At 49.0% G+C, this 72,089-nt stretch overlaps 1 protein-coding gene across 1 annotated transcript; it reads left to right on the top strand.

Moving 5' to 3' along the window:
• The first annotated feature begins 18,643 nt into the window (after positions 1-18,643).
• NFKBIE (NFKB inhibitor epsilon) lies at positions 18,644-47,585 on the top strand. Its single transcript, XM_063918818.1, has 7 exons — positions 18,644-18,808; positions 24,038-24,404; positions 34,520-34,622; positions 42,264-42,465; positions 43,776-43,864; positions 45,460-45,708; positions 46,219-47,585. Exons 2-7 carry the CDS (start codon positions 24,058-24,060, stop codon positions 46,282-46,284), a joined length of 1,056 nt encoding a protein of 351 aa, XP_063774888.1. The 5' UTR covers positions 18,644-18,808; positions 24,038-24,057; the 3' UTR covers positions 46,285-47,585.
• Positions 47,586-72,089: the final 24,504 nt, after the last annotated feature.

Here is a 72,089-nt window from a genome sequence, read left to right as displayed (position 1 = left end):
CAACCACTGCACTCCCGTCCCCACCCCCACCTGATGCACTCCCCACCCCTGGCACCCACAGCATCCACCACATCCGCGGCACACGTCCCTCCACCACCCGCAGCACTCCCGCCCCCTCCTGTAGCACCCCCCCCTCATCCGCAGAACCCCCCCTCCCCCTCCCCCACCCGTGGCACCCACTACATCCATCCCCCACCCGTAGCACCCACAACCCAAAAAACCCACCATCTCTCTCCCCCACCCGCGGCACCCCCCCCTACACCCACGCACCCTCCACCCCACCCGCGACACCCCCTTATCCACCCCACCCGCCGAACCCACACCATCCACCAAATCCACCCCCCACCCGCGGTACTCCCCCCTCCTTCCCTCTGCACTCCCTCCTTTAACCGTAGCACCCCCCCCTCCCCCACCCACAGCACCTCCCCCCATACCCACCTCTCCTCCTCGCTACACCCACACCTCACCAGCCCCTCCCCCACCCGCAGCATCCACGACATCCGTCCCCCACCCACGGCACACACCACTCCCCCACCCGTAGCACCCACACCCCTCCCCCACCTGCAGCACCCCTGCACCTCCCCCCCCATACCCACCTCTCCCCTCCCCATGCTCCACCCCACCCGGCCCTCTCCCACCCCGCGACACCCACAGCATCCACCACATACGCCCCCCCTCCCACCCACAGCATCCACCACATCCACCCCCCACACACGTCCCTCCAACACCCACGGCACTCCCACCCCCTCCCCCATCCGTATCACCCACACCCGCATCACACCCCTCCCGTGCTGCAGCGCATCCGGACCCCCGCAGCCGCCACTCCTCCAACCACAGCACCTCCGGCCCCCACCCACACCTTCCCTAGAGCCGGATTAAGGGAGGGTCCCGGGGATACGTATCCCCGGGCCCCCCTTTCCAAAAGGGCCCCCTGCCACACCACAGATTGGATCTCTCTTCCGATCCGATCTATAGTGCTGTAGAGATGTGACCTGTGTTCCAGGGTACATCAGAGCTCCGGTGCAGGGACCAGGTGTTTCCTTGCACCAGACTGGAAGTGGCGACAGGCAGCGGCGCTTCAAACTTGGCGCCGTTTTGCCAGCCAATCTGAAGCGCTGGCGGCGGGAGTTCTTTTCCCGCCCCGTCCGCCAGTAAATCTTGGCTCGCAGGGCGCCGGCATATCTGATTGTCTCGACGGGTCATTGGCCCCGCCCACGCCATCTGACGTCAGATGCCGGGCGGGAGCCGAAGAAGACGACTGCGCGGAAGAGCGCAGAAGACACCGAGCAAAAGCCGAAGAGGGAGGCCGCGCTGAAGAGCGGTGAACAGCCGGATGGAGGGAGAAGAGGTCCGGTGCCCGCTGAAAAGGCCGGAAGACGCCGTGCTCCTGATGGAAGATGACCCGGACCAGGTGAGGCCTCAGTGAGCTGGTTTCTCACTCACCCCCCCTTTCCTCCCTAGACCGCCAGGGATCGGGCACTAGGCCCGTAGGTACAGTCAGGCCCTCCCGGCCTGTGGGTATGTAGTCGGGCCCTCTCGCCCCGTGGCCATTTATAGTCGGGCCCTCCCGGCCCGAGGGCGCATGGTGGGCATTAGGCCCCGTTAATAGGTGCACCCGCCACACCTCTCTTCAATAGGAACCCCACTGTCTAAAGCACCCCGGGCCCCCCAAGGTCTTAATCCGGCTCTGCCTTCCCCCATTCGCGGACCTACCACACCCTCCCCTTCCCCACCCGCAGCACCTCTTGACCACCTATCTACTGGCCTGTGTATGTTCAAAGGCGTGCAGGGGTTAATGGGGCGTAGCCCCAACCGACGGTGTGAAGAGCGCCCGTAGGGCGCGATGAATCACCTAGTGTTACATATACACCTTATACACACAGCCTGAAGGTTATTTTAGCCAATATTTTTTATAACTTTGTGCATTAAACAAAGTGTGTCTACAGTCACACAATTCATTTATGTTTCATATACACCTTATACACACAGCCTGAAGGTCATTTAATACAATATTTTTAATAACTTTGTGTATTAAACAAAGTTTGTGTACATTGAGCCATCAGAAAACAAAGGTTTCACTATCTCAATCTCACTCAAAAAAGTCCGTATTTCGGAATATTTGGATATGGGATACTCAACCTGTATACAGTACGTGGTCAGGAAAAGATTAAATATACCATAATAAATAAATACACAAACATAATAGAACCAGTACTGCACTTTCTAAGCACATTCTCCCACCACATGATAAGGCTCCTGTCTCTTCTTCCTGGTCCAGTGCACTGATTGAAGACCCACACACACACAGCAAACTTGGAAGAAAAAGCTGCTTCCACTGGGCATGTGCAGCAGATCTGCTCTGTCCCTCAAACTGCATAATGGTGGTGGAAGCTGTAGTAATCGTATTATTTGCCATTGCTTTTGTTGTCATAATCATAGTTGCCGACTTTTGGGCTGCTCTCTCCGGGAGAGAGCAGCCAGTCGGTTCAGCAGGGGGGCAATTAACGGCATTATACAGTGGGGGCGTGGCTTGCATGACGCAATTCAACAAGTATCGAGTCATCGCCTGCCCGGACCGCCCACTTCACTCGCTAAGTGGGCAGCCGGGCAGGGGGGACCCTTGTAATCGGGAGACTTGCCTGCTCTTCCGGGGGCCGGGAGGGTCACCCGATTTTCGGGAGCCTCCCGGCCATTCCGGGAGGGTAGGCAAGTATGGTCATAATTTGAGTCACTTACCAAGAGGAGGGGGTTTCCAGGCAAACAGAACCCCCCCCCCCCCCCCCCCCCCCCCTGCGTTTGCCTATGTGAAAGGGGTAAACTATTTTGGGATAGTCCAAGATCAATCTTCCCCCTTTTAACTCACATGGGCCCTCATTCCGAGTTGATCGCTCGCAAGGCGATTTTAGCAGAGTTACACACGCTAAGCCGCCGCCTACTGGGAGTGAATCTTAGCATCTTAAAATTGCGACCGATGTATTCGCAATATTGCGATTACACACCTCTTAGCAGTTTCAGAGTAGCTTCTGACTTACTCGGCATCTGCGATCAGTTCAGTGCTTGTCGTTCCTGGTTTGACGTCACAAACACACCCAGCGTTCGCCCAGACACTCCCCCGATTCTCCAGCCACTCCTGCGTTTTTCCCAGAAACGGTAGTGTTTTCATCCACACGCCCATAAAACGCCGTGTTTCCGCCCAGTAACACCCATTTCCTGTCAATCACACTACGATCGCCGGAGCGAAGAAAAAGCCGTGAGTAAAAATGCTATCTTCATAGCAAAATTACTTGGCGCAGTCGCAGTGCGGACATTGCGAATGCGTACTAAGCAGAAAAACGCTGCAATGCGAAGAAATTTACCGAGCGAACGACTCGGAATGAGGGCCCATGGTTTGGTTTAATATTCACAGTGCAGTCTCATGTTTTGTAGCCACGCCATGTAGGTGCCCAGCATATCATTACGCTGCAGTTACATGCACTCACCTCCCAGGTACAGAGGGTAACAGCTATACAGGAGCTGGCTTGTGGGGTATGGGACTCAAGGTTGACACCAATAATGTCGACACCAATTTGTTGACACACATTAGGTCGACACGTGAAATAGGTCGACATGGACCAAAGGTTGACATGAAGAAGGTCGACATGGAAAAAAGGTTGACATTAGTTTTTTTATGGAGGGGGGGGTTTGTGTAGTCTTCTCTGTAATGTGACCGGGAATCCCAATTAGGGCACCGTGTCCCCTCCGCTACCACTGCGCTCGGCACAGGTTACCGTTCCCTATTGTAGTCCACGTGGATTGTAAAGTATGAAAAAGTTAAAAAAAAACAAAGAAAAAAAAGTTTAAAACTCATGTCGACCTTTTTGCATGTCAACCTTGTCCATGTCGACCTTATTCGTGTCGACCTGGAGTCCGGATACCGGCTTGTGAGCTACTCCCTATTAACTTTACGTTTCTACACACAGATTTGCAGTGTATTATTGTTAGTGCCGATAGCAAAAGTCTTTATGTTTTGTATACATGTATGGCATTAATATTGCTGCACAGCTGGTACGATGGGGGTAATTCCGAGTTGATCGCAGCAGCAAATTTGTTAGCAGTTGGGCAAAACCATGGTGGTCATTCCGAGTTGTTCGCTCGCAAGCTACTTTGAGCAGCTTTGCACACGCTAAGCCGCCGCCTACTGGGAGTGAATCTTAGCTTATCAAAATTGCGAACGAAAGATTAGCAATATTGCGAATAGACACTTCTTAGCAGTTTCTGAGTAGATCCACACTTACTCGGTATCTGCGATCAGTTCAGTCAGTTTCGTTCCTGGTTTTACGTCACAAACACACCCAGCATTCGCCCAGACACTCCTCCGTTTCTCCAGCCACTCCCGCGTTTTTCCCAGAAACGGTAGCGTTTTTCGCACACACCCATAAAACGTCCAGTTTCCGCCCAGAAACACCCACTTCCTGTCAATCACATTACGATCATCAGAACGAAGAAAAAACCTTGTAATGCCGTGAGTAAATTACCTAACTGCATAGCAAATTTACTTGGCGCAGTCGCACTGCGGACATTGCGCATGCGCATTAGCGACTAATCGCTCCGTTGCAAAAGAAAAATAACGAGCGAACAACTCGGAATGAGGGCCCATGTGAGTGATTCTGAGTTGATCGCAGCTTCAAGTTTGTTAGCAATTGGGTAAAACCAGGGCCCTCATTCCGAGTTGTTCGCTCGTTGCCAATTTTCTCTATATTGCGATTAGTCGCTTACTGCGCATGCGCAATGTTCGCAGAGCGCATGCGCTTAGTTATTTTACTCAAAAGTTAGGTATTTTACTCACGGCATTACGAGGATTTTTCTTCGTTCTGGTGATCGAAGAGTGATTGACAGGAAGTGGGTGTTTCTGGGCGGAAACTGGCCGTTTTATGGGTGTGTGTGAAAAAACGCTGCCGTTTCTGGGAAAAACGCAGGAGTGGCTGGAGAAACGGGGGAGTGTCTGGGTGAACGCTGGGTGTGTTTGTGACGTCAAACCAGGAACGAAACTGACTGAACTGATCGCAGTGGCAGAGTAAGTGTCGAGCTACTCAGAAACTGCTAAGAAATTTCTATACGCAATTTTGAGAATCTTTCGTTTGCAATTTTGTTAAGCTAAGATACACTCCCAGAGGGCGGCGGCTTAGCATGTGCAATGCTGCTAAAAGAAGCTAACGAGCGAACAACTCGGAATGAGGGCCCATGTGCACTGCAGGGGATGTGGATATAACATGTGCAGAGAGAGATAGATTTGGGTGTGGTGTGTTCAATCTGCAATCTAAATTGCAGTGTAAAAATAAAGCAGCCAGTATTTACCCTGCACAGAAACAATATAACCCAACCAAACCTAACTCTCTCTGCACATGTTATATGCACTGCAGGGAGGGGCAGATATAACATGTTCAGAGAGTGTTAGGTTTGGGTGGGTTATATTGTTTCTGTGCAGGGTAAATACTGGCTGCTTTATTTTTACACTGTAATTTCGATTTTAGTTTGAACACACCCCACCCAAATCTAACTCTCTCTGCACATGTTATATCTGGCCCCCCTGCAGTGCACATGGGTGGTCATCCTCGCTAGCAGTTTTTAGCAGCCGTGCAAACGCTATGCCGCCTCCCACTCCCAGAAGTGCGAACGAAGGGATCGCAGAGCAGCTACAAGTTTTTTTGTGCAGTTTCTGAGTAGCTCAATACCTACTCAGCGCTTGCGATCACTTTAGACTGTTCAGTTCCTGTTTGACATCACAAACACGCTCTGCGTTCGCCCAGCCACGCCTGCGTTTTTCCTGGCACGCCTGCGCTTTTACGGACACTCCCTGAAACCGGTCAGTTGACACCCAGAAACACCCACTTCATGTCAATCATTCTGTGGTCAGAAGTGCGACTGAAAAGCTTCGCTAGACCCTGTGTGAAACTACATCGCCCGTTGTGAAAGTACGTCGCACGTGCGCATTGCGCCACATACGCATGCGCAGAAGTGCAGTTTTTTTGCCTCATAGCTGCACAGGGAACGAATGCAGCTAGTGATCAACTCAGAATGACCCCCCCATGGTTTTGCCCAATTGCTAACAAATTTGCTCCTGTGATCAACTCTGAATTACCCCCCATGTACAATATGGGTAAAACCGAGTGCCGGTATATTTCTTTTATGTTTTGTTTCAAAATTTTGTCTAGTGCTATCAATTTAGGCTATCAGAGGCCTACATAGGTATGGCTCACAAGCCAGCCCTGTATAGATCTCTGGCATTTACACCCGGGGTGTAATAGGGTGTGAGAATCAGAAAGCGAGAGATTTTGGTCAAATTCTCCTGGTTTTTTTTTTTAAAGTAGCAATCATTTACATGTCAAAACCAGGCTGATTTTCCCATGTACATGATTGCCACTTTAAAAAACTAGAAGAATTTGTCCAAAATCTCTCACCTTCTGATTCTCACACCCTGTAACATTTCCCCCCTAGAGGCACTTTCTTTTTCCACTGGTAATCAGTACCGGGTGCAGTGGCAAACGCAGTATTTCTAGAGGGGGGGTTTCCAAATACAAACCACAATTTTCCACTTTGTGGAACAATGGAGTAAGTGCAGGAGTCTAGGTGAGCGTTAGAAGAACATAGTAACGACCCTAAACATTGGTCTTTTTATATACTGGAAACTATACAGTATAGGCTGTATCAAATATATTTAAATAATATAAATAAGTGGTCAGGAAAAAGTTAAACATCCCATAATAAATAAAACGAGATTTATGGTATGAACTTACCGTTGTTAAATCTCTTTCTGTGGGGTAAACTGGGCTCCACAGGGAATGACATTGGGGTGTAGAGTAGGATCTTGATCCGAGGCACCAACAGGTTCAAAGCTTTGACCTTCTTCCCAGAATGCCTAGCGCCGCCTTCCTTATGGGAGGGGACGCACTGTAGCGGGCACAAGAACCCGGCGTCCAAAGGAAGCATCCTGGGAGGGGGATGTATCAAAGGCATAAAACCATATAAACTTGTTCACTGAGGACCACGTAGCCACCTTGCACAATTGTTCAAGGATCGCACCACGGCGGGCCGCCCAAGAGGGTCCAACAGACCGAGCAGAATGGGCCTTTATGGTAGCAGGAACTGGACGACCAGCCTGTACATAAGCATGTGCAATCACCATTCTAATCCATCTGGCCAGCGTCTGCTTGTGAGCAGGCCAGCCACGTTTGTGAAAACCAAACAGTACAAAGAGACTTCCTGATAGGAGCTGTCCTCTTCACATAGATATGGAGAGCCCGTACCACAGCCAAAGGCCGCTCTTTGGAAGACAAGTCAGGAGAGGCAAAGGCCGGAACCATGATCTGCTGATTAAGGTGGAAAGAAGACACCACCTTAGGTAAATACCTGGGCCGTGTTCTAAGAACTACCCGGTCACGGTGAAAAATCAGATATGGTGACCTACAGGACAAGGCACCCAAATCCGACACTCATCTAGCAGAGGCAATAGCGAGTAGAAACAATACCTTAAGAGAAAGCCTCTTAAGGTCTGCAGACTCAAGGGGCTCAAAGGGAGACCCTTGTAACGCCTCCAGAACCACTGACAAGTCCCAAGGAGCCACAGACGGGACATAAGTAGGTTGAATCCGCAACACACCCTGAGTGAATGTATGAACATCAGGTAAAGTCGCAATTTTTCTCTGGAACCATACTGACAAGGCAGAAATATGAACCTTGATGGAGGTCAGACGAAGGCCCAATTCCAGTCCCTGGTGTAGAAAGGCCAAATGTTTGGCCGTACTAAACTTGTAAGCGTCATAATTGTTAGAGGCGCACCAAGCGAAGTAAGAAATCCAGACCCATGGTTTGAATGACCACCTCAGAAAATCCTTTGGCCCTCAAGATGGAAGCTTCAAGAGCCACGCCGTCAAAGCCAGCTGGGCTAAATCCTGATATACACAGGGGGCCCTGAACGAGGAGATCTGGGCGCTGCGGAAGTAGAAGTGGGCGTTCTATCGAGAGACCCTGAAGGTCGGAGAACCAATGCCGTCTGGGCCACGCGGTAGCGATCAGAAGTAGGATTCCTCCTTCTTGCTTGAACTTCCTTATTACTCTGGGCAGGAGTGACACCGGAGGGAACACATACGGCAGCCGAAAGTTCCATGGAATTGCCAGTGCGTCCACAAACGCTGCTTGAGGATCCCTTGTCCTTGCTCCGAAGACCGAAACTTTGTGATTGTGTCAAGACGCCATCAGGTCCTCATCTGGAAGGCTCCACTTGTCAACGAGGAGTTGAAACACTTCTGGGTGGAGGCTCCACTCTCCGGCATGCACGTCCTGACGACTGAGGATGTCCGCTTCCCAGTTTAAGACCCCCGGAATGAACACTGCCGATATGGCTGGCAGATGGCGCTCTGCCCACTGAAGAATTCTTGATACTTCCCTTATTGCCATGCGGCTTCGGGTGCCGCCTTGATGATTTATGTACGCCACCGTGGTGGTGTTGTCCGACTGTACTTGAACAGGTCTGTTCTGTATTAAATGCTGGGCCAGGATCAGAGAATTGAACACCGCCCGCAGTTCCAGAATGTTTATCGGGAGGAGAGATTCCTCCCTGGTCCACCGACCCTGAAGGAAGTGTTGCTCCAACACCACGACCCAACCTCTCAGACTGGCATCTGTCGTCAGAAGGACCCAGTTGGAGATCCAGAAGGGACGACCCCTGCTCAATCGTTGGTCCTGAAGACACCAGCTCAGTGACAGACGGACCTCCGGAGACAAGGAGATCATTTGAGACCTGATCCGGTGAGGCAGGTCGTCCCACTTGGCAAGAATCAGCTTCTGCAGAGGGCAGGAATGGAATTGAGCGTACTCCACCATGTCGAAAGCCGACACCATGAGACCTAGCACTTGCATGTATCAACACTAGCGGACGAGGTAGGAAGTATTGAATCCTGTCGTGAAGTTTAAGGACCTTCTCCTGAGACAAGAACAACCGCTGGTTGTGAGTGTCTAACAACGCCCCCAGGTGTACCATGCTCTGAGCAGGGACCAGGGAAGATTTCTTCCAGTTGATGAGCCACCGGTGGGCTTCCAGAAACTAGATAGTCAGATCCAGATGGCGTAGGAGAATTTCTGGGGAATTTGCCAGAATCAACAAGTCGTCCAGGTTCGGTAGGATCCTGACCCCTTGACGGCGGAGCACAGCTGTCATTACCGCCATGACCTTGGTGAAGACTCGCGGATCAGTGGTCAAACCAAACCCACTGTATGTAGGGGATGTATATAAAGGTGCAGTGTGAGGCGTGTAAGTACAGGGGGTATAGTGAGGGTATATCCTTTCTTACTTTAATAATCTTCAACTGCACCACATCCAGCAGTCTTCTGCCACCTGATAATTATTCCAGTGTCATCTGCTGATTGAAAGGATATGACCTTATTTTCTTTAACCCTCGATGTGATGGCCTCTCAGACGTCTGGGAGTGTAAACCTTTACGCTATCAGTTACATGCACAACACAAGCAGTAAAAATTCACACTGTTTATTTAATAAATTACAGAGTACTATATAGAAAAGAAACATGGGTGTATACAATATGTGCAAGCATATGATTGGATAAATAGAAGTAGCATACGACATTACATGCAGGATATTTTAGTAACACACAGAAGTAACAGTTTTGATCTGGTATGTAATTGTCCTTGAAGATAAGACACACACAAGCCTTATATTATATGAACAGACAAAGGCATCTTGTAGAGAGTGCGTACGTGTCTATTCAAACACATAACAATTCATATAGCATGTTTAACCCTTCATTAGGGAGGTAGAAATATTCACTTTTACACTATACTTATTATAAGGAAATTGATCATATAAAAAGTAATATTTACAAAGACAGAAGAGGTAACCCTTCAATCCCCTCTTAGAATCATGATTATTATATGACATGATTCTTGAGTGAGGCTCCTTTCTTGTTCCTCCAGTTCTTGAGATATTGGACATAATCGTCGGGTCCCTTACTATCAGAGGAGGTGACAGGACTGGTGGTTATATCATAGTACATCAGGGCCTTATCAATGCCTTTGGAGGTAAGTTTCTTTCCACAGGGGATTACACAATAAACTATAATGCCTAAAAGAATTAAAGTTATGAGTATAAATATGCTTATTTGCACAAGAGCCTGTTTCCAATTTTCAAACCACCCAAAATATTGGCTCCATGGGTTATCAATACCTGAATTTTTTTTAAGTTCTATGGATAAGGTTTCTAACTTGTTTATGGCTAAAGTAACCTTACCATTGGGACCAGTGTTGTCAGGAATATATGTACAACAGCCTTCCACCTTACTAATGTAAACACATGTACCGCCTTTTTCTGCTAGGATCATGTCAAGGGCCATTCTATTTTGGAATGTCATTTGGGAAGTGGCTTCTAGCTGTTCAGCTATACCTTTAAGAGCATCTTTGGTATCATTAACAAATCTTTGTTGATTATAATATATATAATTAATCCAGGCTACGTTTTTATTTACAGTTACTATAGGAAACAATGATTCAAAACCCGCAGCCACTTCATCTCTAGCTTTGAACTCATTTGGAACACCTCTTGGGACCCCTATAGCATCAATGTATACGTGGGGGTCAAAGCTACCTCCTGGGAGTGCTCTTTTCTTTCGATTAGCAGGAGTATTAGAGGGAGGAGTGGGGTCATCGGTGATCATTAAAAAGGCTGAAAAAAAACAATTTTCCTGTTCTAGGGGTATATTAAGGGGCACTGTACCTAGGTGGGGCCTAGATTTGCCACAGACATAACAGTTGCTTTTATTGTGTTTGTTAGCACTATACTTCATCCATTCCAACCAAAAATTAATGTCAGGGAAACCAGTTTCAATAGCTAGGGTGTCTTCAAAGGTAGGGTTAGTAATAGCCACCATATCTTTAGAAGTGGCAATATGGGGCTTTAAAGGTTTGTTTTGGGGAGCAATTTTAGGCTGGTATTTTGGGTTTTTATACATGTCCCACAAATAAAACATTTGTCTTGCACTATAGTACCATTCGTCAGTAACACAAATATATACTGTCTCAGACATTCCTGATTTCCTCCTTTGTTGTATATAATATTTGTCATCAGCAATTTTGGGGAACATAAAATAGTCAAGGATATATGTGGCTACGTGTGTGTTAGAGGAATTATACCACAAGGTGGGGATCCCATTAGTGTGTGTAATATCAACCTCACATATTGTGTGGTGAGTGAGGGCCAGTAGGGCTATCAAGGTAGTCCCCAGGATAAAGATAGGGGACAGGTTCCTCATCTTCTTCTGTTCTTCTTTCTTCGCTAGGTGGGAGGTCAGGGCTGTCTGCCCCGGTTCGTACCTCACTGGAATCACTTGCTTCCCTCTCTAGGTCTGGTCTAGGAACCTTTTTTACTCGGGATGCATGGATCCAGGCAGGACTTTCCTCTGTCAGGACTGCTGTCCGGGTAACTGCTACGACCTCTGTCTCTGGACCATAGGTGAAGTCTCCTGGGCTCTTGTTCCTGGGGAGCACCTTCACCACGACTCTGTCTCCGACTTTAAAGGGGTGTGTAGGTTCCTGTGGATTCAAAGGGTTTTTACAAACAACCTCATGTTCAATTTCATTCAGTTTTGTTATCAGGGACCTGACATACTCTTCTCTGATGAGTTCTAGATCTCCTTCCTGTATTACTAGTGGTTTCTTAGCCCAGGGTGTAGGAAAAGGGTCTGCCCATTAGTATTTCAAATGGGGAGTAACCTAGAGTCTTTTGTGGGGTATTCAAGATGCTGGTGTTTAGCTTTATTAGGGTTGTTCCTGAGGCAAGTGATGCATCTGCTAACATACTGGTCCACAAGTGATTTGGCATTAGTAACATAAAAATCATTGGTTAGTAGGAGGAGTGTTGTGGCTTCACCACGGTGACCAACACCACGGCACTGGGCAACGAGCAAAGGGGCACTGGACTGGGGTATACAGGGTTTCCCCTCTTTGCAGATTAATCCTGATTTAGGATTTTTTCTGCAGAATTGGGTAAGTCCAGTCGGAGAGATCAGCATTAGTCGCAGCAGCTTGAAGTTGAGTGAGCAGATGGACGTTGTCAAGGGAGGGACATGCTCTAGTGAGTGCAACGAGTTCTGCAGCTTGCGCGGACTGATAAGGTATTGGTAGGGTTTCCAACACAGTATCAGGGAGGGTGACAATGGCATAGCCAGCCTGGTATGTATTGTCATTGGGCCTACTACATGAGCCGTCAACAAAAACTACGTCTGCGCCTGGTATGGGAACGGGAGACATGTCAAGTCTGGGAGAAGTTTCAGCTTCAATGGAAGCAGCACAGTCATGTAGGTCGGGTGGTTCATCCTCGGGACCTTTCAAGCCTAAAAGGGCATTGAGAATGGGTGCAGGGCCAGAAGAACTAGCAGTGTACTTAATGGTAAGGGTAAGGTTACTCAAAAGGAGTACTTCATATCCACTAAGGCGTTGTGCTGACATGTACTGTGTGTGTAAGCCTTTAAGTATTGCCAGGACATCATGTGTGGTGTGGAGTACTGTGATGTGGCCTAAAGTGAGGGTAGTGGCCATTTCTGCAACCATTGCACAGGCTGCCAAAGCCCTGAGGCAGGCAGGCATACCTTGCACAGACACTGGCATGACTTTGGAAAAAAAATGCACGGGGCGCAACTTCCCTCCATGAAACTGTGTGAGCACCCCCGCCATGGTTTTACAATTGTCCCTTGCATATAGATGGAAAGGTAGCACATAACTGGGGAGGCCAAGTGCCGGACTTTTTATCAACATACATTTTAAACTTTCATATGCAGTTAACATTTCTTGTGACCATTGTACAGTTTTAGGTTTGTCCTTCAGTGTGGCTTGTCTCAAAATGTTATCATAATAAGAGCAATCAGATATCCACTGTCTGCAGTAATTTACCATACCCAGGAAGGACAGTAGTTCCCTCTGGGTAGTTGGGGTGACCAGGCCCAATACAGACTGTATGCGTTGTGGACTGACTTTCCTCTCTCCCTGAGTGAGCACAAAACCCAAGTAATCAACATGCTTTTTACACCATTGCATTTTTATTTTGGACACCTTGTGTCCACATTCACAAAGCCAGTTTAGTAATGAAACACCATCCTCTCGGCAGGCCTCCTCAGTTTTACTACAGAGCAGCAGATCATCTGCATACTGTAGCAGGACTGAACCATGGTGAGGTTGCCAGGGCCTCAATGTGGCCTGGAGACAACAGGTGCGTCAATAATCTGCACCAGGTAAGTTGTTTACCCTCAAAAGAAAAGGCAAAAAGTAATTGTGTCTGTGAATCTACAGGTATGCTGAAAAAAAGGCATTCTTCAAATCAATTACAGAGAACGCAGCATCTGCAGGGATTGCAGAAATGAGTGAGTTTACATCTAGAACAATTGGTGCAATCGGGACAATTGGCTGATTGATCGCTCTGAGATTCTGTACAAATCTTATACTACCATCAGCTTTGGCAACAGGGTTCACAGGAGTACAGTATGGTGATACAATATGTCTGAGAATACCCTGTTGTAAGAATTGCTGTATCACGGGGCGGAGACCTTCTATCTTTTCTGGTGAGAGGGGATACTGCATAAGTCAGAACACAAAACACTGGTTGTTGCACCGCTGTCCACTAAAAAGGGAATTTTACTTCCATTTATAATAAGTGGCAGCAGAGGTGAATCTTTACTATGACGGGAGAGTTGAATAAAGGCTGGGATACCCTCCTCCGGGCCCCGTCAGTGCGCGGGGTCTTTGGAATCTTCCCTGACTGCGGGGTTGGTTCTGTCTGTCAAAGCGTCCGGAGCTCTGATAGGCATGAGTGGGTGGGGAAATGAGTAAGCTTTCTGAGTTAAGCAAAGGTAAGCCAGCGTCATCTGTCCAGCAGTCCTTAAACCTTTTCCAAAACGCAGTAACAGACTATGAAGGTTTCTGTTTACAAGCTACAGCGACAGGCAAAAAGCACAGGCTTTAAAGACTTCCTTCATATGTGTATAGCTGCGTCCTTTGCAAGCTTTGCGCAAATAAGATATACAGCCATCGAGGGTAATAGTGGGCTTGGGACAGTGTTTTACTATTATCTAAACTCTGGGTTATTGGTGCTAGGGATAGAGCTAGTGGACGCACCCTCCAGCAGTGGAGCTGGAGGCAATCCCATCTAGTGTGAAAGGGTTACTGCTGCCAAGAGATTTGTGTCTCTGAGCGCAGGATACATTGGAATGCAAGGGGGGAGGGAGAGGGTTTTTTCTGCAGCCTCGCTTCTGTGCTGTTGGGAACTGACATTTTTCTTAAATCTCCATATAGAAAAGGTAATTACTGCCTTCCCGTAGGAATGGGTCCTGTCCTGCTTTCTCTGTCCATCCCGCTAAATTATCCACCCATGGGTTAACTAAATAATACTCTGAGGTAGAGTTACGGGCAACATACATCTTGCATGTCTCACCAGGGAGGGGCGGGGGATATGCAGTTCTTTACTCTGACTAGAGCCCATTGTCAGACAGTAATATAAATCAACAGTACAACTTTTAAAAGAAAATTATCTAAAATATACAACACTCTACTTATACATGCATCAGCTTAACCAGTTAATTAGTCATTGACAATATCACAATATTATCTGTATAGTGAGAACATGAAATCTTTTGACGGGTACGCTTACCTTCGTACAAGATGTCAGAAAAATACAGCGTTTTAGACAGGAAGCAGGAAAAGTGTTTGAGTAAAGATATCTGGCAGACGAAAACTTACCAGCCGTCTGGACCAAATATAAGAACTTATCTCACTACAACATACAAAAATATATAGGCGATCAAATCGGGGTATTCTCTACGTTACGTATAGACTCCCAGGTCTATTTTTAAGTATCCCAGATACTAACGTCTTTGGAGAAGTGCGCTTGGACCCCTGGTCCCTTCTCAGACGAATCTTTAAGTCCCAGACATTAAAGATTCTATGGTATCCCTGATACCTGTTTTATGCTTTTACATAAAACTTCGTAATATTAAGTCCCGGACTTAAATATTACCTTGTCACGTGTTCCCGGAACACTGACACGGATTCAGCTTCAGTGTATGACCGCAATCCTGTATGGCAAAGACAGACAATAAATTCTCTATTTTTACCATTCAGGGACGATCACTGAATCGCGGACGTAGCCCCCAGCTGAAAGGATATGACTAACCCTTCACTGATGTAACTATGTTTATTTACCCTGTACTTGTCCTATACTGTCATCAATTGTAAGTTGCTGTTTTCCTGTTTGATTATTTGTTTATGTATTCTGTAATTGGGCACTGCGGAACCCTTGTGGCACCATATAGATAAAGGATAATAATAATAATAATAATAATAATAATATCACGTTGTATAATATAATAATGTAATGAGGCACGTCAGTATACAGGAGGTGTACTGGGGTATATCGCTCTGTATATAGGGGTGTAGTTGTCAGGAATCGACTTACCACGGCTGCATCTGTCCATCGGTGCGGCCTCTGTCTGGGGTCCCTGCGTCTTGCTGTCGCCGGTCTCCCTGTTGCTGGGTGCCGTTCAGGGCCTGGGGGCGCTCCTGTTGTCGGCGGGCGCGCCGCGTCCCCGCCGGGCCGTGGCATGGGCACCGCCATGACAGTTCTTCTCTGACTGGTGTGACAGCCAATCCGGAGCTTGGCCGCACCTCCTCGTTTCCACTCCAGCCAATGCCTGCAGACCAAGGGGTATATCAGGAACAGCAGGGTGAGTCATTCCTTGTCCTGGACTTTGTGTCACTCCTGCGACTTGTGTGTCTGGATCAGCTCTCCAGTTCCTCTGCGTTCCTGTTTACCTTCCAGTCTGTTCCAATACACCGTGGAACTACAAGCACCAGCATTCCTGCATCTGTTATCTGGCTCCACACCTTTTACAGCTACAGTGTGCTCCAGCCCCCTGCAGTAGAGACTTTCCCTTCAGGTGCATCTCATCATCTCACCTGTGCATCATCCTGCAAGCTGCCTGTGTAATTACCAGCAGCACTGTGAACTTTACACCAGTCTCCTGCATTTGCTACCAGGTTTGCTACCACTGTCACCATCTCTGCTGGCTCCACGGTCAACTATCTCTGGTTCTCATACAAGCATAACGATCCTCTGATCGTTTTTTACAGCTACTGTTATTGCCATAGACTCTCAGCTTCCACGCTGCACCATACCCATTGCATTTATTGTTTGTTATTGCAAGTATTCCTGCTGCCATATTGTTTAACCTTTTGTTTAATAAAATAACAACGCGCACATGCGCAGGAATCCAATCCAGCCTCCTCACTTCTTCCATCCTACCTCCACTGACCCACTAGCGCCCCCTCCGGGGACACAGACCAAACCGAACCTGACAGTATTGAGGTAAAGTAAATCGCTCTAAGGCAGGGGTTCTCAAACTCGGTCCTCAGGACCCCACACAGTGCATGTTTTGCAGGTAACCCAGCAGGAGCACAGGTGTAGTAATTACTCACTGACACATTTTAAAAGGTCCACAGGTGGAGTTAATTATTTCACTTGTGATTCTGTGAGGAGACCTGCAAAACATGCACCGTGTGGGGTCCTGAGGACCGAGTTTGAGAACCTGTGCTCTAAGGGGTGTAGTAAGGTATATATCGCTCTGGATACGGGGGATGTATATAGTGTAGTGAGGTACAGTATATCACTCTGTATATAGGGGATGTATATACGGGTGTAGTGAGGTACAGTATATCACTCTGTATACAGGGGATGTATATAGGGGTGTAGTGAGGTACAATATATCACTGTATACAGGGGATGTATATAGGGGTGTAGTGATGTACAGTATATCACACTGTATACATAGGGCTGTAGAGAAGTACAGTATATAACTCTGTATACAGAGGATGTATACAGTGGTGTAGTAGTCTCTCAGTATACTGACATCGGCATCCCGAGCGGTGGAATGCCGGCAGGGGGGAGCACCATGAAGCCCCTTGCAGGCTCGCTGCACTCGTCGCAGGTCCTTTTCTCCCTCTATGGGTGTCGTGGACACCCATAGAGTGGGAATCATCTACCTAGACGGTATACTGATGGCAGTATTGTGGCAGCTGGTATTGTGGCAGGGAATGTACACTGTATATAGGGGTGTAGTGAGGTACAGTATATCACGCTGTATACAGGGGATGTATATAGGGGTGCAGTGAGGTACAGTATATTGCTCTGTATTCAGGGGATGTATATAGTGTAGTGAGGTACAGTATATCGCTCTGTATACAGGGGATGTATATGTGTCTAGTGCGGAACAGTATATAGCTCTGTATACAGGGGATGTATATAGAGGTGTAGTGCGGTACATTATATAGCTCTGTATACAGGGGATGTAGTGCGATACAGTATATAGCTCTGTATACAGGGGATGCATATAGGGGTGTAGTAGTGAGGTACAGTATATAGCTTGAAAAAGACCATTGGGTCGAAACGGCGTTGGTGCGGTGCTCCCAGACAGTGATTTATACGTGTTTTTACAGCATCCTCCTGTTACCATCCATATTGTTAAGGTATAGTACACGGGTGTTACCTAGGTGTTAGTCCGGAATTCACCTAAGTCAGTCTCATTTCATCTGACCCACCTTGTTTGTACATACCCTGTGATGGCAATATATAAGGAGAAATATTTTTAATTAATTTTTTATTAACTGTGCGACAATAAACTAATTTCTTTTTGGAAATAAACGGCTGCATTCACATCCATTATAAAGAAACCGTTATGTGAGGATACCCACACTCCAAGAAAGTGAGTGTGGTACGTTCTAATTGAACAAATTTTATATTATTGTTCTCTACTTTTAAAGATACCTTGATATGCATGAGTCTACACTATTTCAAGTGAGTTTTGGTACGTTCATCTCTGAATGAAAAGGTGGTGAGGAACTTTCCCTTTCTCAACTATCAAGAATTTCACCATATAGGGCTCTTTTCCCTTTGGAGAAGTCACAGGACTTACTTATATTGTCTGATGACAAACAATACTACACATTGTATGCCTCTTTTTATTTCTTGTTTCCTATGAATTTCATGTTGGAGATTGATTTGAATTGAAAAAGAACTATTGCCTATATCGGATACCAGAGAAATTCAAATTATCATCAGCTCGTCGAGATCTCATGTGATGTATATTTTCTCTATCTTGTTCTGATTAATTTGTATCGCCTTAGATTTCCCCTCAAACCATTTATATTTTCCATTATTGTATGTAGTCTAAGATTGGGTAGACCACAAGAGGAGTGAAATTGGGCTGACACTTTTTGCGCCAGAATACACACATCATATATTTTTTACAGTATATAGCTCTGTATACAGGTGATGTATATAGGGGTGTAGTAGTGAGGTACAGTATATCACTCTGTATGCAGGGAATGTATATAGGGGTATATATAGTGAGGTACAGTATATAGCTCTATATACAGGGGATGTATATAGGGGTTTAGTAGTGAGGTATATATTGCTCTGCAGTATACAGGGAATATATATAGGGCCGGGGTGTAGTGAGGTACAGTATATCGCTCTGAATACAGGGGATGTATATATCGGTATATAAGGGGTGTGTAGAGCGTTACGTAACAACTTAAGAAGTGAGCACAGATACAGAAGTTATGCTGGTAGGACGCGGCGTGTGATTGGCTGAGCTCTCAGTAACGTCCTCTGTCATTGGCCGCAGCTGTGGCTGGGGTTTTCCAGAGGCCTCGGTGTCAGAGTCAGAGACTAGTTCCTGGGACTCTGGGAGATGAAGCTGCCGGATGCCCTGATGTACGAGGTGAGAAGTTACCCGACACACGCCCGGTACTCCCGTGCCGTCACTTCTCCGTCTGTGTTACACCCGGGGGTGTCTCCTCTGTCTGACTGTGCTACACACTGTGGGGTGTCCCCTCTGTCTGTGTGCTACATGCTGTGGGTGACTGTGCCACACACTGTGGGGTCTCCCCTCTGACTGTTCTACACGCTGTGGGTCTCCCCCCTGACTGTGCTACACACTGTGGGGTCTCCCCCCTGACTGTGCTACACGCTGTGGGTGACTGCGCTACACACTGTGGGGTCTCCCCCCTGACTGTGCTACACGCTGTGGGGTCTTCCCCCTGACTGTGCTACACGCTGTGGGTGACTGCGCTACACACTGTGGGGTCTCCCCTCTGACTGTTCTACACGCTGTGGTTCTCCCCTCTGACTGTGCTACACGCTGTGGGTGACTGCGCTACACACTGTGGGGTCTCCCCTCTGTCTGACTGTGCCACACGCTGTGGGGTCTCCCCTTTTGTCTGACTGTGTGCCACACGCTGTGGGGTCTCCCCTCTGACTGTGCCACACACTGTGGGGTCTGCCCTCTGTCTGTGCTACACGCTGTGGGTAACTGTGCTACACACTGTGGGGTCTGCCCTCTGCCTGACTGTGCCACACGCAGTGGGGTCTGCCCTCTGCCTGACTGTGCCACACGCTGTGGGGTCTGCCCTCTGTCTGTGCTACACGCTATGGGTGACTGTGCTACACACTGTGGGGTCTCCCCTCTGTTTGTGCTACACGCTGTGGGTGACTGTGCTACACGCTGTGGGGTCTCCCCTCTGACTGTGCCACACGCTGTGGGGTCTCCCCTCTGTCTGACTGTGCCACACGCTGTGGGGTCTCCCCTCTGTCTGACTGTGCCACACGCTGTGGGGTCTCCCCTCTGTCTGACTGTGCCACACACTGGGTCTGCCCTCTGTCTGACTGTGCCACATGCTGTGGGGTCTCCCCTCTGTCTGTGCTACACGCTGTGGGTAACTGTGCTACACACTGTGGGGTCTCCCCTCTGCCTGACTGTGCCACACGCTGTGGGGTCTGCCCTCTGCCTGACTGTGCCACACGCTGTGGGGTCTGCCCTCTGCCTGACTGTGCCACACGCTGTGGGGTCTGTCCTCTGCCTGACTGTGCCACACGCTGTGGGGTCTGTCCTCTGCCTGACTGTGCCACACGCTGTGGGGTCTGCCCCCTCCCTGACTGTGCCACACGCTGTGGGGTCTGCCCCCTCCCTGACTGTGCCACACACTGTGGGGTCTGCCCTCTGCTTGACTGTGCCACACACTGTGGGGTCTGCCCTCTGTCTGTGCTACACGCTGTGGGTGACTGTGCTACACACTGTGGGGTCTCCCTTCTGTCTGTGCTACACGCTGTGGGTGACTGTGCTACACACTGTTGGGTCTCCCCTCTGTCTGTGCTACACACTGTTGGGTCTCCCCTCTGTCTGACTGTGCTACACTCTGTGGGGTCTCCCCTCTGTCTGTGCTAGACGCTGTGGGTAACTGTGCTAGACGCTGTGGGTAACTGTGCTAGACGCTGTGGGTAACTGTGCTACACCCTGTGGGGTCTCCCCTCTGTCTAACTGTGCTACACCCTGTGGGGTCTCCCCTCTGTCTGTGCTACACGCTGTGGGTAACTGTGCTACGTGGGGTCTCCCCTCTGCCTGACTGTGCCACACGTTGTGGGGTCTCCCCTCTGTCTGACTGTGCCACACGTTGTGGGGTCTCCCCTCTGTCTGACTGTGCTACACACTGTGGGTAACTGTGCTACACACTGTGGGTAACTGTGCTACACACTGTGGGGTCTCCCCTCTGTCTGACTGTGCCACACACTGTGGGGTCTCCCCTCTGTCTGACTGTGCCACACGCTGTGGGGTCTCCCCTCTGTCTGTGCTACACGCTGTGGGTAACTGTGCTACACACTGTGGGGTCTCCCCTCTGCCTGACTGTGCCACACGCTGTGGGGTCTCCCCTCTGTCTGACTGTGCCACATGTTGTGGGGTCTCCCCTCTGTCTGACTGTGCTACACACTGTGGGTAACTGTGCTACACACTGTGGGGTCTCCCCTCTGTCTGACTGTGCTACACACTGTGGGGTCTCCCCTCTGTCTGACTGTGCTACACACTGTGGGGTCTCCCCTCTGTCTGACTGTGCCACACACTGTGGGTCTGCCCTCTGTCTGACTGTGCCACACGCTGTGGGGTCTCCCTTCTGTCTGTGCTACACGCTGTGGGTGACTGTGCTACACACTGTTGGGTCTCCCCTCTGTCTGTGCTACACACTGTTGGGTCTCCCCTCTGTCTGACTGTGCTACACTCTGTGGGGTCTCCCCTCTGTCTGTGCTAGACGCTGTGGGTAACTGTGCTAGACGCTGTGGGTAACTGTGCTAGACGCTGTGGGTAACTGTGCTACACCCTGTGGGGTCTCCCCTCTGTCTAACTGTGCTACACCCTGTGGGGTCTCCCCTCTGTCTGTGCTACACGCTGTGGGTAACTGTGCTACGTGGGGTCTCCCCTCTGCCTGACTGTGCCACACGCTGTGGGGTCTCCCCTCTGTCTGACTGTGCCACACGTTGTGGGGTCTCCCCTCTGTCTGACTGTGCTACACACTGTGGGTAACTGTGCTACACACTGTGGGTAACTGTGCTACACACTGTGGGGTCTCCCCTCTGTCTGACTGTGCCACACACTGTGGGGTCTCCCCTCTGTCTGACTGTGCCACACGCTGTGGGGTCTCCCCTCTGTCTGTGCTACACGCTGTGGGTAACTGTGCTACACACTGTGGGGTCTCCCCTCTGCCTGACTGTGCCACACGCTGTGGGGTCTCCCCTCTGTCTGACTGTGCCACATGTTGTGGGGTCTCCCCTCTGTCTGTGCTACATGCTGTGGGTAACTGTGCTACACACTGTGGGGTCTGCCCTCTGCCTGACTGTGCCACACGCTGTGGGGTCTGTCCTCTGCCTGACTGTGCCACACGCTGTGGGGTCTGCCCTCTGCCTGACTGTGCCACACGCTGTGGGGTCTGCCCCCTCCCTGACTGTGCCACACGCTGTGGGGTCTGCCCCCTCCCTGACTGTGCCACACGCTGTGGGGTCTGCCCTCTGTCTGTGCTACACGCTGTGGGTGACTGTGCTACACACTGTGGGGTCTCCCTTCTGTCTGTGCTACACGCTGTGGGTGACTGTGCTACACACTGTGGGGTCTTACCTCTGTCTGACTGAGCTACACTCTGTGGGGTCTCCCCTCTGTCTGTGCTAGACGCTGTGGGTAACTGTGCTAGACGCTGTGGGTAACTGTGCTACACCCTGTGGGGTCTCCCCTCTGGGTAACTGTGCTACACCCTGTGGGGTCTCCCCTCTGGGTAACTGTGCTACACCCTGTGGGGTCTCCCCTCTGTCTGACTGTGCTACACACTGTGGGGTCTCCCCTCTGTCTGACTGTGCCACACACTGTGGGTCTGCCCTCTGTCTGACTGTGCCACACGCTGTGGGGTCTCCCCTCTGTCTGTGCTACATGCTGTGGGTAACTGTGCTACACACTGTGGGGTCTGCCCTCTGCCTGACTGTGCCACACGCTGTGGGGTCTGTCCTCTGCCTGACTGTGCCACACGCTGTGGGGTCTGCCCTCTGCCTGACTGTGCCACACGCTGTGGGGTCTGCCCCCTCCCTGACTGTGCCACACGCTGTGGGGTCTGCCCCCTCCCTGACTGTGCCACACGCTGTGGGGTCTGCCCTCTGTCTGTGCTACACGCTGTGGGTGACTGTGCTACACACTGTGGGGTCTCCCTTCTGTCTGTGCTACACGCTGTGGGTGACTGTGCTACACACTGTTGGGTCTCCCCTCTGTCTGACTGTGCTACACACTGTGGGGTCTTACCTCTGTCTGACTGAGCTACACTCTGTGGGGTCTCCCCTCTGTCTGTGCTAGACGCTGTGGGTAACTGTGCTAGACGCTGTGGGTAACTGTGCTACACCCTGTGGGGTCTCCCCTCTGGGTAACTGTGCTACACCCTGTGGGGTCTCCCCTCTGGGTAACTGTGCTACACCCTGTGGGGTCTCCCCTCTGGGTAACTGTGCTACACCCTGTGGGGGGTCTCCCCTCTGCCTGACTGTGCCACACGCTGTGGGGTCTCCCCTCTGTCTGACTGTGCTACACACTGTGGGTAACTGTGCTACACACTGTGGGGTCTCCCCTCTGTCTGACTGTGCTACACGCTGTATGTGGGGCCTCCCCTCTGTCTGACTGTGCCACACAGTATGTGGTCTTATGGGATTACCCCCTCTGGCTATATTACTGTCTAAGACGGTACTGCACACTACGTGTCACCCTTCTGTTTGACTGTACTACACACTATGGGGTCACCCTTCCTTTTTTCTCCCCAGTGTTCTGTATAATATGACCCCAGTGTGTACTGTATAATATGAGATCACCTCTCTGACTGTACTACATACTAATAGGGTCAACCCTCTATCTGACTTACTATATTTTATGGGGTCACCACTTTGACTGTACTGCACACTAGGGACAGTCACACCTCTGCCTGACTGTATTACACCCCCCCTGTCCTTACTAAATGCTTTAGTGGGTGGGGGCTTATTTCTACTACACCCTAGGATGAGCTCGCTATTTGTGCTGCTGTCCACTATTATACAAGATGCCCAACAAACTGTCTTTGTTACATCTTTCTCTGTATTATTCCTTTGTGGCCACAAGGGGATCCGTTCAATTTGCCGGCTGTCTGGATCCCTTCAGTCAGGATACCGACACTGGATTTCTGACAGCTGGCAATGCTACCAGCCGGAATCCCGGCAAAACAGTACTATTCCCACTCGTGGGTTTCCACGACACCCATAGAGTGGGAATAGATCCTGTATTTCGGTCACCACACCAACTGTGCCATAGCTTGCGGGTCACCATGCGCCATCTACTGGTACTCTAGGGGAATCACCACTCAGTCAGTGCCACCTCCACCACGGTATGTACTACCTCAAGTGGGTCAACTCACTGTCCATAGTACGCAACATATCTGTTGTATATCTCCGGTAGGTCTTCATGATGTCTTTTACACCCTGTACTACCTACCTAGAGGGCGTATACAAGCCCCCACTGTCTGTACTGTTCCCTGGTGACCACCTTACTGTCTGTACACCCCCTGTATATACAATATACATTTGTATATGTGTGTTACAGAAGTGCTGTGTGTGTCGTTATTTTCAGCTGGCATTTTGAAGTTCATCATGGCAGATGAGTGGAAGAAACTGAGCCTCCAACCAGAAGAAGGGCGCTACGACTCTGGAATTGCTGAATCTGTACAGTTTCTGAATGAGGATGAAGTTTCTAGGCTTCAGTCCTTGCCCGAGGAAGGATCACCAAAGTCTGATGGATCCCGCCCACATGAAGCCAAATCTACGGACAAAATTTGTGAGCTCCAGGACCTTGAGCGGATAGACTCGTCCTATGGCTCTTCATCTTTAACCGAATCACTGCCCCCGAGCTGTCTGCCCCCAAGTGGACCCTCTGAAACCGGCAGCCTGGACACGGAGCACATCAGCAGTCTGGCGTATCTGTCAGAAGAGGGGGACACGTGAGTTATGCTCTAAACATTTCCCTCCACTCAGTTTTAGAATAATGGGGCAGATGTATTAACCAGGAGAAGGTATAAGGAAGTGGTAAACCAGTGATATGTGCAAGATGATAAAGGCACCAGCCAATCAGCTCTAAGATGTAAATGAACAGTTAGGAGCTGATTGGCTGGTGCCTTTATCACCTTTCATTTATCACTGGTTTATCACTTCCTTATGCCTTCTCCAGGTTAATAAAGCTGCCCCAATGTACTGTATACCGTCTATAAAGGCCCATACACACTGGCCGATATATCGGCCGTTCTCTTGAACGGCCGATATATCGCGGGTCCGTCGGCCAGTGTGTACGGCCGATACGTCTGTGAACTCCGTCGTTCACAGACGTATCGCGTCGGCCCCGCAGCACAGCCGATGGCCAATATATCTACCAATATATTGGCGCGTCGCTGTGTGTGTACGGCGGTCGGCCGACCGCCCGTACACATGCTGCGGCGGCCGGCGGTGATTGACAGCTGAACTGGGCGGGCGTGTGTACACGCCCGCCCAGTTCGTGACGTCAGTCCCCAATGGGTCGGGCAGTGTGTATGCTCAACACACTGCCCGAACCGTCCATAGATATATCTGCAGATCAATTGATCTGCAGATATCTTTCCAGTGTGTACCCACCTTTAGTCTATGTGCAAGAGTTTGGCAGATTCATTGAGGTAAATTTACAAAGGTATTTTAGAACTGGTGATGTTGCACATAGCAACCAATCAGATTCTACTTAACATTTTATGTAGCTGCTTCAAACGTTTCTGTAACATTGACCATAATCCCGTTACTGTTCAGCTCTACCAACCTCCAGCGCCTTATGAATTCTCTGATGTCCCTTGGCTGATTATTCAGTGTTCCGGATAGAAATCTCATGTGCTGTCTGGCACATAACACTTTGTGCCTCATCGTTTATACAACGCAATATTAAAACATCTCTCCGTATGGTGATACAATATTTTATTGTCAAGGCAAATTCTTTCCTGTGCAACATTTGTTATCATGAGGTTTTGTTTTTTTTTGTTGAATATTTAAATAGTCTCGGGGAATGCCATATGGTAAGTCAATTCAGTACAAGGGCTTCACGCAGAGAACCGTAGGTGTTACGTGGGGGCTATCCTTATTACAGGGTTACACAACAGTGCATGGAAACTGAGTCACTCGTCTCCAGTAAACCTCCACGTACCTATATCACCCCCCATTTCAGACCTCTGTGACCTGAGAAAACCCCTGTCTCGTGATTTTTTCCCCCTCTGTGTCTTGGTTTGTGGAGGTGTCAGCTGCAGAGGTGAAGATATCCTGTATCCCAATATGCAGGAGGTGTCTGATATAGTATTGGGGATCCCCTGTGTAAAAGTATGTATGGGGTCTGCTGCAGTGAGGGGGATACCCTGCATAATATATGTGTTCTCTGCTGCAGAGGTGGGGATACACTGTATCCTAATATGCAGGAGGTGTCTGATGTAGTGATGGGGATCCCCTGTATAATAATGTGTATGGAGTATGCTGCAGTGATGGTGGTTCCCTGTATAATAATGTGTATGGGATGTGCTTCAGTGATGGTGGTTCCCTGTATAAGACACTGCATGGTGTCATCAGGATCCCATATATAATAATGTGTATGGGTCTGCTGCTGTGATGGGGATCCCCTGTATCCTAATATGCAGAGGTGTCTGATGTAGTGATGGAGGTCCCTTGTATAATAACACGTGGGATCTGCTGCAGTGATGGGGATCCCAGGTATAGTAATATGTATGGGGTCTGCTGCAGTAACGGGGGTTCACTGTATAATAATGTGTAGGGTCTGCTGCAGTGAAAGGGATCCCCTGTATAATAATGTGTGCGGTCTGCTGCAGTGATGGGGATCCCCTGTATAATAATGTGTGGGGTCTGCTGCAGTAACGGGGGTTCACTGTATAATAATGTGTGGGGTCTGCTGCAGTGATGGGGATCCCCTGTATGTGATGGGGATCCCCGGTATAATTATGTGTGGGGTCTGCTGCAGTGATGGGGATCCCCTGTATAGTTATGTGTGGGGTCTGCTGCAGTGATGGGGATCCCCGGTATGTGATGGGGATCCCCGGTATAATTATGTGTGGGGTCTGCTGCAGTGATGGGGATCATCGGTATAATTATGTGTGGGGTCTGCTGCAGTGATGGGGATCCCCGGTATGTGATGGGGATCCCCGGTATAATTTATGTGTGGGGTCTGCTGCAGTGATGGGGATCCCAGGTATAATTTATGTGTGGGGTCTGCTGCAGTGATGGGTGTCCCCGGTATAATTATGTGTGGGGTCTGCTGTAGTGATGGGGATCCCAGGTATAATTATGTGTGGGGTCTGCTGCAGTGATGGGGATCCCAGGTATAATTATGTGTGGGGTCTGCTGCAGTGATGGGGATCCCCGGTATAATTATGTGTGGAGTCTGCTGCAGTGATGGGGATCCCCGGTATAATTATGTGTGGGGTCTGCTGTAGTGATGGGGATCCCAGGTATAATTATGTGTGGGGTCTGCTGCAGTGATGGGGATCCCAGGTATAATTATGTGCGGGGTCTGCTGCAGTGATGGGGATCTCGGGTATAATAATTGTGAGGCACTCGATATCCCGCCTGTTGGGATCCTGGTGCTCAGCATCCCGGCACCAAGATACCGACAACTATTCTCCCTCTTGGGGTGTCCACGACACCCCTGGGGGGAGAATAAATAGCATTGCACACACAGCGCACCACCGTGCCCGCAGCGTGGCAAACGCAGTAGGCCACAAGGGGCTCTTTTTGCACTCACCCCGCTGCCGGTATTCCGGCGGTCAGGATCCCGGCGCCAGTATGCTGGGCGCTGAGGTCCCAGCAGCTGGGATATCTTAGTACACCCTAATAATGTATGGGGTCTGCTGCAATTATGAGGGTCACATGTATCCGCTACTGTAGCAGAAACCTTCCTATCAACCCATTTTTCTCCTTAATTTAAATATGAAAAAATTGCCAAACTCCATGGTATTATGTTTCATGTGTTCTTGCCATCATTGGTCCTCCTGGATCAGGTGACTTTCATCACTGGCTGACTGCAGCAAATACCAGATAAATGGTCTAATTCATACTCCTTTTCCACTAGCTCAAAAAACACGGGTAAATGCACGGGGGCGCGCATTTACCCGTGTTTTTTGCAAGTGGAAAAGGGTAAACCCGGATCAAGTGATCCGGGAATCCTACCCTGGTAGCTAGCCGGGTTGAACACGTGTTCAACCCGGCTAGCTGTCTAGTGGGAACGGGAGCCGTGTCGAGGTGACACGGCTCCCGTTCACAGTGCATAGGGAAGGCGGCGCTGGGAGATCATCTGATCTCCCTGCGCCGCCCCTGCCGTGTCTCTAGAAGCGTCACCAACCCGGCATTTGCCGGGTTGTGACTGCTAATGGGAAAGGGACCGAACACGGGTCGCAGCAGGGGGCAGCTCCTGTGTCAGGCTCCCGGCTGCGACCCGTGCTCGTTAGTGGAAAAGGGGTATCAGTAGTCTCCAACCTTAATTGGGGTGTGAGCTACTTTTGGAAAACACCCCCTCCCCCCAGCAATGCGCGCGCATGCCTGTGAAAGTGAGTGTGGCCGCAGGAAAGCGTGTGGCCTCACAACGGTAATGCGCCCCCCCGCATAGTGCCAGATACAGAATCAATGTCCCCCCCAGCAGTTCCAGATACACAAATAATACCTCCCCAGCAGTGCCAGGTACACAAATAATGCCCCCCCAGCAGTGCCAGGTACACAAATAATGCCCCCCCAGCAGTGCCAGGTACACAAATAATGCCCCCCCAGCAGTGCCAGGTACACAAGCAATGCCCCCCCCCCCCCCCCCCCCCCCCAGCAGTGCCAGGTACACAAGCAATGCCCCCCCCCCCCGGCAGTGCCAGGTACACAAATAATGCCCTGGGGTGCGGGCTCCGTCACACTCCATGCGGCTGCTCAGCTGAATTCCGCCCGCTGCAAGCTAGCTACTTTGATTAGAGCGGCGAGCTAGCGACGGGTTGGCAACCGCTGGTCTAATTCATCATGTCAGTGAGTTGAAGATTTCAGCCCTGTTTCTTTCCTTCGACACTTAGAGTTTTTGCCCGCATCTGGGTGACACTTTTATGATTAGAGTATCAGCCCCTTATGACTTTTGATAGCTCCTACCAGGTGTGTCCACTTTCTACTGTTTCCTGCAACGTTGGTCCTGGTGGGCGGCTGCTCTTCTCCCTCTTTCCCTTTAAGTAACCACTATTGACAGTGGTGTCCCCTGTCCCCTCTAATATTTCATTTGTCCTTTGCACCATTACATTTGGATCACACCCTGCATCAGGTAATCACTAAACAGCTCTGTACGGTGATGAAATTCTGCTTCCAGATGTATTAATTGACCTTTAGTGTCATCTAATCTTACTCATCGGAGTTCTAAAGAATCTGAATGGTGAATGCTGTGTGTTCTCAGTACCTTGATTGAGTATACTGGGGCAGATGTATTAACCTGGAGAAGGCATAAGGAAGTGATAAACCAGTGATATGTGCAAGGTGATAATGCACCAGCCAATCAGATCCTAACTGTTAATTTACATATGGAAGCTGATTGGCTGGTGTGTTTATCACCTTGCATTTATCACTGGTTTATCGCTTCCTTAAATGCCATCTCCAGGTTAATACATCTGCCCCTCTGTCCTTTATTGGACTTGGAGCAAATGAACATCATCTTAAGGGACAGATGTACTAATCCTGGAGAAGTTATAAAGTGGAGAGCACTAAACTACCAACCAATCGTCACCTGTCATTTTTATGACACAGCCTCTAATACGGCATTTAGGAGGTGATTGGCTTGTAGTTTTTCTCTCCACTTTATCACTCTTCAATGCTTAGTACATCTTCCTGTTTCCATAAGATGTCTCCATGCCCTCCTGGTGACCATAAACGCTTATCTGTTATTTAGCTGTCGCTTGCGCCAGCTGCATGCTACCAAAGCAGACTTGATAGAAGTAATCAGTAAGTGGTTCTAGATGCAGGAGCTTGGTGTGAGCAGGGAGTAAGGGGGACATGTGCTAAGCAGTGATGAAAGTGAAGTGCCCATGGCAACCAGTCAGCTACTCTGTATACATTTGTATTATGCAAATTGTAAATGTTATGTCAATGCTGATTGGTTGCCATGGGCAACTACTCCACTGGCGCACCTCTCCACTTAAATCACTGCTTAGTATATCTGCCCCTTTACCTCTTTATGACGCAGTAGTAATTGGCAACATAAGCGGTTACAGACGGTGAGAAGAAACCCCAATATCACAGACTGGTACAGGTTGAGTATCCCTTATCCAAAATGCTTGGGACCAGAGGTATTTTGGATATCGGATTTTTCCGTATTTTGGAATAATTGCATACCATAATGAGATATCATGGTGATGGGACCTAAATCTAAGCACAGAATGAACTTATGTTTTATATAGACCTTATACACTCAGCCGGAAGGTCATTTTAGCCAATATTTTTTATAACTTTGTGCATTAAACAAAGTGTGTGTACATTGAGCCATCAAAAAACAAAGGTTTCACTCTCTCACTCAAAAAAGTCTGTATTTCGGAATATTCCGTATTTCGGAATATTTGGATATGGGATACTCAACCTGTATTTCTTTCTCATTAAATCATGTGTTTTTCCCCCTCAATTCTCTGCTATTGTTGCCCTTACAGAATTCTCAAAGGGGCAGTTACACCAGTGTAGACGTGTTTTCTGTTGCGATAAAGCCGGTCTCCCCAGAAGGCCACTTTTGGTGTTTGAAAGACGGTAATAGACTCTGATTTGCAGGTTCTAATGCAATCATGGGCAAATAGCCACTGGATTTAAAGCACCAGTTAGATACAAGGCAAATGCAGCCTGGCCATGCATTGCACCAGAACCAGCAAATTGGAGATTATTACATACGATCCCTTGTCTGCTCAGTCACTCATCCAAGTCCTTTTCTCAGCACTATTATGTTGCCCTGATGAAAAAGACAGACATCAGGTGACGTAGGAATCGGATCTCTGTGACTGTCAGGCTTGACGGAATAGGTCAACAACTTGGAGAAATCCTCAATTAATGTGTGCTAGCCGCTAGCCCCCCCCCCCCTTCCCCCCCCCAAAAAAAAAGCTTAATTTTTATTTTATTTTTTTGCTTCTTTAACAAAAGGGGATCCACTGCATAAGATTCTGTGTGTGGGGGGGACGGTACTGCACTGATGGGGAACACCCAAGTATAAGATGAGTGAAGCGGGAGTACTGCACTGATGGGGATCCTCCTGTATTCGATGCGGGGGGAAGTGTAGTGCACTGATGGGGATCCTCTGTATAACATGGGTGGGGGAGCATTGCACTGATGGGGAACACCCTGTATAAGATGCAGGGCGTGGTGTGCTGCAGTGATGGGGATGCCCTGTATAAGATGCTGGGGGAGGTGTACTGCACTGTTGGGATCCTCTGTATAAGATGTGGGAGCACTGCACTAATGGGGAACACCCTGTATAAGATGCGAGGGAGGTGTACTGCACTGACGGGGAACACCCTGTATAAGATACGGGGGGAGGTGTAATGCAGTGATGGGGGTCCCTTGTATAAAATGTGGGCGGAGGTGTACTGCACTGATGGGGAACACCCTGTATAAGATCTGGGTGGGGGAGCACTGCACTGATGGGGAACACCCTGTATAAGATGTGGGGGGAGGTGTACTGCACTGATGGGGAACACCCTGTATAAGATGTGGGGGGAGGTGTACTTCACTGATGGGGAACACCCTGTATAAGGTGTGGGGGGAGGTGTACTGCACTGATGGGGAACATCCTGTATAAGGTGTGGGGGGAGGTGTACTGCACTGATGGGGAACACCCTGTATAAGGTGTGGGGGGAGGTGTACTGCACTGATGGGGAACACCCTGTATAAGATGTGGCGGGAGGTGTACTGCACTGATGGGTTCCCCTGTATAAGATGTGGGGGGAGGTGTACTGCACTGATGGGGGTCTCCTGTATAAGATGTGGGGGGAGGTGTACTGCACTGTTGGAGGTCTCCTGTATAAGATGTGGGGGGAGGTGTACTGCACTGATGGGGGTCTCCTGTATAAGATGTGGGGGGAGGTGTACTGCACTGATGCAGGTCTCCTGTATAAGATGTGGGGGGAGGTGTACTGCACTGATGGAGGTCTCCTGTATAAGATGTGGGGGGAGGTGTACTGCACTGTTGGAGGTCTCCTGTATAAGATGCGGGGGGAGGTGTACTGCACTGATGCAGGTCTCCTGTATAAGATGTTGGGGGAGGTGTACTGCACTGATAGGGTCTCCTGTATAAGATGCGTGGGGAGGTGTACTGCACTGATGCAGGTCTCCTGTATAAGATGCGTGGGGAGGTGTACTGCACTGATGGAGGTCTCCTGTATAAGATGTGGGGGGAGGTGTACTGCACTGATGGAGGTCTCCTGTATAAGATGTGGGGGGAGGTGTACTGCACTGATGGAGGTCTCCTGTATAAGATGTGGGGGGAGGTGTACTGCACTGATGGGAGTCTCCTGTATAAGATGCGGGGGGAGGTGTACTGCACTGATAGGGTCCCCTGTATAAGATGTGGGGGGAGGTGTAGTGCACTGATGGGGACTGAGGAGCGAGTTGTAGTATTACACTGCAAGGTGAGTATAGGTCATTATGCTGGGTTTCCATTGAGTGAGAATGTGCGCTTGTTCATATAACTCCTGACTACTTGTTCCAGTGTGGGTTATTTGTATTCCACTATTCACAGCTTGGGAAACATCACATATAAGCATGACAAAATGGGGTTATCTCCATTTAATAGCAGCTTGTATAACAAATAGGCCAAAAACTTTATACACTACCATACCCCCCAACATGACCCATTCCATTAGGTACAAAGGGGTAAATGTATGACGGGGCGATATGGGGGAGAAGCGGTATCGGTGCACGTTTTGTGTGCTATTCCGCTTCTCCCCCAAGTATGATGGCTGCGGTGAGGGCACAGTGACAGCGGCGTTATGTGCCCCTGTCCATATCTGTGCTGATATCTAAAAGTCAGCAGGCTGATATGCGCGGCCAATGTATGAACGGTCGGCATCGCTGACCATTCCGACACCTGGCGATACCCATTCACCACAGCAGGGACAGAGACACAGCGCGTCTGCTCTGAGCGCTTCGGCAGACAAGATGTTAATACAGAGAGGCGAAGCGGTAGTGAGGTGAAGCAGGAAGTGTTATAGCGGAACGGTGCGTGCCGCTATAATACATTTACCTAAAAATGCTCTGTTCCGGAACTTCCTTGCCAGTGGCAGCTACAGAGGTGGGGCTGTAAAATTCCAATAAGGGAGCCACACCCACTGCCGGTGCACCAAACCCAAACCTGTTGCCATCTTACACCTGATGCTGGGACAGTATGACTGATGTAAGGGAAAGCTGCGGTCTACCTGCTCTGGCCTGGCGGGGAATTAGAATGAAATAGAGGACATTACACATGAGAGGTCTTGTTACCCTACTCGCTGAACCACCCTCGTACGTGTGCTCTTCCATCACATATACAGTATACCATTTTCCCCAGGCAACGGCCAACATCCGTACCCACAGTCCATTTATGATGGAGAGTACCATAATCCTCCAGAAAAGTGTTAGCTCTTAAGCTTCTGGAGAACTAAAAGTCCCAGCATGGCCTGCTGGTTGTTCACTGGCACATGCTGTGATTCATGTGTTTACAAAAGGCCAGAAGGGTTTTTATGAAGAAGCTTTAGGATTTGGACACCAAAATGTGACTGCAAAACTGAGATTGATGTTCCATCTGGGACTTCCAATGGTGATAGGTCCCAGGGACAGTGGCTTAGACATTTCACAGTCTGGCAGATGTGACACTTTTGTTTTTCCCCTGATGTCTGAGTGGTTTAATATTCGGAAGTGCTCAGCGCATGATTTACACAGGGGAAGTAACCTCTGACACAGTGAGATGCGCTGGGTCTCAAAGACCTCCATGTCCCCCTCCTGCCACTGTTCCTCTAATGACACTGACTTATAACATGACTGTAAGCTCTTCTTGTCATCCTATCGTGTGGCTTTGGAGGCTGTTTCAGAGTGACCGTGGTTTCCCCAGGTTGGTGACATTCCTATCCGCTGTTGTCACTGCTGCAGCCTCATTGTGTTACTGTGACCAGAAACTTGAGCTTTTTATTTGGACTCGAATCCCCCTATAGCCTTGACTTCTGTCATCTGAAATTGAATTCAAGATATTTTACTTCCATACTATAAGAATCCACTCTGTGTATCCCTGTAACATGTTATGCACAGAACAATAGGTTACATATGATGTGACTGGTTACAATAACGCCATCTGGCATTCCCCGCCATGCTCTGCCGTGTGGTACCCGGTGTCCGCTACAGATCCTAACCATGACTGTGGCTCCAGCAGGGAAACCATGCCATGGTGACTTGCAGGTGGGTATTGTGGGGCCTAGCCCCTATTCCTGTGAATGGTGCAGTAAAAACTGGTCTGATCTGTGCTAGAAAGTGAAATAACACAAGGATGTGGTGAGTTGTTATTTCAGGCTGTGGAAATCCCCAGTGCCGGGGAGGTGTGCATGTCTCAGCCCTGTGTCTCTGTGCCCTGTTCTCTCTGCTGCAGCTGCTGTACTTCCACCTGTGTCACATGGTGCAGCCTGCAGAAATTCAGTATAAGGAAATCACCTTTTGGGGCAGATGCCTGCTGAAATCCTAGTCATGTGCTGTCTAACACAAGGGGGTGGTCTACCCACTCTCTCCCCCTTCCCGGGCACTTCTTATACAGATGGCTCCCACCTGTGGCTAGCGTACTCATATCTCCGTACTGTAATAAAGTAAAACAATACTCTTAGTCAAAGAGACATTTTAATGCAAGATATACAGTCTGTAACAATCACATCTGACAATAGAGGAAGGAAGGAGCTGGGGGCCGCATGTGGCTCACACTAAGGCGTTGATGCGGTAGCATTGGCATTCCAGGGCTGATGTACTATTGTATGGATTGTATTCATCATGGGGCAATAGGAAGTCATGCACTATAGTGACGCTGTTTCTCTCCCTGCAGGCTCCTGCACCTGTCTATCATTCACTCAATCCCAGAACTATCCGAATACATCATCTCCCTGGCTCCCAAGGAAGTCTTAGACATCCAGAACGACCTTTATCAGGTATGCTATTTGTGGAAGGTGACGCCACATCACAAGGGTTCAGCAGCGCAATACACAGTGGAGGAACATGGCTATATTACAAACAAGGGGTTTTAGACAGCTATGGTATCTTTTTCCTGTGCGCCAGGTAACCCCCTTCCCCATCCCACCCCTATTTTGTTTTCTATACACTGTCTGTGTATCCAGACCTCTGGATTTAAATATTGATTGAAATAATCAGTTTTCCAGACACTTACAAACTTTGCATGTGGAAGTGGGAAAAGCAGTTGTATCCTGTATCCACTCGTCTTCTACTTGTCTGTTTTCCCTCTGTGCCTATGTCCCCTGGCAGCAGAGCAGAGCATATTGGCGCATGCCTCTGCGCCCAGCAGGGAATGATGGCTTAGTGAGCCTGGTATGGTGGAACATCGGATAACTTAGAAACCTTAGTGACAATGGAAATAATAAGAATTTACTCACCGGTAATTCTATTTCTCGTAGTCCGTAGTGGATGCTGGGAACTCCGTAAGGACCATGGGGAATAGACGGGCTCCGCTGGAGACTGGGCACTCTAAAAGAAAGATTAGGTACTATCTGGTGTGCACTGGCTCCTCACTCTATGCCCCTCCTCCAGACCTCAGTTAGGGAAACTGTGCCTGGAAGAGCTGACATTACAAGGAAAGGATTTTTGGAATCCAGGGTAAGACTCATACCAGCCACACCAATCACACCGTGCAACTTGTGATAACCTTACCCAGTTAACAGTATGAACAACAACTGAGCCTCATTCAACGGATGGCTCATAACAATAACCCTTATTAAGCAATAACTATATACACGTATTGCAGAAAGTCCGCATTTGGGACGGGCGCCCAGCATCCACTACGGACTACGAGAAATAGATTTACCGGTGAGTAAAATCTTATTTTCTCTGACGTCCTAGTGGATGCTGGGAACTCCGTAAGGACCATGGGGAATAGCGGCTCCGCAGGAGACTGGGCACAAAAGTAAAGCTTTAGGACTACCTGGTGTGCACTGGCTCCTCCCCCCATGACCCTCCTCCAAGCCTCAGTTAGATTTTTGTGCCCGGCCGAGAAGGGTGCACACTAGGGGCTCTCCTGAGCTTCTTAATGAAAGTTTAGTTTTAGGTTTTTTATTTTCAGTGAGACCTGCTGGCAACAGGCTCACTGCATCGAGAGACTAAGGGGAGAAGAAGCGAACCTGCCTGCTTGCAGCCAGCTTGGGCTTCTTGGCTACTGGACACCATTAGCTCCAGAGGGACCGAACACAGGCCCAGCCTCGGAGTCCGGTCCCAGAGCCGCGCCGCCGGCCCCCTTACAGAGCCAGAAGCAAGAAGAGGTCCGGAAAATCGGCGGCAGAAGACATCAGTCTTCACCAAGGTAGCGCACAGCACTGCAGCTGTGCGCCATTGCTCCTCATACACACCTCACACTGCGGTCACTGAGGGTGCAGGGCGCTGGGGGGGGCGCCCTGAGCAGCAATAAAAACACCTTGGCTGGCGAAAATACATCACATATAACCCCCAGGGCTATATGGATGTATTTTAACCCCTGCCAGAATTCATAAAAAAGCAGGAGAAAAGTCTGCGAAAAAGGGGCGGAGCCTATCTCCTCAGCACACTGGTGCCATTTTCTCTCACAGCTCCGTTGGAGGGAAGCTCCCTGGCTCTCCCCTGCAGTTACTACACTACAGAAAGGGGTTAAAAAAGAGAGGGGGGCACTAATTAGGCGCAGTATTAATAAAACAGCAGCTATAAGGGGAAAAACACTTCTATAAGGTTATCCCTGTATATATATATATATAGCGCTCTGGTGTGTGCTGGCATACTCTCCCTCTGTCTCCCCAAAGGGCTAGTGGGGTCCTGTCCTCTATCAGAGCATTCCCTGTGTGTGTGCTGTGTGTCTGTACGATTGTGTCGACATGTATGAGGAGGAAAATGTTGTGGAGGCGGAGCAATTGCCTGTAATGGAGATGTCACCCCCTAGGTAGTCGACACCTGAGTGGCTGAGCTTATGGAAGGAATTATGTGACAGTGTCAGCTCTTTACAAAAGATTGATGACATGAGACAGCCGGCTACTCAGCCTGTGCCTGTCCAGGCGTCTCAAAAGCCATCAGGGGCTCTAAAACGCCCGTTACCTCAGATGGCAGATACAGACGCCGACACGGATACTGACTCCAGTGTCGACGATGAAGAGACGAATGTGACTTCCAGTAGGGCCACACGTTACATGATTGAGGCTATGGAAAATGTTTTACATATTTCTGATAATACCAGTACCAATAAAAAGGGTATTATGTTTGGTGAGAAAAAACTGCCTGTAGTTTTTCCTGCATCTAAGGCAGGGGTGTCAAACTCAAATTCATCGGGGGCCGCATCAGCAGTTTGGTCCCCATCAAAAGGCCGGTTGTATCTGTAGGTCTATCCAAAATTTACCGCTCCACCTGCCTTATATGTGCCCAGCCATGTGCCCCCTTTTAAAGTGCCCAGCCATGTGCCCCCTTTTATAGTGCCCAGCCATGTGCCCCCTTTTATAGTGCACAGGTCCCCATTTTACACATTGCGGCAGGCACAGGTCCCCATTTTACACATTGCGGCAGGCACAGGTCCCCATTTTACACATTGCGGCAGGCACAGGTCCCCATTTTACACATAGCGGCAGGTACAGGTCCCCATTTTACACATTGTGGCAGGCACAGGTCCCCATTTTACACATTGTGGCAGGCACAGGTCCCCATTTTACACATTGTGGCAGGCACAGGTCCCCATTTTACACATTGTGGCAGGCACAGGTCCCCATTTTACACATTGTGGCAGGCACAGGTCCCCATTTTACACATTGTGGCAGGCACAGGTCCCCATTTTACACATTGTGGCAGGCACAGGTCCCCATTTTACACATAGCGGCAGGTACAGGTCCCCATTTTACACATTGTGGCAGGTGGTGGAAGGAGGGAGAGAGAGAGAAAGAGAGGAAGGGAGAGGGGCTGACTTACATTTGAAGCGGTTCTCGCCGCTCTTCAGCCGCCTCTCCCTCCTCGTCTGCGCGGCTCCCTTCTCCCTCCTCCGACGGGGTTTCGTTGAATGACGCGTTTGCGCCGTGACGTCACGACGCAATCGCGTCATTCCGCGAAACCCCGCCCCCCCCGAGCTGGGCACTCGGGAGAAGGGGGTTTCATGGCGGCGGCACCGCGGGCCATCAGACGAGGTCTGGCGGGCCGGATTTGGCCCGCGGGCCTTGTCTTTGACACCCCTGATCTAAGGAATTAAATGAAGTGTGTGATGATGCGTGGGTTTCCCCCGATAAAAAACTGTTAATTCCTAAAAAGTTATTAGCATCATACCCCTTCCCGCCAGAGGATAGGGCACGTTGGGAAACACCCCCTAGGGTGGATAAAGCGCTCACACGCTTGTCTAAACAGGTGGCACTACCGTCCCCGGATACGGCCGCCCTTAAGGAACCTGCTGACAGAAAGCAGGAAAATATCCTAAAATGTATATACACTCACACGGGTGTGATACTGCGACCAGCAATCGCCTCAGCCTGGATGTGCAGTGCTGGGGTGGCTTGGTCGGATTCCCTGACTGACAATATTGATACCCTAGATAGGGACAGTATATTACTGACTATAGAGCATTTAAAAGATGCATTTCTATATATGCGTGATGCACAGAGGGATATTTGCCGACTGGCATCAAGAGTAAGTGCGCTGTCCATTTCTGCCAGAAGAGAGTTATGGACAAGACAGTGGTCAGGTGATGCTGATTCCAAAAGGCATATGGAAGTATTGCCTTATAAAAGGGAGGAGTTATTTGGGGTAGGTCTAACAGACCTGGTGGCCACGGCAACGGCTGGGAAATCCACATTTTTACCCCAGGTAGCCTCTCAACATAAGAAGACGCCGTATTATCAGGCGCAGTCCTTTCGGCCCCATAAGGGCAAGCGGGCAAAAGGCTCCTCATTTCTGCCCCGTTGCAGAGGGAGAGGAAAAAGGCTGCAGCAAACAGCCCTATCCCGTTTCTGCCAAGTCCTCAGCATGACGCTGGGGCTTTACAAGCGGACTCAGGCACGGTGGGGGCCCGTCTCAAAAATTTCAGCGTGCAGTGGGCTCACTCACAGGTGGACCCCTGGATCCTTCAGGTGGTATCTCAGGGGTACAAATTGGAATTCGAGACGTCTCCCCCTCGCCGTTTCCTAAAGTCTGCTTTACCGACGTCTCCCTCCGACAGGGAGGCGGTATTGGAAGCCATTCACAAGCTGTATTCCCAGCAGGTGATAATCAAGGTACCCCTCCTACAACAGGGAAAGGGGTATTATTCCACGCTGTTTGTGGTACCGAAGCCGGACGGCTCGGTGAGACCTATTTTAAATCTGAAATCCTTGAACACTTACATACAAAGGTTCAAATTCAAGATGGAGTCACTCAGAGCGGTGATTGCGAACCTGGAAGAAGGGGATTATATGGTGTCTCTGGACATCAAGGATGCTTATCTCCATGTCCCAATTTACCCTTCTCACCAAGGGTACCTCAGGTTTGTGGTACAGAACTGTCACTATCAGTTTCAGACGCTGCCGTTTGGTTTGTCCACGGCACCCCGGGTCTTTACCAAGGTAATGGCCGAAATGATGATACTCCTTCGAAGGAAGGGAGTTTTAGTTATCCCTTACTTGGACGATCTCCTGATAAGGGCAAGATCCAGGGAACAGTTGGTAGTCTGGGTAGCACTATCTCAAGTAGTGTTGCGGCAGCACGGTTGGATTCTCAATATTCCAAAATCGCAGCTGATCCCGACGACACGTCTTCTATTCCTAGGGATGATCCTGGACACAGTCCAGAAAAAGGTGTTTCTCCCGGAGGAGAAAGCCAGGGAGTTATCCGAACTAGTCAGAAACCTCCTAAAACCAGGCCAAGTATCAGTGCACAAGGGTCCTGGGAAAAATGGTGGCTTCCTACGAAGCAATTCCATTCGGCAGATTCCACGCAAGAACTTTCCAGTGGGACCTGCTGGACAAATGGTCCGGATCGCATCTTCAGATGCATCAGCGGATAACCCTGTCACCAAAGACAAGGGTGTCTCTCCTGTGGTGGTTGCAGAGTGCTCATCTTCTAGAGGGCCGCAGATTCGGCATTCAGGACTGGGTCCTGGTGACCACGGATGCCAGCCTGCGAGGCTGGGGAGCAGTCACACAGGGAAGAAATTTCCAGGGCTTGTGGTCAAGCCTGGAGACATCACTTCACATAAATATCTTGGAGCTAAGGGCCATTTACAATGCCCTAAGCCAAGCAAGACCTCTGCTTCAAGGTCAGCCGGTTCTGATCCAGTCGGACAACATCACGGCAGTCGCCCACGTAAACAGACAGGGCGGCACAAGAAGCAGGAGGGCAATGGCAGAAGCTGCAAGGATTTTTCGCTGGGCGGAAAATCATGTGATAGCATTGTCAGCAGTGTTCATTCCGGGAGTGGACAACTGGGAAGCAGACTTCCTCAGCAGGCACGACCTCCACCCGGGAGAGTGGGGACTTCACCCAGAAGTCTACCACATGATTGTAAACCGTTGAGAAAAACCAAAGGTGGACATGATGGCGTCCCGCCTAAAAAAAAAATAAAAAAAAAAAAAAATTGGACAGGTATTGCGCCAGGTCAAGGGACCCTCAGGCAATAGCTGTGGACGCTCTGGTAACACCGTGGGTGTACCAGTCAGTGTATGTGTTCCCTCCTCTTCCTCTCATACCAAAAGTACTGAGAATTATAAGACGGAGGGGAGTAAGAACTATACTCGTGGCTCCGGATTGGCCAAGAAGGACTTGGTACCCGGAACTTCAAGAGATGCTCACGGAGGACCCGTGGCCTCTACCTCTAGGAAGGGACCTGCTCCAGCAAGGACCCTGTCTATTCCAAGACTTACCGCGGCTGCGTTTGACGGCATGGCGGTTGAACGCCGGATCCTGAAGGGAAAAGGCATTCCGGATGAAGTCATCCCTACCCTGATCAAAGCCAGGAAGGATGTAACCGCAAAGCATTATCACCGCATTTGGCGAAAATATGTTGCGTGGTGCGAGGCCAGTAAGGCCCCGATGGAGGAATTTCAACTAGGTCGATTCCTGCATTTCCTGCAAACAGGAGTGTCTATGGGCCTAAAATTGGGGTCCATTAAGGTTCAAATTTCGGCCCTGTCAATTTTCTTCCAGAAAGAACAAGCTTCAGTTCCTGAAGTTCAGACGTTTGTAAAAGGGGTACTGCATATACAGCCTCCTTTTGTGCCTCCAGTGGCACCTTGGGATCTCAATGTAGTTTTGGGGTTCCTAAAGTCACATTGGTTTGAGCCACTTGAATCTGTGGAGTTAAAATATCTCACATGGAAAGTGGTCATGCTGTTGGCCCTGGCCTCGGCCAGGCGCGTGTCAGAATTGGCGGCTTTATCCTGTAAAAGCCCTTATCTGATCTTCCATTCAGACAGGGCGGAATTGAGGACTCGTCCTCATTTTCTCCCTAAGGTGGTTTCAGCGTTTCATCTGAACCAACCTATTGTGGTACCTGCGGCTACTAGTGACTTGGAGGACTCCAAGTTGTTGGACGTAGTCAGGGCCCTGAAAATATATGTTTCCAGGACGGCTGGAGTCAGAAAATCTGACTCGCTGTTTATCCTGTATGCACCCAACAAGCTGGGTGCTCCTGCTTCTAAGCAGACTATTGCTCGTTGGATTTGTAATACAATTCAGCTTGCACATTCTGTGGCAGGCCTGCCACAGCCAAAATCTGTAAAAGCCCATTCCACAAGGAAGGTGGGCTGATCTTGGGCGGTTGCCCGAGGGGTCTCGGCTTTACAACTTTGCCGAGCAGCTACTTGGTCAGGGGCAAACACGTTTGCTAAATTCTACAAATTTGATACCCTGGCTGAGGAGGACCTGGAGTTCTCTCATTCGGTGCTGCAGAGTCATCCGCACTCTCCCGCCCGTTTGGGAGCTTTGGTATAATCCCCATGGTCCTTACGGAGTTCCCAGCATCCACTAGGACGATAGAGAAAATAAGAATTTACTTACCGATAATTCTATTTCTCGTAGTCCGTAGAGGATGCTGGGCGCCCATCCCAAGTGCGGATTGTCTGCAATACTTGTACATAGTTATTGTTAACTAAATCGGGTTATTATTGTTGTGAGCCATCTATCCAGAGGCTCCTCTGTTATCATGCTGTTAACTGGGTTCAGATCACAGGTTATACGGTGTGATTGGTGTGGCTGGTATGAGTCTTACCCGGGATTCAAAATTCCTCCCTTATTGTGTACGCTCGTCCGGGCACAGTATCCTAACTGGAGTCTGGAGGAGGGTCATAGGGGGAGGAGCCAGTACACACCAGGTAGTCCTAAAACTTTACTTTTGTGCCCAGTCTCCTGCGGAGCCGCTATTCCCCATGGTCCTTACGGAGTTCCCAGCATCCACTACGGACTACGAGAAATAAAATTATCGGTAAGTAAATTCTTATTATTTGGTGCCTCCCTGGCATTCGGAGTGTATTTTATTGATGGCTATAGAAATGATTGGCAGCTGATAAAGCACCTATATAGTAGCGTTCCCCTTCAGGGAGTATATGCGTAGAACGAAGGCCGCATAACCGTTCTTGTATCTCCTGTACCCCTGACAGTCTGCTCTGCACCTGGCTGTCTACCTGGGTCAGGTGAATGTCGTGGAGGCTCTGGTGGGGAAATGCGTCAGCCTGGAGCTACAAGACAGGAAAGGTGACACTGCTTTACATTTGGCCTGTGAGAACCAAGACCTGGCCTGTGCCAAGATTCTGCTCCAGGACCCCAGAGGACCACAGAACCTGCAGTTACAGAACTGGAAAGGTGATGGAGAGATAGCTGCTGTGTACAGTGGGTTAGGGCAGCTGGAGGGGTGCATGTGATTACCCGTGATATAGGGGGTGCTGCCGCCTTCACCCAGCCCCTTGTGGTAATTGTGCTGGCAGCTTGTTATCCCTATATGATGACGTGAGAAGGGCTACTCCGTGACCGCGCCGAGTTAAAAAGTGTATGTGTCTTCACTTAAAAAAAAAAAAAAATTGGGGTCCTACTCCACTGTGTCTAGGTCCCATCACATATTATGATTGAGCTCCCCATATAGCATCAGACCACCCCACATGCCCTACACATACTGAACACTCCTTTCCAGTACGGATAATGCGTAGAATTACATTGCCAATAGGTGCACTGCTGGGGCCAGAGAGGGGGTGAGGGCAGGTAGCAGTTGGGCGATGCTGGTGTCGGGTGGCCAGTACTGGGGGCAGATAGCAGTGGGAGTAGTGTGGGTTAAGGGCAAGCAGCAGTTGGGGTAGAGCTGGCTATTGAGACAAGGAGAAGTCGGGGTAGGGGTGTAAAGGGCAGGCAGAGCTGGGGGTAGGGAGAGGGTAAGTGCAGACAGCATTTGGGACAGTGCTGGGGGTGGGGTAAGGTGGCAGCTTGGGCAGTACTGGGGGCAGATAGCAGTTGGAGTAGAGGGGCTTAAGGGCAGGCAGCAGTTGGGGTAAAGCTGGGTGTTAATGAAGGGAGGGGATAGAGGGGGATAAGAGTATGTGGCAGTTGGGGTAGGAAGGGGGGGATAATGGTAGATGGCAGTTCGGGCAGTACTGGGGGGATGCAGTGCTGGGCGCAGTAGTTGCCTCCTTACTGCTGGAAGCTCCTTGCAGGGTCACCAGAGCAGTTTCATCCAGCATGAGCTGCAGCCTCATCTTGTCCCTCAGTACCTGAGTGTACAGCACCAGCTCACTCCTGGCCCGGTCATGTCCATCTCCCCGGCTGCGGAGATCTGGCTGGCTGAAGGAGTGGGGGATGGATAGGACGCAGGAGGGTGCTGGGGAGCCGCTGGATTCCAATAGCAGAGTGACGCGCAGGTAGGGAGGAAGGGAGACACTTCAGGTGGCATGGGGATTGGCTGGGGAGACACTGCAGGCAGCAGTTGGCATACAGGCAGATTATGATACGTCTGTCACACACTAGTTACAGTATGTGACAGTGTGTGCTGGGTGAGGGCAGCTGTACGTCAGGTTCTGGCTTAGGTGGGGGTCCCTTTACTATGTCTCTGTCCCATTTCTCTAACAGTGACATCTGTCTATCTGCTTACAGTCTCTCAGTGTCCCTATGTTCCTCTCCATCCACAGGACTGTGCTGTTTGCACATCGCCACCCTGAAGAGGAACCATGACCTCATCTCTCTTTTGCTGGAAAGTGGAGCTGACATCAACAGTCAGGTTGCGGATCTTGGTTTTGGTTTCTATGACGTTTTGGCCCAGCCTGTATACATGTCACCATCGTATATTTATTAGTCCACTAGCTGAATACCCGTGCTTCGCTACGGAATTTCAAGTATTTCCGTTCGTACAACTTTAATTTTGGAGGACTTCGTGTTAAACTAATTACTTACAACAGGACAAGCTCCGCCTACCGCTGCCAATCTTTGTCAGGCCGCAGCTCCTGGCGGGTCTTCCCCAGAGTGATGCTTTCAAAAGGCTGGCGCTGAGGAGAACAATCCACCTCCTTCTCTACCCCATCCCGCCTCTAATGCTGCCCTGCTCAGTGCTGTAAATGCTGTGACTAGTTTCTAGCTCTCCTTAGGGCTCCTCCTTTTGAGGTAAAAAGGTAAAGATTTTTGCACAGCACTTAAGGTCACTGGGAGAGCTGTCGGTAGCCTTTACACAGCCCATAAGCAGTTGCTGACTATCAAGCTTTCCTTTAAATGTATTTAAGAGTTAAAATATCTCTTTTCTCTCCTTTCCTCCTAATGCTCTCTAAGAGGTTCGGTAATGTTTAGTTCGAAAGACAGGTTAACCTTTGATAATTGAGACACTATCCTCTCGTGACTGGAAATAGGTTGGTTAAGTACTTATATCTGAAATATATATATATATATATATATATATATATATATATATATATATATATATATATATATATATATATATATATATATAATCTAAAAATTACATGGAAAATACCACCGACTCATCACAAAATCTCCTGAACAATAAGGCTGCACTTCCTTGCCAGTGGCAGTTTTAGAGCAGTCCATTATTCAAATAGGGGACCCACTCTCAGCGATGTTTGACAGTGTTTAGGGGTGGCAGTTGATGTGGCTCCCCTATTGGAATAATGGAGTGTTCTGTAAATGCCACTGTAAGGAAGTCCAGGTACAGAGCATTGTGTCCTCCACCCTCCGCAACTTTGTATCGCCGGCACCATGCACTCTTTATAGCCCCGGCTGTCTTAACTGTCCTCTGTGAGGGGGGAATTATCTCACCCCTTTTAACCCCTTTGTGGCTGGAATTTCGAAAAATCCCTTCTTAGTGGGTGCCTATGTCACAAAAGCAAGCTACTGTCCACATTTCAAGTTCCTAGTCCTTATGGTTCAGTTTTTTTTTGATGAGTCAGTGGTAATATATTTATTTATTCTCCACTTTGTAATGTTGTCATGGGGGGTAATTCCAAGTTGATCGCAGCAGGAATTTTTTTAGCAATTGGGCAAAACCATGTGCACTGCAGGGGAGGCAGATATAACATGTGCAGAAAGAGTTAGATTTGGGTGGGTTATTTTGTTTCTGTGCAGGGTAAATACTGGCTGCTTTATTTTTACACTGCAAATTAGATTGCAGATTGAACACACCCCACCCAAATCTAACTCTCTCTGCACATGTAATGTCTGCCTCCCCTGCAGTGCACATGGTTTTGCCCAATTGCTAACAAAAATCCTGCTGCAATCAACTTGGAATTACCCCCATGGTTATGTGCTGCTATTACTTTGACCAGACTCTGGATTCAATGCTGACATTCTCCTTCTCTCACCATCTAGGATGGCACTAGTGGTAAGACCGCACTGCACCTTGCTGTGGAGATGCTGGACAGGCCCCTACTACTTCATCTGCTGCAACATCGCCCCCAGGTGGACGCTTTCATGTATAATGGGTGCACCCCATTGCACTTGGCAGTGGGTAGAAAGGATGCTGGACTTGCCAGGATTTTATGCCAAGCCGGAGCAGACATCTTGCAGCGAAATCGAGAAGGAGACACCCCACAAGATCTCGCAGAAGGGAATAACCAGGTAAGAGCAATGTAATTACATCTCTAAACCTTATTTTAATGTTTTGATCGTACGTGGTGAACTACACCGAAGCGTGTTAAGCTAAGCGGTACACTAATTGGGGTCACGTGGTTTAAAATGGTAAATGGCACCCCCAAAAAAAAAAACCTTGTGTTGACCACTTTTGTACTTGGCAACCTTTTCCAGTGTCTACCTTTTTACATGTTGACCTTTTTTTTGGCTGTCGACCTAATGATCCCACACCCCTGCCACACATTTCTGACTAAGGGGCATGTGTATCAAAACTTGGAGAGAGTGAGTACCAGCCAATTAGCTTCTAACTGTCCTATTACAGGCTGGGTTTAAAAGATGATGGCAGAAGTTGATTGGTTGGTACTTCATCTCTCCAGTTTTTTTTTTCTCTCTCCAAGGCTTAGTACATCTGCCCCCATTCTGTGTTATATATAAACTGTTCGTGAATTAATTGACAAAACATAAATGAGAAAATTATGTAACTCCTCTCTTCCTCAGCTTCTTGCTCTTCTACCCTTTGATGACCTGATGATTTCAGGAAAACCTGTGGTGACGTCTGCCTGACAAGTGAACTACAGCAACCCCCGTGAACCCAAATGAGACTCGCCCAAACTTGGCCAATCGCGGAGGACATAATGAGACTGCTTGGCCAATCAGCCACAGTCACAAGGACCGTGTTATTGAGCCAATTCCAGCTACCCCACCAGATGTTTGGTGGAAAAAGGGCTAAAAAAAAGATTGGACAGATGGTTACAGCCCCATGTAAAGAAATCCTTCTTCTGTGAGCCGTATTCTGCACAGATGATCAACTGGAGTATTGGGGTCCATAAATGTTACTACGCCTCAGACTTTATCGCTGTATTGGTCACGTAAAATCCAGCGTTTCAGGAAACGTGACCCAGCTGGAAGCTGAGAGGATCTTCAGTTGGAAAATGTCCTGCGCTAGGATGGTGTACAGTATGTGCAAGATGACACAGTTTCAGCTGTTTCCTTCATGTTCTCCCCTCATTGTCTTCCACATGTATCACTGACAGTTCCCTGTCTGCCCCTTCCCCACGGTCACTGTCACATGTGCTCTTAGTCCCTCCTACGGAACTCTATGAATTGCCTTTCTGAGTGAGCTCCGCTTACCTCTTCCCGTACCGTCTTTCAGTTATCCAGGTGTCTGCTTTATAATAATAATGTCAGTAGGCTTTAGTGATGCAAAGACAACTTTATAACTAAAGATCTATTTTGTCTGGTGCGTTTGGACCTTCTGAAAAAGGAAATTCATTAATGAGGCCTTTCCTGCGACAGCTGCTGCCATCTCCACCAAATACCCTCCTTATCTGCGCTCACTACCACCGAATACACTTCTTATGTGTGCCCGTGTCTACCAAATACCCTCCTTATCTGCGCTCGCTACCACCGAATACACTTCTTATGTGTGCCCGCGTCTACCAAATACCCTCCTTATCTGCGCTCGCTACCACCGAATACACTTCTTGTGTGCCCGCGTCTACCAAATACCCTCCTTATCTGCGCTCACTACCACCGAATACACTTCTTATGTGTGCCCATGTCTACCATATACCCTCCTTATCTGCGCCTGCCTCTACCCTTCTTTTCTCTCTACCTTTGCGAGGGGTACAGAGTCTACCTAATTCCATAAAATACATTAACTCTGGTAAGTATGCGCCTGACTTGTCACCCGTGCACCGCGTGCAACGTTACATTATGTTTACCCATTTGTTAGGAATCCAACCTCCTCAACAGAGATTCATTTCATGTTTTGCAATACCTGAAATTGTGCAATTTTTCTCCCCCATTAGCTTAAAGTGTACAAGGAAATAAATCACATTTATTATTCTGCTGTTATCCTTTCAGTGGTTGTTTGGAGCTCGTGTTATTGAGTATTGAGGTCATTTCTTCACCTGCCTTTCTTTAGGTTACAGGTTTAGGTTCCTGCATGTGTGATTGTCACATCTCCATTTTCTCTTACGTCCTAGAGCAGTGGTGGCCAACGCGTGGCTCTTTCTTTATTCAAATGTGGCTCCCAACACTCAAAGTCACGTGACCACAAGAGATCTGTAAACTGCTGCACTCCAGCCAGACATGCAGCAGCACTACGTAGACTGAGAACTGAGGGAGCCAAATACACATGGGGGAGCTGGTTGGAGTGACACATGGGGGAACTAAAGTGTATTATGTGAATCTGGCTTTTCAATATATTTTATGCGGATCTGGCCTTTTCAATTATTTGATGTAGAAGTGGCTTTTTCATTGTATTTTATCTTGGATCTGGCTTTTTCAATGTATTTTATACCAATGGCGTGGCATAGCAGGCACAAGGTCGCACCCCATTTTTGCAAGTGCGTCTTCGGCTCAAAGTCGGCTCTTTGATGTACCTAACAAAATATCTTGGATCGTTGTCTCTGACTGATTGGCCACCCCTGTCCTAGAGGATCCTGGGGTCCACATTAGTACCATGGAATATAGACGGGTCCCTTGGGAGCCATGGGCACTTTAAGAGTTTAATAGTGTGGGCTGGCTCCTCCCTCCTATGCCCCTCCTACCAGACTCTGTTTAGAAAATGTGCCCGGTGGAGCCGGTCACAGCTAGGGGAGCTCCTAGGGGCTTTTCTAGTTTTATTGTTTCTTTTTTATCCACTAGGGGTCACTGGAGTACTCTAGGGATATGGACGGTTCCACAGGAACTAGGCACTGAATAAGTTAAAATTTGAGAAAATTAGGAATCCCTTCTGCGCTCATCCAACAACAATGAACAATAATAAAGTAATTCTGAGTTCTTAATCGATCAGTCCATGACCCAGTTCTGGTCTCTGCTGCAGTTCTTTTTCAAAACAGAGGTGCTAGGTATAGGAAGACTCGATGCGTACTGTACTCACTATGGAGTCGTGGTATGTCCCGCGTATAAAGGTATCTTTGATTTCTTAGTTCTTTTTTTTTTTTCTTTTTTTTCTCCCACTCCTCCGAGGTGGAAAGTTCTTATCCTCGCGGTTTGGAGAAAAGAAAGAAATGGGACAGAGGAGCAACTGATAGTGTAATAGGTTTGTACAAGCAGGAGGTCACTGGATACAGATACGTGATGGAATATATTCAACGTGGCTCTAGGGGTTAGTGATCCGGAATTTTCATCCTTTCTATAGGTGATGAGGTAGGAGTGGAAGTGCTCGGAGTGAGTAGTGATTTAACGCGTACCTTACTCACGTTATGTCAGGGTCAGTCTTGCATGTAAAGGTATCTTTGATCCTTCGTTGATCGTCCTCCTTCTTTCTTCCTCGTTTACACAGAGATGGCGCTCGGTCAGGGTTTTTTTCTCAGCGGAAAAGGAGAGAACGAATGATGGTGTAGTACGTATACAACAACACGTGGTCATGTGACTGTTAGGATAATAGGTGACCTTTATGCTAAACTGATGCTTAGGTGCGTACCACACTCACATCCATACAAGGAGGGCAAAGGTGCATAAAGGTATCTTTCCCTTGGGCTGGAATTTTTTTCGTTAATCCAGTTGTATCACTCAAGGTCACTCACACCCGAACGGGACAGAGGATACATGAGAAATGGGCGTACCCGACTCACACTCAAAGGTGTTGAAGTCTGTATATAAAGGTATCTTTGGGATGGTCCTAGAAGTCCTGGATCCCCAATTCCACTCCTCACATGGGTGGCGGTGTACGTATGGGGAGGAAAGCCGAGTGTCAATAATTCACAAATGGAGTATTAACACACCAAAATAATTTTTAATTATTGAACACAAAAAAAAAAGTAAAAAACTGGCATAGGACCAGTGGTCAAAACAGGGGAGGTGTTTGCAAAGATTGGTGCATGATGTAAAAAAGTCCAGATTAACATCACCTTAGCTAGTACCGTCCTGATTGATCACTGGTGGTCCTGGCCCTCACACGCGTTAAATCACTACTCACTCCGAGCACTTCCACTCCTACCTCATCACCTATAGAAAGGATGAAAATTCCGGATCACTAACCCCTAGAGCCACGTTGAATATATTCCATCACGTATCTGTATCCAGTGACCTCCTGCTTGTACAAACCTATTACACTATCAGTTGCTCCTCTGTCCCATTTCTTTCTTTCTCTGATGTCCCAAGTGGATGCTGGGACTCCGTAAGGACCATGGGGAATAGCGGCTCCGCAGGAGACTGGGCACAAACTAAAGAAAGATTTAGGACTAACTGGTGTGCACTGGCTCCTCCCACTATGACCCTCCTCCAGACCTCAGTTAGATTTTTGTGCCCGGCTGAGCTGGATGCACACTAGGGGCTCTCCTGAGCTCCTAGAAAAGAAAGTATAAATTTAGGTTTTTTATTTTCAGTGAGATCTGCTGGCAACAGACTCACTGCTACGAGGAACTAAGGGGAGAAGAAGCGAACCTACCTGCTTGCAGCTAGCTTGGGCTTCTTAGGCTACTGGACACCATTAGCTCCAGAGGGATCGAACACAGGGCCCGACCTCGATCGTCCGGTCCCGGAGCTGCGCCGCCGTCCCCCTTACAGAGCCAGAAGCAAGAAGTGGTCCGGAAAAATCGGCGGCAGAAGACTTCGGTCTTCAACAAGGTAGCGCACAGCAATGCAGCTGTGCGCCATTGCTCCTCATGCACACCTCACACTCCGGTCACTGATGGGTGCAGGGCGCCGGGGGGGGGGGGGGGGGGGTGGGGTGGTCCCCTGAGGGAAATATAATACACCTTGGCTGGCAAATCTACACCAGATATAGTCAGGAAGGCTATATAGGTGTAAAAATACCCCTGCCAGATTTCCAGAAAAAGCGGGAGAAGTCCGCCGAAAAAGGGGCGGGGCTATCTCCCTCAGCACACTGGTGCCATTTTTCCCTCACAGCTCTGCTGGAAGGATCCCTCCCAGGCTCTCCCCTACAGTCCTGACTACAGAAAGGTAAAAAAGAGAGGGGGGGCACTAAATTTAGGCGCAGTATATATAATATAAGCAGCTATAAGGGAAAAAACACATTATAGTGGGATCCCTGTGTTATATAGCGCTCTGGTGTGTGCTGGCATACTCTCTCTCTACCCAAAGGGCTTTGTGGGGTCCTGTCCTCTGTCAGAGCATTCCCTGAGTGTGTGCGGTGTGTCGGTACGGCTGTGTCGACATGTATGATGAGGAGGCTTATGTGGAGGCGGAGCAGATGCCGGAAAATGTGATGTCACCCCCTGCGGGGTCGACACCTGAGTGGATGGACTTATGGAAGGAATTACGTGAAAGTGTCAACTCCTTACATAAAAGGTTTGACGACATGGGACAGCCGGCTTCTCAGCCTGTGCCTGCCCAGGCGTCTCAAAGGCCATCAGGGGCTCTAAAACGCCCGCTACCTCAGATGGCAGACACAGATGTCGACACGGATACTGACTCCAGTGTCGACGACGATGAGATAAATGTAACTTCCAATAGGGCCACACGTTACATGATTGAGGCAATGAAAAATGTGTTGCACATTACTGATATTACCCCGGGTACCACAAAAAAGGGTATTATGTTTGGGGAGAAAAAACTACCAGTAGTTTTTCCCTCATCTGAGGAATTAAACGAAGTGTGTGAGGAAGCGTGGGCTTCACCCGATAAGAAATTGGTAATTTCTAAAAGGTTACTAATGACGTACCCTTTCCCGCCAGAGGATAGGGCACGTTGGGAAACACCCCCTAGGGTAGATAAAGCGCTCACACGCTTGTCAAAAAAGGTGGCACTACCGTCTCCGGATACGGCCGCCCTAAAGGAGCCTGCTGATAGGAAGCAGGAGGCGATCCTGAAGTCTGTATATACACACACAGGTATTATACTGAGACCAGCTATTGCTTCAGCATGGATGTGCAGTGCTGCAGCTGCGTGGTCAGATTCCCTGTCGGAAAATATTGGTACCCTAGACAGGGACACTATATTGCTAACCATAGAGCATATAAAAGGCGCAGTCTTATACATGAGGGATATTTGCCGGCTGGCATCTAAAATTAGGGCAATGTCCATTACTGCCAGGAGGGGTTTATGGACTCGGCAGTGGACAGGTGATGCAGATTCAAAAAGGCACATGGAAGTTTTGCCTTATAAGGGTGAGGAGTTGTTCGGGGATGGTCTCTCGGACCTCGTTTCCACAGCAACAGCTGGGAAGTCAGCATTTTTACCCCAGGTTCCCTCACAGCCAAAGAAAGCACCGTGTTATCAGGTACAGTCCTTTCGGCCCCATAAGGGCAAGCGGGTTAAAGGCGCGTCCTTTCTGCCCAAAGGCAGAGGTAGGGGGAAAAAGCTGCAACATACAGCCAGTTCCCAAGAGCAAAAGTCCTCCCTCGCTTCCGCCAAGTCCGCCGCATGACGCTGGGGCTCCACAGGCGGAGTCAGGTACGGTGGGGGCCCGTCTCAAAAACTTCAGCTATCAGTGGGCTCGCTCACAGGTGGATCCCTGGATCCTTCAAATAGTATCTCAGGGGTACAAGCTGGAATTCGAGACGTCTTCCCCCCCCCGCCGTTTCTTCAAATCTGCCTTGCCAACAACTCCCTCAGGCAGGGAGGCAGTGTTAGAGGCAATACACAAGCTGTATTCCCAGCAGGTGATTGTCAAGGTGCCCCTCCTCCAACAAGGACGGGGTTACTATTCCACAATGTTTGTGGTACCGAAACCGGACGGTTCGGTGAGACCCATTTTAAATTTGAAATCCTTGAACACATATATAAAAAAATTCAAGTTCAAGATGGAATCGCTCAGGGCGGTTATTGCAAGCCTGGAAGAGGGGGATTACATGGTATCACTGGACATCAAGGATGCTTACCTGCATGTCCCCATTTACCATCCTCACCAGGAGTACCTCAGATTTGTGGTACAGGATTGTCATTACCAATTCCAGACGTTGCCGTTCGGTCTGTCCACGGCACCGAGGGTATTTACCAAGGTAATGGCCGAAATGATGATACTCCTTCGAAAAAGGGAGTTTTAATTATCCCGTACTTGGACGATCTCCTGAGTAGGGCGAGGTCCAGGAAGCAGTTGTTGGTCGGGGTAGCACTATCTCAGGAGGTGCTACAACAGCACGGTTGGATTATCAATATTCCAAAGTCACAGCTGGTCCCTACGACACGTCTACTGTTCCTGGGGATGGTTCTGGACACAGACCAGAAAAAAGTGTTTCTCCCTGAGGAGAAAGCCAAGGAGCTGTCATCTCTAGTCAGAGGCCTCCTGAAACCAAGACAGGTGTCGGTGCATCACTGCACGCGAGTCCTGGGAAAGATGGTAGCTTCCTACGAAGCAATTCCATTCGGCAGGTTCCATGCAAGAACTTTTCAGTGGGATCTGTTGGACAAGTGGTCCGGATCGCATCTTCAGATGCATTGGTTGATAACCCTGTCTCCAAGGACCAGGGTGTCTCTGCTGTGGTGGCTGCAGAGTGCTCATCTTCTAGAGGGCCGCAGATTTGGCATACAGGACTGGGTCCTGGTGACCACGGATGCCAGCCTTTGAGGCTGGGGGGCAGTCACACAGGGAAGAAACTTCCAAGGGCTGTGGTCAAGTCAGGAGACTTCCCTTCACATAAATATTCTGGAACTAAGGGCCATTTACAATGCCCTAAGTCAAGCAGGACCCCTGCTTCAGAACCAGCCAGTACTGATTCAGTCACACAACATCACGGCGGTCGCCCATGTAAACCGACAGGGCGGCACGAGAAGCAGGATGGCGATGGCAGAAGCCACAAGGATTCTCCGTTGGGCGGAAAATCACGTGTTAGCACTGTCAGCAGTGTTCATTCCGGGAGTGGACAACTGGGAAGCAGACTTCCTCAGCAGGCACGACCTCCACCCGGGAGAGTGGGGACTTCATCCAGAAGTCTTCCAAATGATTGTAAATCGTTGGGAAAGGCCACAGGTGGACATGATGGCGTCCCGCCTCAACAAAAAGCTAAAAAGATATTGCGCCAGGTCAAGAGACCCTCAGGTGATAGCTGTGGACGCTCTAGTGACACCGTGGGTGTACCAGTCCGTTTATGTGTTCCCTCCTCTGCCTCTCATACCCAAGGTACTGAGAATAATACGAAGGAGAGGAGTAAGAACTATACTCTTGGTTCCGGATTGGCCAAGAAGGGCTTGGTACCCAGAACTTCATGAGATGGTATCCGAGGACCCATGGCCTCTGCCACTCAGACAGGACCTGCTGCAGCAGGGGCCCTGTCTGTTCCAAGACTTACCGCGGCTGCGTTTGACGGCATGGCGGTTGAACACCGGATCCTAAAGGAAAAGGATTCCAGAGGAAGTCATTCCTACGCTGATTTAAAGCTAGGAAGGATGTTACAGCAAAACATTATCACCGCATATGGCGGAAATATGTTGCTTGGTGTGAGGCCAGGAAGGCCCCAACGGAGGAATTTCAGCTGTGTCGATTCCTGTTCTTCTTACAGTCAGGGGTGACTATGGGCCTAAAATTGGGTTCCATTAAGGTCCAAATTTTGGCTCTGTCGATTTTCTTCCAGAAAGAACTGGCTTCACTGCCTGAAGTTCAGACTTTTGTTAAGGGAGTGCTGCATATTCAGCCCCCTTTTGTGCCCCCAGTGGCACCTTGGGATCTCAACGTGGTGTTGAGTTTCCTAAAGTCACATTGGTTCGAGCCACTTAAGACCGTGGATTTGAAATATCTCACGTGGAAAGTGGTCATGCTGTTGGCTTCGGCCAGGCGTGTGTCAGAATTGGCGGCTTTGTCTTGTAAAAGCCCTTATCTGATTTTCCATATGGATAGGGCAGAATTGAGGACTCGTTCCCAGTTTCTCCCTAAGGTGGTATCTGCTTTTCACGTGAACCAACCTATTGTGGTGCCTGCGGCTACTAGGGACTTGGAGGACTCCAAGTTACTGGACGTAGTCAGGGCCTTGAAAATATGTTTCCAGGACGGCTGGAGTCAGGAAAACTGACTTGCTATTTATCCTGTATCACCCAACAAGCTGGGTGCTCCTGCTTCGAAGCAGGCTATTGCTCGCTGGATATGTAGCACAATTCAGCTGGCGCATTCTGCGGCTGGACTGCTGCATCCTAAATCTGTGAAAGCCCATTCCACGAGGAAGGTGGGCTCTTCTTGGGCGGCTGCCTGAGGGGTCTCGGCTTTGCAACTTTGCCGAGCAGCTACTTGGTCGGGGTCAAATACGTTTGCAAGATTCTACAAGTTTGACACCCTGGCTGAGGAGGACCTAGAGTTTGCTCATTCGGTGCTGCAGAGTCATCCGCACTCTCCCGCCCGTTTGGGAGCTTTGGTATAATCCCCATGGTCCTTACGGAGTCCCAGCATCCACTTAGGACGTCAGAGAAAATAAGATTTTACTCACCGGTAAATCTATTTCTCGTAGTCCGTAGTGGATGCTGGGCGCCCATCCCAAGTGCGGATTGTCTGCAATACTTGTATACAGTTATTGTTAAACTAACGGGTTATTGTTGAGAAGCCATCTGTTGAGAAGCTTTGTTGTTTTTCATACTGTTAACTGGGTATAGTATCACGAGTTGTACGGTGTGATTGGTGTGGCTGGTATGAGTCTTACCCGGGATTCAAAATCCTTCCTAATTGTGTCAGCTCTTCCGGGCACAGTATCCTAACTGAGGTCTGGAGGAGGGTCATAGTGGGAGGAGCCAGTGCACACCAGGTAGTCCTAAAGCTTTCTTTAGTTTGTGCCCAGTCTTCTGCGGAGCCGCTATTCCCCATGGTCCTTACGGAGTCCCAGCATCCACTACGGACTACGAGAAATAGATTTACCGGTGAGTAAAATCTTATTTTTCTCCAAACTGCGAGGATAAGAACTTTCCACCTCGGAGGAGTGGGAGAAAAAAAGAACTAAGAAATCAAAGATACCTTTATACGCGGGACATACCACGACTCCATAGTGAGTACGGTACGCATCGAGTCTTCCTATACCTAGCACCTCTGTTTTGAAAAAGAACTACAGCAGAGACCAGAACTGGGTCATGGACTGATCGATTAAGAACTCAGAATTACTTTATTATTGTTCATTGTTGTTGGATGAGCGCAGAAGGGATTCCTAATTTTCTCGCATAGTATTGTTCCAGGGTGATTGAGTGATCACCCGTGGGTTTCCCCACTGCAGATCTCTGAGGCGCAGCAGTCCTCTATTTTCTTTTCTTTTTTTCTAAGTTAAAATTTGAGACTACTTCTCCCCTCCATATCCCCGAGTACCTCAGTGTTTTTTCGGTGCTCACCGAGCAACTAGGCCTGTGGAGTTTCTCCACAATTATTGGATTTATTTTTGATTTTTCAATGTTCCACATCCCTTCCCCCCCTTCCAGAAAGGCGAGGGTTCGGGATAGTGGAAGCTGCTGAAGCAGCTGTGGGTGTCGGACCTCTCTAAAAAGAGCTCCCTCACTGCCACGTGCAGGTCTAAAACCTGCAGTAAAGGCTGGACGGAACTTACAGAGAAGCCCCGTCATAGCCCTCACCACAGGGTCCAGGTATGTTGAACGGGGCGGCAGCGTGATGTGGAATACTGTATGTGTGTGGCTGCCGACCGCTGCCTTCAGTCGCCCGCCGCCGTTTCCAGCGCCGCTGTCTATGCTGTGTCCCCCGCCGCTCTGAGCCGCGCCGGCCACGTTGATTTATGCATAGGCCGCTCCACAGCTCTATGCAGCGCGCTCCCCGGCCCTCGATGCTGCTTCCGGCTCCCTCTCCACCATAGCCCGGCTCAGTGTATAGAGAACGATACACGGGGGGGGGGGGGCACACACAAATGTGAGGATGCCACAGTGATGTTCCCTGCACACAGAAATGTCAGGGTCACTGGATAAAATCTCATGATTCAACTCTTGTTGTTAAAAGAAAGTATGTTTACTAGAATACAGCAGCGCTGCATATGTATTACAATAGGCTATTAAGTCTTTGTTAAACAGGATACATGCTGCTCATATATGTGCAGGTTTGAATGCAACATAGTATGTTTATTAAATCTGCTTACATAATTATAAGTCTGCATATTCAACCATTTTTCCTGTTGTTTTTCCAGAATTTCCTGTATTACATCTCTCCTCCATTGAAGGCGCAGGGGTGTTAAGGGGAATTTGGAACCAGGCATATTGCTGGAGTGTACTGCACTTGGCCAGATATATATTTGTAGAGACACCTTAGTGCTATTTACTGAGTCGCGCAAGTTGTTTTTTGTATTGTCTGTCTGTATAATGAGTAAGACACCAGCAAAGACTATTATTCTTATCATAACTGTTTGTAATGATATTATCCCAAAGACTGCAAATCTGAATCATGGCTGTGGTCAGCCAAATACTGGCTTTGTTCACTGTTGTAAAGTAAGATGTGTTATACAATTGGTCAGCACATGGTGATTATAAAACAGTATCTGTGGAGCACTGCAAGCATTGTGAGTTCAGGCTCACCTGCAGCAGCTTTGCTTAATTCACTTAGCCACACCACAATTGGATACGCCCGATCTCATCTGATCTTGGAAGCTGAGCAGTGTTGGGCCTGGTTACCCACCTGGGAATACAAGGTGCTGTAGGTATTTTTAAATCTACAGCCATACCACACTGGATACGGGACCCATTAACTAAGCTGCGGTTAAGCAGCAGACATCTCTGGGTTTTTAAGCCCACATGTGAGTGGTCACATTTAGTTTGACTTCTTAAAATTATTATACCTCTGAATCAGGATATATCTGGATATATGTATATGGGTATATAATATATAGGTGTATGTATGCATATATAAATTTTGCAATAAGCAAGACTACAGTGACGCAGTTGGTCGGCACACAGTGCTTATTAAACAGTATCTGTTGAGCACTGCAAACATTGTGAGTTCAGGCCTCACCTCCCCAGATCCTCAGTGGCCTAATGGATAGGACACTGCCCTCCTAAACCAGGGATTGTGGGTTCAGGTCCCATCTGGATTGCAAGTCACTACAGCAACCATTTCATCACCAGAGTTGATGTTTAAACAGCAGCTTTGCTTATTATTTTTACAGGTGGCTCTGTAGCCAACTGGTTAGGCTTCCCGCCCACAGTGAACTTTGTGATTACATGGACACTGGTTCAGATCCTGGTTTAACAGGTGTAATATATATTAAAAAAAAAAAAAGAAAAAAATACAAAAAAAGAAAACCTGGTAGGACACCATTTTTAACATTACTTCCTGGTTCTTTGCAGGAGGTTGCTGCCCTACAACACTCAGTCTCTGGGGGAGCGGGGGGTTGTTAGGAATTTAATTTATTTATTCATTGTTTTTGACAGCATGTCTCTACAGGAAGATTCACTATTGCTGGTAACCACATGCACGGTAATGCAGGTTTATACACAGATTACTTCCGTGGTGTACTTACTGGTCGGGGTACATGATCACTAAGTCTAATGCATAATCAAACAAGCAGCTTCACTGCAGAGTCGGTCACACAGTGTGTCAGACAAATACGACTGCACAGACAGACCCTTACCGGTCCTCTTTGGGGGGAAATGCGGGCGCATGTAATGCCTGAGGGGAAGGGGGGGGGGGATTTTTTTTTTTTTTTTACGGGTTTCAGCTAAATTGTTGTGGTCGATTCGCCGCCAGCCCTCATAGCACCAGGCCAGTACGTTAGGTTCTCAGCGAAGGCTGAACAATTTCCAATGAGAGACAATTGCAATTATTGGGCCTTTAACTACCTATCGGAGTGTACCCTACACAGCAGTACGGCTGTTGCTTCGCCCTGCTTTGGTAAGGGTTTGAGGTAACAAGGCTATAATGGCAGGGCACTCCAGTTCAGGTTTGCCCTAAATAAAGACCACCTTACACTTCTTGCTGCCTACAGCTTCCGTGACGTTGGCAGTTGGTTCTTGCGTTTCAGCTTCGCTAGTGGCACACAACGTCCACTTTGGCTACGTTCCAGACGAGAATAGATCACAGACCAGGTGGGGGGGGAAAAATCTGTTTTCCTACCATTGTCTACGCGAATTCCTGAATGATTCCATCTCATCGACTTCCTAGGTATGATTCTCGATACGGTAAATCAAAGAATTTACCTACCCGAACAGAAGTACAGGTCATTCGTCATCTGGTACAATTAGTGCTTAAGCCACGCACAGTCTCTGTTCATTTGTGCATTCGCCTATTAGACACAATGGTGGCGGCTTTCGAAGCGCATCAGTTCGGAAGACTTCACTCACGTCCTTTTTAACTGGATGTGCTCGCACAATGGTTGGGCTCGCTTCTGCAGATTCACCGCAGGGTGAGGTGGTCTCCAAGGGCCAGAGTGTCTCTACTCTGGTGGCTCAAGGTACAGAATCTAACCGCAGGGAAACGGTTCGGCACCTGGAATTGGATAATTCTCACGGCGGACGCGAGTCTCAGAGGTTGGAGAACTGTAGTTCAAAATTTTCAGCTCCAGGGTCTCTGGGTGGATCACGAAAGATTGCTGTGTATAAATGTCCTGGAACTCCGGGCAATTTACAATGCGCTACGACAAGCAGTGCACATGCTGCAGGCTCAGGCTGTTCAGGTGCAGTCAGACAACGCGACGGCAGTCGCATACATCAACAAACAAGGAGGAATGAAAAGCCGCATGGCCATGCGGGAAGTAGCTCGAATCCTCAATTGGGCCGAGGTGATTTTGTCGGCAGTATTCATTCCGGGAGTGGACAACTGGGAGGCGGATTATCTCAGCTGTCGGGATTTTTTATCCAGGATGTGCATTAATCCAGAAGTGTTTCACATGTTGGTCCAGAGGTGGGGTTACCTGAAAGTGGACCGGATGGCATCTTGCCACAATTATCCAACGCCCCAGTACGCGTCCAGAATGAGTTCCAAAGGCAGTGGCGGTGGATGCTCTCACAATCACGTGGCCATACAGTCTCGTGTATCTGTTCCACCGTTTTCCGCTGCTCCCTCTGTTGCTAAAACTGATCAAAAGAGAGTCCGCCACAGTCATACTAGTGGCGCCTCATTGGCCTCGGAGAGCTTGGTTTCGGATCTTCGCTGTCTACTCGCGGACGTTCCTTGGCCGCTCCCACTGCGTCCGGACCTGTTACAACAGGGTCCGTTCTTTTTCTCCGAATTAGCGCGGCGGCGTTGACGGAGTGGCTGTTGAAACAGCCCTCTTAAAAAGAGAGGGCATTCCAGAATAGGTTATACCAACCATGTTACATGCTAGTAAGCCAGTTATGGCAGCTCATTATTACAGAATTTGGCGTGCCTATATAGGTTGGTGTGAAGTTCGGAAGGTTCCGACATCATCTTTTAAGTTATCCCGTCTTTTTTGTTATGTCTACCGATGGGGTTAGATGGAGGTCGGCGTTTATCCACACTAAAGGTGCAGATATTGGCGCTGTCAATTTATTTTCAAAGAAGATTGGCTCTATTGCCGTTGGTACACACCTTTATGCAGGGTGTCCTCAAAGTACAGCCTCCATTTCACTCCACTTACTGTGCCATGGGACTTGAATCTGGTTTTAGATTGCTTATAGTCTTTTTATTTCGAACCCTTACAACAAGTGGATATTAAGTTTCTCACTTGGGAAACAATTTCTCTCCTAGCCTTAGCTTCGGAAGGGCGGGTTTCAGATTTGGGTGCCTTGTCATGCAAGCCACCGTATTTAGTGTTTCATAATGACAGAGCGGAACTTGGACGAATCCCGCTTTCCTACCAAAAGTAGGGTCCTCTTTTTTCACATCAATCATCCAATAGTAGTTCCTGTGTTAACAGGAGATTCTGGAATTTTGGTTGGGGTGCGCGCATTACGCGTTTATGTATTCCGAACGTCTACAGTTCCTAAGACGGATACGTTGTTATCCTCTATGATGCGGCCAAGATGGGTTGGCCACCTTCTAAGCAGACGTTATCCAGATGGATAAAACTGACCATACGTCAGGCTTACCTTCATGCTAGGTTACAGCCGCTTACATCAGTAACAGCTCATTTTACATGTTCTCCGGGAATGTCATGGGCAGCTGGTCGTGGAGTTCTACGACACAGCTTTTGCAGTGCGGCTACATGGTCTTCAGTGCACATGTTTGTGCGCTTTTACAAGTTTGATACTTTTGCGGCATCAGCATCTAGGTTTGGCCGTCTAGTGTTACAGGTGCCAAACAGCTCTCCCGCCCACGGGGGAAACTTTGGTACGTCCCTAGAGTACTCCAGTGACCCCTAGTGGATGAAAAAGAAAATAGGATTTTGGTACTTGCCAGGTAAATCCTTCTCTTTGAATCCATAGGGGGCACTGGACGCCCACCAAGAGCAGTTTTCCTGGCTTGTGGTAAGTTCAGGGGATCTTATGGTAACACACTCTCACCAACTGGTTCAAATTAGCAAGTTTATTGGGTTGGTGTCAACTGATAGTTGTCAGTAACGTTATGTGTCAACTTTAGTGTTATCTGTTTGTTATATGTAATTCTCCATTAACCTCTATAGCTCCTGTTCGGCTCAGTAAAAAAACACTGAGGTACTCGGGGATATGGAGGGGAGAAGTAGTCTCAAATTTTAACTTATTCAGTGCCTAGTTCCTGTGGAACCGTCCATATCCCTAGAGTACTCCAGTGCCCCCTATGGATTCAAAGAAAAGTATTTACCTGGTAACTACCAAAATCCTATTTTTTTTTAAGAGCTGTTCGGTACAGGGAGGCTGCTGGCAACAGCCTCCCTGCTTTGTGGGACTTAGGGGAGGGAGTAGGATCCAACCCTTGAGGTTAATGGCTCCTATCTCCGCTGACAGGACACTGAGCTCCTGAGGGTGTTGATCGCAAGCCCTGAGGCGACCGCTCGCTCCCGCAGCACTGCCGCCACCCCCTAACAGAGCCAGAAGATGCGGTGGTGAGTATGACCACTTAACAGGGTGCCGGCGGGAATGGCGGCACAAGGGTGGGAGTGCAGTGCTGATGCTGCACTCTGGAGAGCTCAGAGGTACAGTTGTGCGGCGCTGTGAGGGGCGCCCTGGGCCAGCGCAATACCCTAACACTGGTCACCTGAGCCCACTGTTAGCAACAAGCACACCTCAGGCCAGTATAAAATAATAAATGCGGGAAGACGCGCCATTACAGGGGGCAGGGCTTCTCAGTGCGGATCCAGCACTCACCAGCGCCATTTTCTCCCTGCAGATCACACTACAGAGACGCTAACAGGGAGCGCTGCCCTCCACTCCAGTTATTCTCTGTGATACCAGGGTGTTATAGAAAGGGGGGAGGGGAGACTGTTATTCACTGTTTAATCTATTAAGGTTACTCAGTCAGCGCCAGGCATTTATCATCATAACTGCCTACTGGGGTGCTGTATGTGCTGGCTCCTTATACTCTGCATCTCTCTGAAGGTACTTTGGGGGAAACTGTGTCTGACATTTTTCTGTGTGTGTGTGTTATATATCTCGCATTACCATGTCTAGGGACTCTGTATCTTGTGCTGCAGAGTGTTTGTCCTCTCTAGAGGAATCTATTCCATGTACTCAGAAATGCAATATACAGTCTCCGCCTTCTGAATCCGAACTCCTATGGGTGGCTTCTATTAAGCAAATGATATCCCAGATTTCATCTAGGATAGCTCAAAATGAGACTGAAATACAGGTTTTGAAAAGATCTGTAGAGGTTTTGTCGTATTCTGCTCCCGCTACCTCATCCAAAACCCCTGATTCATAGCCTAAAAAGCGTGCTCTTGCCCAATGAATGCAAGTCGACACGGATACCGACTCTGATACAGGAGACGGTGAAGGGGATATACTGGGGGGTGAGGCATCCCTTGCTAAGGGGGTGCAACTCATGATTGAGGCTATTGGGGACATTTTACACATTACTGATAAGGTCCCTGAGCAAGTAGAGGAGGCTTACTTTACGGACAATAAGAAATCCTCCCTTACATTCCCTGCATCTAAGGAACTAAACGCATTGTTTGAAAAATCCTGGGAAAACCCAGAGAAAAAATTCCAGGTCCCTAAAAGGGTTCTCATTGCTTTTCCTTTCCCTGAGGAGGACGGGAAAAAAGTGGGAAAACCCGCCGATAGTAGACGCTTCTGTTGCTTATGCATGGATTTCTAAAGCCATAGTAAAGTGGTCAGGCACATTACTAGAGGAATTAGATTCGATGGATAGAAGTGACATTGAATTCTTTTTACGTCACATATACCCCTTTCACACCAGCACCTCTGAACACGGGTTTTTGGCACATGAACGCACATAACCCGTGTTCAGGTGCGGTGTGAAAGGGTGCCAGGGTTCAAATAACGGGTCCAGTGACCCGGTATTTCAACCCTGCTCTTGAGCAGGGTTGACCGGCTCCCGTTCACTCTCTATGTAGGGGTGGCGCTTGGAGATCATGTGATATCCCAGCACCGCCCACGCCACGTCAGTATGCCGGCTTGCAGTCAGTGTGCAAGAGGCTCCTGAGGCGGGTCGCATCCGGGAGCTCCCGTGTCAGGCTCCCGGGTGCGGTCCGCCTCATGCGGTGTGAAAGTGGTATTACAGGATTCTGCAGGTTTCATGGTGGAAGCCCTGAAAGACCTTGGACATCTGAACGCGAGGGCTTCTTCCATGGCTGTCTCGGCACGCAGGGAGCTCTGGCTGCGCCTATGGTCTGCGGATAAAGAATCCAAGAAGAGTGTGGAGAACCTACCCTTCACAAGTCAGGCACTGTTTGGGGAAGCGCTAGATGCGTGGATCTCCACGGCAACTGCGGGTAAGTCAACTTTTCTTCCCTCTGCTACACCACCGACTAGGAAATCATATCCTACATCTGCGATGCAGTCCTTTCGGACCGCTAAAGTTAAAAAATTAAAATCCCCCTCCACTTTCTTTAGAGGTGGTCAAGGGAAATCCTGAAAACCTGCAACTCCCGGTTCCTAGGAACAGAAACCTGGTTCTGTTTCCTCAAAATCCTCGGCATGACGGTGGACATTCCAACCTGGAGATCGGGCAGGTGGGAGCAAGACTAAGAAATTTCAGTCATGTCTGGTTGTCCTCATGCCTGGATCCCTGGGTACAAGGTATTGTTACCCAGGGGTACAGATTGGAGTTTCAAAAACTCCCACCTCACAGATTCTTCAAATCAGGCGTGCCAGCTTTGCTGACAGAAAAAATTGCAAAAGTCAAATGTCATTGTTCCAGTTCCACCTCTCCTACAACACAAGGGTCATTACTCAAACCTGTTTCTGGTGCCAAAACCGGACGGTTCGGTAAGACCGATATTAAACCTAAAGTCATCGAACCCCTACTTGACGGAATTCAAATTCAAGATGGAATCTCTGAGAACGGTGATCTCTGGTCTGGAGGAGGGGCAATTCCTTTTATATCCCTGCATATCAAGGATGCGTACTTTCACATCCCAATCTGGCCACCTCACCAGGCTTATCTCAGCTTTGCGCTGCTGTACTGTCACTATCCATTCCAGGCACTGCCGTTTGGCCTCTCCACAGCGCCAAGAGTGTTCACCAAGGTAATGGCGGAGATGATGCTACTCCTCTGCAAGCAGGGTGTGAACATAATTCCTTATCTGGACCATCTACTAATAAAAGCATCTTCCAGGGAAAAGCTGTTAGAGTATTGCTCTCTCAACTCAACTGCTCCAGGATCATGATCCTGAACCTTCCAAAGTCTAATTTGGAGCCGACAAGGTGGCTGTCCTTCCTGGGGATGATCCTAGACACGGAAGTTCAGATGGTGTTTCTGCCAGAAGAGAAGGCATTGGTGATACAAGCAATGGTCCGGGATATCTTGAAGCCAACCCGGGTATCGGTTCATCAGTGTATTCGCCTTCTGGGGAAGATGGTAACCTCCTACGAGGCTCTACAGTACGGAAGATTTCATGCACAGTCTTTTCAAATGGATCTCCTAGACAAATGGTCGGGATCTCATCTTCACATGCACCAGAGGATCCGTCTGTCACCGAAAGCCAGAATCTCGCTCCTCTGGTGGCTGCAAACATCTCGCCTACTAGAGGGCCGCAGGTTCGGGATTCAGAATTGGACCCTCCTAACCACGGATGCAAGTCTCAGATGTTGGGGGGCAGTCACCCAAGGGGAAAACTTCCAAGGAAGGTGGTCAAATCTGGAATCCATCCTTCCGATAAACTTTCTAGAACTAAGAGCCGTGTACAATGGTCTTCTACAAGCGGCACATCTTCTGAAAGATCAGGCCATTCTGGTTCAGTCGGACAATGTCATAACAGTGGCCTACATAAACCGACAAGGTGGAACTAAGAGCAGAGCTGCAATGTCAGAAGTAACGAGAATCATCCTTTGGGCGGAAAAGCATGCAGTGGCGCTGTCAGCAATCTTCATTCCAGGAGTGGACAACTGGGAAGCGGACTTCGTTGGCATCCACGATCTCCATCTGGGAGAGTGGGGCCTCCACCCAGAGGTGTTCGCACAGGTGACAAGTATTTGGGCCGTACCTCAAATAGACATGATGGACTCGCGCCTCAACAACAGGCTTCGGAAGTATTGTTCTAGATCCACAGGCAGTGGCGGTGGATGCCCTGGTAACTCCGTGGGTGTTCATGTCAGTGTATGTGTTCTCTCCACTTCCACTCATCCCAAGGATAATCAAAAGAACAAGAGTTCAGACGATCCTCAATGCTCCGGACTGGCCAAGAAGGGCTTGGTACGCGGATCTTCTGGAGTTACTGCTGGAAGATCCAAGGCCTCTTCCTCTTCGAGAGGACCTTCTGCAACAGGGGCCATTCGCTTATCAAGACTTACCACAGCTACGTTTGACGGCATGGAGGTTGAACGCCAGATCTTAGCTCGGAAGGGCTGCAGTTCCTGCAATCGGATTGGTTTGAGCCTTTACAGGAGGTTGAGGTCGTGTTTCTTACTTGGAAGACTGTCACACTGTTGGTATTGGCATCTGCTAGACGTGTGTCTGAATTGGGGGCATTGTCCTACAAGAGCCCCTACTTGATTTTTCATGAAGATAGAGCTGAGCTCAGGATGCGTCAGCAATTTCTTCCGAAGGTTGTCGGCTTTTCATATCAACCAACCTATTGTGATGCCAGTGGCTACTGACTACTCAAGTACCTCAAAATCCTTGGATGTTGTGAGGGTGTTGAAGATTTATGTGAAGAGAACTTCTTGTCACAGAAAGTCGGAAGCTCTGTTTTGTCCTTTTATTATCCCAACAAGGTTGGGTGGCCTGCTTCTAAGCAGACGATTTCTTTCCGGATCATGTTTACTATCCATCATGCGTTATTCTGCAGCAGGCTTGCCGTGTCCAAAATCTGTTAATGCCCACTCTACTCGTAAAGTGGGTTCTTCCTGGGCGGCTGCTCGGGGTGTCTCAGCTTTACAGCTTTGCCGAGCAGCTACTTGGTCAGGGTCAAACACGTTTGCTAAGTTCTACAAGTTCGATACTTTGGCCTCTGAGAACCTAAAGTTTGGTCAATCGGTTCTGCAGAAGCCTCCGCACTCTCCCTCCCGTAGTGGGAGCTTTGGTATATCCCCATGGTACTAATGTGGACCCTAGCATCATCTAGGACGTAAGAGAAAATAGGATTTTAATTACCTACCGGTAAATCCTTTTCTCGTAGTCTGTAGAGGATGCTGGGCGCCCGCCCAGCGCTTCATTTTCCTGCAGTTGTTACTTGGTTCAGTACTGCATTGTTACTTAGTGAAGTACTGTTGTTCAGCCGTTGCTGACTTGTTTCAAGCTGATTGCACAGTTTCTAGACTGAGTTTGGTAGGATGGGCATAGAGGGAGGAGCTATCCCACACTATTAAACTCTTAAAGTGCCCATGGCTCTCAAGCAACACGTCCTATACCCCATGGTACTATTGTGGACCCCAGCATCCTCTACAGACTACGAGAAAAGGATTTATGGGTAGGTAATTATAATCCTATTTTTCCTTCCATATTCTGGGTCAAAGTCTCTAACTTTTTTCCAGTGGAACAATAGTAATGAGTAAGAGCTGAGTGCGACATCTACACATGTAGGGGCATAGTCCATCTTCTAAAAGAAATCAACTCTGGATCTGTAGAACATGGCACGATATCCTCAGCAGTCTGGGGGAGCATTAACGAAGAGATCTATAACTGTGGGCTGGGAAGGAGCATGCATATTCTGTGGAATTTTATGCTTCATATTGCTTTTGTTAACTGCAAATGTAGCACCGCCAGTGCTCACTAGAACTGGGGGTAAGATCACACACAATAGAGCCTTGTGTCTATGCAAAATATGGTACCATTGTAGAAATCCCGTTAATAAGACACAAACGTCATGTGGCATGAGTTACAAACTGGTTAGTATTGCTGGTGCCATAAGTTTTATTTCTCTGACGTCCTAGTGGATGCTGGGCTCCGCAGGAGACTGGGCACTCTAAAGAAAGATTTAGGACTATCTGGTGTGCACTGGCTCCTCCCCCTATGACCCTCCTCCAGACCTCAGTTAGATTTCTGTGCCCGGCCGAGCTGGATGCACACTAGGGGCTCTCCTGAGCTCCTAGGAAGAAAGTATAGTTTAGGTTTTTTATTTTACAGTGAGACCTGCTGGCAACAGGCTCACTGCACCGAGGGACTAAGGGGAGAAGAAGCGAACCTACCTAAGTGGTGGTAGCTTGGGCTTCTTAGGCTACTGGACACCATTAACTCCAGAGGGATCGCACACAGGACCTGACCTCGAAGAAGGTCCGGAAAATCGGCGGCTGAAGACTTCTGTCTTCTCCAAGGTAGCGCACAGCACTGCAGCTGTGCGCCATTGCTCCTCATGCACACCACACACTGCGGTCACTGATGGGTGCAGGACGCTGGGGGGGGGCACCCTGAGCAGCAATATTAACACCTTGGCTGGCAAACTGACACCATATATAGCCCCAGGGGCTATATAGGTGTATATTAACCCCTGCCAGAAATATTAAAATAGCGGGAGAAAGCCCGCCGAAAAAGGGGCGGAGCCATCTCCCTCAGCACACTGGCGCCATTTTCCCTCAAAGCTCCGCTGGAAGGATCGCTCCCTGGCTCTCCCCTGCAGTCCTGCACTACAGAAAAGGGTAAAAAAGAGAGAGGGGGGGGGGGGGGCACAAATTAGGCGCAGTATAAGATTATATGCAGCTATAAGGGGAAAACACTTTTATAGGTGATATCCCTGTGATATATAGCGCTCTGGTGTGTGCTGGCATACTCTCCCTCTGTCTCCCCAAAGGGCTTTGTGGGGTCCTGTCCTCTGTCAGAGCATTCCCTGTGTGTCTGCTGTGTGTCGGTACTGCTGTGTCGACATGTATGATGAGGAAAATTATGTGGAGGCGGAGCAAATGCCTGTGAATGTGATGTCACCCCCTGCGGGGTCGACACCTGTGTGGATGGATTTATGGAAGGAATTACGTGACAGTGTCAACTCTTTACACAAAAGGTTTGACGACATAGGACAGCCGGCTACTCAGCTTGTGCCTGTTCCAGCGTCTCAAATGTCATCAGGGGCTTTAAAACGCCCGCTACCTCAGGTGACAGACACAGATGTCGACACGGATACCGACTCGTGTCAACGACGATGAGACTAGTGTACCCTCCAATAGGTCCACCCGTTACATGATTGAGGCAATGAACAATGTTTTACACATTTCTGATAATACCCCAGGTACCACAAAAAAGGGTATTATGTTTGGTGAGAAAAAGCTACCTGTAGTTTTTCCTGCATCTGAGGAATTAAATGAGGTGTGTGAAGAAGCGTGGACTTCCCCCGGTAAGAAATTGATCATTTCTAAACGGTTATTGGCAGCGTACCCTTTCCCGTCAGAGGATAGGTCACGTTGGGAAACACCCCCTAGGGTTTATAAGGCGCTTACACGCTTATCAAAAAAGGTGGCACTACCGTCTCCGGATACGGCCGCCCTAAAGGAACCTGCTGATAGAAAGCAGGAAACTACCCTTAAAGCTATATACACACACACGGGCATTATATTGCGACCAGCGATTGCATCGGCTTGGATGTGCAGTGCTGCTGCTGCGTGGTCAGATTCCCTGTCGGATAATATTGATACCATGGATAGGGACAATATTCTGCTGACGATAGAGCATATAAAAGACGCCGTCTTATACATGCGTTATGCACAGAGGGATATTTGCCAGCTGGCATAAAAAATAAGCGCTATGTCCATTGCCGCCAGAAGGGGGTTATGGACTCGGCAATGGTCTGGCGATGCCGACTCAAAACGGCACATGGAAGTTTTGCCCTATAAGGGGGTGGAACTATTTGGGGAGGGTCTTTCAGACCTCGTGTCCACAGCTACTGCTGGGAAATCGACCTTTTTGCCACAGGCTACCCCACAGCAAAAGAAAGCACCGTATTATCAGGTACAGTCCTTTCGGCCCCAGAAAAGCAAGAGGGCTAGAGGCTCATCCTTTCTGTCGAGAGGCAAAGGTAGAGGGAAAAAGCTGCAGCACACAGCTAGTTCCCAAGAGCAGAAGTCCTCCCCCGCGTCCGGTAAGTCCACAGCATGACGCTGGGGCTGCTCAGGCGGACCCGGGAACGGTGGGGGCCCATCTCAAAAATTTCAGCGCTCAGTGGGCTCTCACAAGTGGATCCCTGGGTCCTTCAAGTAGTATCTCAGGGGTACAGGCTGGAATTCGAGACGTCTCCCCCCCGCCGTTTCCTAAAATCTGCCTTACCGGCAACTCCCTCTGCCAGGGAGGCGGTGTTGGTGGCTTCAAAAACTGTATTCACAGCAAGTGATTGTAAAGGTACCCCTCCTTCAGCAAGGAAAGGGTTACTATTCCACAATGTTTGTGGTACCGAAACCGGACGGTTCAGTGAGACCCATCTTAAATTTAAAATCCTTGAACACTTATATTAAAAGGTTCAAGTTCAAGATGGAATCGCTCAGGGCGGTTATTGCGAGCCTGGACGAGGGGGATTACATGGTCTCCCTGGACATCAAGGATGCATACCTGCATGTCCCCATTTACCCTCCTCACCAGGAGTACCTCAGATTTGTGGTACAGGACTGTCACTATCAGTTCCAGACGCTGCCGTTTGGGTTATCCACGGCACCGAGGGTCTTTACCAAGGTAATGGCCGAAATGATGATACTCCTTCGCAAGAGAGGAGTTTTAATTATCCCGTACTTGGACGATCTCCTGATAAAGGCGAGGTCCAAGGAGCAGTTGGTAGTGGGGGTAGCACTTTCTCGGGAAGTGCTACAACAGCACGGGTGGATTCTCAATATTCCAATATTCCAAAGTCACAGCTGGTCCCGACGACACGTCTTCTATTCCTGGGAATGATTCTGGACACAGACCAGAAAAAAGTGTTTCTTCCGGTGGAAAAAGCAGAGGAGTTGTCATCTCTAGTCAGAGACCTCCTAAAACCGGGACAGGTGTCGGTACATCAATGCACACGAGTCCTGGGAAAAATGGTAGCTTCGTACGAAGCAATTCCATTCGGAAGGTTCCACGCAAGGACTTTCCAGTGGGACCTGTTGGACAAATGGCCGGGTCCCATCTCCAGATGCAACAGCGGATAACCCTGTCGGATACAGGACTGGGTCCTTGTGACCACGGATGCCAGCCTTCAGGGCTGGGGTGCAGTCACATAGGGAAGAAATTTCCAAGGACTGTTGTCAAATCAGGAGATTTCGCTTCACATAAATATTCTGGAGCTAAGGGCAATTTACAATGCCCTAGGCCAAGCAAGGCCCCTGCTTCAGAACCAGCCGGTACTGATCCAATCAGACAACATCACGGCGGTTGCCCATGTAAACAGACAGGGCGGCACAAGAAGCAGGAGGGCAATGGCAGAAGCCACAAGGATTCTCAGATGGGCAGAGAATCATGTGTTAGCACTGACAGCAGTGTTCATTCCGGGAGTGGACAACTGGGAAGCAGACTTCCTCAGCAGGCACGACCTCCACCCGGGAGAATGGGGACTTCATCCAGAAGTCTTTCAAATGCTGGTAACCCATTGGGAAAGACCACAGGTGGACATGATGGCGTCCCGCCTCAACAAAAAGCTAAAAAGATATTGCGCCAGGTCAAGGGACCCTCAGGCGATCGCTGTGGACGCTCTAGTGACACCGTGGGTGTACCAGTCGGTTTATGTGTTTCCTCCTCTGCCTCTCATTCCCATGGTACTGAGAATAATAAGAAGGCGAGGAGTGAAAACTATACTCGTGGTTCCGGATTGGCCAAGAAGAGCTTGGTATCCGGAACTTCAAGAGATGCTTGCAGAGGACCCTTGGCCTCTGCCGCTCAGACAAGACCTACTGCAGCAGGGACCCTGTCTGTTTCAAGACTTACCGCGGCTACATTTGACGGCATGGCGGTTGAACACCGGATCCTAAAGGAAAAAGGCATTCCGGAGGAAGTCATCCCTACCCTGATCAAAGCTAGGAAGGATGTCACCGCAAAACATTATCACCGCATTTGGCGTAAATATGTTGCGTGGTGAGAGGCCAGGAAGGCCCCTACGGAGGAATTTCAACTGGGTCGATTCCTGCATTTCCTGCAAGCAGGTGTGACGTTGGGCCTCAAATTGGGGTCCATTAAGGTCCAGATCTCGGCTCTGTCAATTTTCTTCCAGAAAGAACTGGCTTCACTGCCTGAAGTTCAGACATTTGTCAAGGGAGTTCTGCATATTCAGCCTCCTTTTGTGCCCCCAGTGGCACCTTGGGATCTCAATGTGGTTTTGGAGTTCCTGAAATCGCTTTGGTTTGGGCCACTTAAGACTGTGGATTTGAAATATCTCACGTGGAAAGTGGTTATGCTGTTGGCTCTGGCTTCGGCCAGGCGTGTGTCAGAATTGGTGGCTTTGTCCTGTAAAAGCCCTTATCTGATTTTCCATATGGATAGGGCAGAGTTGAGGACTCGTCCTCAGTTTCTCCCGAAGGTGGTATCAGGTTTTCACTTGAACCAACCTATTGTGGTGCCTGCGGCTACTAGGGACTTGGAGGATTCCAAGTTACCGGACGTAGTCAGGGCCCTGAAAATGTATGTTTCCAGGACGGCTGGAGTCAGGAAGACTGACTCGCTGTTTATTCTATATGCACCCAACAAGCTGGGTGCACCTGCTTCTAAGCAGACTATCGCGCGCTGGATTTGTAGCACTATTCAGCTGGCGCATTCTGCGGTGGGACTGCCGCATCCTAAATTGGTAAAAGCCCATTCCACAAGGAAGGTGGCCTCATCTTGGGCGGCTGCCCGAGGGGTCTCGGCTTTACAACTTTGCCGAGCTGCTACTTGGTCAGGGGCAAACACGTTTGCAAAATTTTATAAATTTGGTACCCTGGCTGAGGAGGACCTGGAGTTCTCTCATTCGGTGCTGCAGAGTCATCCGCACTCTCCCGCCCGTTTGGGAGCTTTGGTATAATCCCCATGGTCCTTACGGAGTCCCCAGCATCCACTAGGACGTCAGAGAAAATAAGAATTTACTCACCGGTAATTCTATTTCTCGTAGTCCGTAGTGGATGCTGGGCGCCCATCCCAA

Source organism: Pseudophryne corroboree, chromosome 4 (genome assembly GCF_028390025.1).
Source record: "Pseudophryne corroboree isolate aPseCor3 chromosome 4, aPseCor3.hap2, whole genome shotgun sequence".
Lineage (NCBI taxonomy): Eukaryota > Metazoa > Chordata > Amphibia > Anura > Myobatrachidae > Pseudophryne > Pseudophryne corroboree.
The sequence above is the reverse complement of the archived record's forward strand: the minus strand, read 5'-3'. Positions and strand labels throughout refer to the sequence as shown.

Excerpts from the sequence above, each read along its gene's own strand:
- NFKBIE (XM_063918818.1), top strand. The coding sequence starts at position 24,058 with ATGGCAGATGAGTGGAAGAAACTGAGCCTCCAACCAGAAGAAGGGCGC. Across the intron at positions 34,623-42,263 it reads TCCAGAACGACCTTTATCAG|TCTGCTCTGCACCTGGCTGT; the intron begins GTATGCTATTTG and ends TACCCCTGACAG. Across the intron at positions 43,865-45,459 it reads GAGCTGACATCAACAGTCAG|GATGGCACTAGTGGTAAGAC; the intron begins GTTGCGGATCTT and ends CTCACCATCTAG.